This window comes from Bos indicus, chromosome 14 (assembly GCF_029378745.1).
Source record: "Bos indicus isolate NIAB-ARS_2022 breed Sahiwal x Tharparkar chromosome 14, NIAB-ARS_B.indTharparkar_mat_pri_1.0, whole genome shotgun sequence".
NCBI classification, from domain to species: domain Eukaryota; kingdom Metazoa; phylum Chordata; class Mammalia; order Artiodactyla; family Bovidae; genus Bos; species Bos indicus.
In genome coordinates, this window is record NC_091773.1 from 2848494 (window position 1) to 2919270 (window position 70777).

The 70777-nt window shown below is 52.6% G+C and overlaps 1 protein-coding gene across 6 annotated transcripts; it reads right to left on the bottom strand.

The window, feature by feature from the left end:
• Nucleotides 1-390: 390 nt before the first annotated feature.
• DENND3 (DENN domain containing 3) lies at nucleotides 391-50864 on the bottom strand. Of its 6 annotated transcripts, none has more exons than XM_070802361.1 (23): nucleotides 50597-50845; nucleotides 43427-43706; nucleotides 42803-42918; nucleotides 40840-40982; nucleotides 40553-40664; nucleotides 34860-34979; nucleotides 34399-34617; nucleotides 31459-31574; nucleotides 28372-28527; nucleotides 26543-26639; nucleotides 25708-25811; nucleotides 24990-25189; nucleotides 22749-23270; nucleotides 20861-21120; nucleotides 20585-20755; nucleotides 17349-17478; nucleotides 14533-14640; nucleotides 12667-12806; nucleotides 8587-8747; nucleotides 7237-7370; nucleotides 2383-2501; nucleotides 2171-2305; nucleotides 391-2070 (listed from the first exon to the last, which is right to left on the bottom strand). In XM_070802361.1, the coding sequence occupies exons 1-23, from the start codon at nucleotides 50840-50842 to the stop codon at nucleotides 1870-1872; spliced, it is 3990 nt and encodes a 1329-aa protein (XP_070658462.1). In that variant the 5' UTR covers nucleotides 50843-50845; the 3' UTR covers nucleotides 391-1869. The 6 variants fall into 6 exon arrangements, 5 of the variants coding, with proteins under 5 accessions (XP_070658462.1, XP_070658461.1, XP_070658464.1 ...); XM_070802360.1 differs by having other exon boundaries at nucleotides 2171-2308; nucleotides 50597-50844; XM_070802363.1 differs by lacking the exon at nucleotides 50597-50845 and adding an exon at nucleotides 49082-49105 and having other exon boundaries at nucleotides 2171-2308.
• Nucleotides 50865-70777: the final 19913 nt, after the last annotated feature.

Consider the following 70777-nt stretch of genomic DNA (forward strand, 5'->3'; position numbering starts at 1 on the left):
GCTTCTTAACCAGTAGACCACCAGGGAAGTCCTGCATGTATCTTTTTGAATTATAGTTTTCTCTGGAAATATGCCCAGGAGTGGGATGGCTGGATCATACGGTGATTCTGTTTAGTTCTTTAAGGGGCCTTCATGCTGTTTTCCACAGTGGCTGCACCAACTTACACCCCCACCAGCAGTGTGGGAGGGCTCCCCTTCCTCCACACCCTCACCAGCATTTATTTGTAGACTTTTGAATGATGTCCATTCTGACTGCTGTAAGTTGCTACCTCATTGTCACTCTGATTTGAATTTCTCTGATAATTTGTGATGTTGAGCAGTCCTGTACTATTTTAAAGAAGCCCCCCCCACAAGTTAACATTGGCTAAAGTACAGAAACTGGAAGCAGTGTTAGTACATGAGAATTTATTCCTGATGAGGTGAAAATACCTGGCTGCACGTGGATGGGAATTCAGTAATTTATGTGGATTTCTGACGGGCTTTTACTCTGGTTTTTCATATGTGCACAAAGCCAGAATTCCACCTTCAGCCCTCTGCTGCTGGTCTCATCTTCCCCCTAGAAGTCAGGGGAACACACCTTCCCCAGAAGGACGGACTGGGACGATTCAGCCACCTGGCTCTTCTCTGCACCACAGTCTCAAAACAATCCAGAACATGATCAGATCTTCCAGACTATCTGGGTTCTGTGCGACTCAGCCAGAGGCTGGGCCACAGCTCTCAACCGGGAGTCATTGCAGACGCCTCGGAAGCCTGGCTGTGTCCTGGGGGCCTGACAGAGACCTCGCTCACAAGGTCTGGCAGGATGTCTAACCGGGTTCCCCAAACCCAGGGCAGAGGGCGTGGCAGCCAGCCTCCTGTGGCGGAGCGCACCGTGCGTCCACAGGGGACAGCTGGGGCCCTGACGCAGTGCTCCCTCCACGCCCAGCAGCCAAGCCGAAACAGGGACGAAAGCTCAGTGTTACAGTAAAATTGTACAAAGGTCTTTTGCTAGTATGATTATCTTCAGTTAAATAATAAGGCACTGTCTACATATACATTATACTCTGTGCACCCAGGATCCGGATGCAGCAGAAATGGACACGTGTGTCCGGTAAGGGTTTGTTTGTACTGTTTTAGATAGAATGTTGATCTTTGGTATAAAAAGCGTCTCTTTTCATTATAAAAACACTGCATTTGTTAAAAAGAAAAAACACAGAGCCTGTCTCAGCCCCGTGCAGACAGCCGCACCCCAGTGCTGTCCCCTCCCTGGGCAGGCTCTGCCACCTGCCCTAAAACACAGAGCCTGTCTCAGCCCCGTGCAGACAGCCTCACCTCAGTGCTGTCCCCTCCCTGGGCAGGCTCTGCCACCTGCTCTGACAGGCAACAGCAAGGGCAGGTGCAAACCTACTCAACCTCAACATGGTCATTTAAAAGCAGCCCTTCTTGTGAGCTTTGCTGGAAACAAGAGGTCAGCGTGCGGCCGCCGGGCTCCTGTAAGCCTGGTGTCTGGTGAGTGAGTGAGGGAAGTGGGCGGGAAAGCATGGCCAGAGACCAGAGGTCTGCAGCTCATGGGTGCTTTGGCTCAACAGCTCCCGGCTGGCCTGGTGCTGGCCCAGGGCATAGATTCTGGAACCATCCAGACAGCACGGGAGGGCTTCTCGGCAGAGGCTGCCTGAGAAACCCCACCCCCTGCCGAAACGGTCCAGTTTCATCAGCCAACGTCCAGGAGGGGAAGTGTGACAATGGCGGTCAGAGAGCCCAGGAGGCCCTGCAGTGGGCCGCCCCCAACGCCGGGTGGACGGCCCCATCCGGCTCGGACTGCCTCCCCTGGGAAGCACCAGCAGCTGGCCGAAAGCGCGTCCCTGGCTCACAGGGCACACACCCCCTCGGTCACTCGACCTTCCAGATGGCGATCTTCCCCTCCTCAGGGCCGGCGCCGCTCAGCACGTATCTGTCCTCCGCGGAGCACAGTGTCTTCACCGTGTCCGCGTGGGCCACCAGCTCCTTCTCCACCGTCCTCCTCTCCGCATCCATCACATAGATCTTCCCCTTCAGCTGCCCCTGCGACAGCCCCGTGGTGCCTACCCAGATCTGCCAGGAGAAGCGGGCATCGCATGTGTAGCCCAGCTGGGAGGCGTGTGGGGCCCCTGGGCAGGCAGCAAGGGGCACCCCCAGGCCCGCATCCTCTCACCTGCTTCTTCACCCTGATCATGCAGTTGATCTCAGAGCAGTCCTGGAGGTGGATCCTCTGCGGGGGCTGGGCTGGGTCCTGCAGGCTCCAGACATAGACATCGGGGTACCCAGCACAGGCCGCCCAGAGCTGCTCCTGCTAAAGTGAAACGGGTCAGGGCGAGCACAGTGGCAGTCCCAGGGGCACTAGCCCAGCCCAACGCGCCAGAGTACCTCAGGCATGAGCTGGAATCCCAGGAAGGAGGTGCCTGTCTCTTTAAAGCTCCCAGTGATCTTCAGCTTTTGACAAGAAGATCCATTCATGTTCACCATCAGGATGCTGTCTCCAGTGCCTGCAGGACCGAAGAGCAGGATGAGGGGTGGGCACAGTGAACGTGAAGCACAGGGACGAAAGGGCCGTGAGGGATCGGGGTGACCGGCAGACCACGGCCCCTTCCCCACATCTGAGTGCGGCATGAGACACTCTAACTGTAGCCTCCATGTTATAGGCCTAGACAGCATGTTAAAAAGCAGAGACATTACTTTGCCAACAAAGGTCCATCTAGTCAAAGCTATGGTTTTTCCAGTGGTCATGTATGGATGTGAGAGTTGGACTATAAAGAAAGCTGAGCACAGAAAAATTGATGCTTTTGAACTCTGGTGTTGAAGAAGACTCTTGAGAGTCCCTTGGACTGCAAGGAGAGCCAACCAGTCCTTCCTAAAGGAAATCAGTCCTGAATATTCACTGGAAGGACTGATGCTGAAGCTGAAACTCCAATACTTTGGCCACCCGATGAGAAGAACTGACTCACTGGAAAAGACCCTGATGCTGGGAAAGATTGACGGCGGGAGGAGAAGGGGATAACAGAGGATGAGATGGTTGGATGGCATCACTGACTCGATGGACATGAGTTTGAGCAAACTCTAGGAGTTGGTGATGGACAGGGAGGCCTGGCGGGCTGCAGTCCACAGGGTCGCAGAGTCGGACATTACTGAGTGGCTGAACTGAACCTCCACATGGTGCTTTCTCGTCTTCCCTCAGAGACCCTTGGGCGGTTAGCACTACCGACGAGGAAGCGGGTGGAATTCCTCCTGCCATGGTTATTTGCAGCCACGCCATGTGCTACCCCCGTAGGTAAAGATCAGAGCTCTAGGTAATGGTTCCCAGCCTTGTGGGACACATCTCTCTGTTGAAGCTCCTCTCTGCTTCTATTAATCACTCAAGCAAACCAAGTCTCCACATCATGAGAGCTACAGGTCATCAAAATTATCCAGCAGCGACGTCATCAGATCAAGGCTCCAGGGGAGACGGAGTCAGGTTCAAGATAAGGTGAGGAGCTGCAGGGCTGTCCTCTCGGGGTTTTTACTGCCTGCTCCCTCTGCCTCCCACCCTTCATGAAGCCACAGGGACAGGAGGACGCAGCCCCGCCCCATGGGCAGCACCATCTGGTTGCAGAGGGACGAGGTGCAAGCCCCCAAAACGGCTCCGGCTTCCTGTCACAGTGGGTGGACTCCAACTCCTGAGGACTTGGCAGTGCTCAGGACTCGGGAGCTCAGCTGGGTTCTCAGTCACAGGAGGCGAGAGCCTCTCCTTCCTGCCCAAGACCTAATAGAAACCCCAACATCCCTCTAAGAAGGCTTTCATCCCGAGATGCCATCGTCCACTCGGCCTAATTAAGAAGGTCCTTTCAGATGCTTCAACTTGTTAGGAATGCCAGGGCAGCAGGACATCCTGCCAAGAGGTGCTAATGCCCCCAGGGACCCCCCTGCTTAGTGCCAACCAGCACGCTCACTGCCCACCAACACTGCAGAGGGCGGCAGGCAGACTTGACAGCCACCCAGCCTGTGTGAGCGTGCAGGGGCCTGCTGCACATGGAGCAGGGGGTGGGGCCACAGATGCGGGTGAACTGATCACCGGCCTCAAGGTGCCCAGCCCATCAGGGCCGCTTTCTGGGGTAACTGTCAGTGACCTTCACAGTCACTGACGCTCCGAGGCCCACATTCTGCCTCTAGCATCTCCCAGCTGCCAGCCTGCTCTCCAGGGGAAAGATGATGGCATTTCCACTTCACTTTTCAGAGGAGCAGAGAGACTGAGGTGCCAGGGACCAGCCCAAAGTGACCAGTCTTGTGTGACGACCCCAGATCTGACACTGAATGCACACAGAGGCTGCAGCCTGGACTACACATGCCTCTCCCGGTGCCCACCTCCGACCACAGGGAGCAGGACCGGGTCGCTCCCTCCCAGTAACCGCTGGAGCCGCGTCCTGGAAGGGGCGCTCAGGCCTGCGGGGGGTGGTGGTGCTACAGCAGATACAGACTTAGGGGAGGCGCAGAGGGTCCGTGACACTGGCCAGACCAGAGAGGGAAGGCGGGGCCCCCAGGCCCGCCTCACCCGGGCCTGTGGGGGAGTCAGAGGCGTCGCCCGGCCCCTCCACACTCACACCCTTTCAGGCTGTACCTCGGTGCCCACAGACCACATCGGCTGAGTGATCGAGGTTTTAGCTTGTTAACCTTGCTTAAAGACTTGGAACAGCACCTCACAGGAAACGCTGCTCTTTACCCAAAGAAACCCTGCTTTTCTCTTGTGCTTTTCTCATTGTTAAATAGGAAAACTACTTACTGTACTCATTAACTTGAAAACTATGAGGAATTCCACCCTGAAAACGAGGTTTTCTATCCTTATTCTAATCTGTTATATCCCTCCCCATATTTAACAGGGACCTTTTAGTCCCAAATGCATCCATGAATGGACACACACACGTCTGACAGTCACCAGAGACCAACCAAAGCTGAAGGATATAGTCTTGGGAAGAACAAAACTCAGTGAGCAGCACAGTTCCGGGGGTTCCCCTCAATTCAAGAAAGTAAGCCGCAAGCAAGATCAGCACAAAGCCCTTCACACCCAAGCACACTATTCCGAGTCCTGCAAACCAGAGACAGGACCCTAAAAGCAGCCACTGACCCCAGACATACTCTGTTCAGCAGAACAGTGGGAATGACGGCCGACTGCTCATCAGGAGCAAGAAGAGCTGCGAGACGATGGAACGGCATTTCTAATGTGCAGGGAAACTACACCTGGACTCCGTTTACAGCAGACACAGGTCACTGGAAATCCTAAGGCTAAGAGGCAGTGTGATGCAAGACAGAAACCTGAATTTTAAGAAGAGACGAAGCTTACCAGAAATGATAAATATATGGACAAAAATAAATTTTTTTCTTAATTTTTTTGCAAGACTATTGAGAACTTAGGCAAAGTTTTCTAAAATATGAAGTTTATCACAATCATAGCAACAAAATATGGCATTTAACAACAACAGGAAGGGGAAAGAAAGGTAAATGGAATTAATTCTACTGCTGTGCACTGTGTCCATTAAACATGAAGTGGTGTAATAGTTATTGAAGGTATGTAGTGAGAAGTTAAGGTTGCATATTGAAATCCTTAGAGCCAGTGCTAAAAAGTAGAACAAAGCCTAAAAAAGTAAAGAGACAATAAAGAAGATTAAATTGAATATTAAAAGCCCAAAAGGAGACAGGTAAGGAGTAACAAAAGAAGTACAGATGGGAAAATGGAGGGGAAAAAAAAAAAGGGTTACACCCAGCCATGACACAACTGGGCAGCTTCACTTTCACTTTTCATTTTCATGCATTGGAGAAGGAAATGGCAACGCACTCAGTGTTCTTGCCTGGAGAATCCCAGGGACGGGGGAGTCTGGTGGGCTGCCGTATATGGGGTCGCACAGAGTCGGACACGACTGAAGCAACAGTCCATGAGTCATCAGGGGAAATGCAACCAAAGTCACAGTGAGATACCACTTCACACCCACCAGGACAGTTATAATAAAAAAATAGAGGTTTGGTGAGGACAGGGAGGAACTGGAAGCCTCATATAGCACTGGTGGGGATATAAAATGACGTGGCAGCTTCAGAAAAGACGACAGTTTCTCAGGTGGTGAAACATGGTTAACCCAGGTCCACCCACGGGGGGACCAGTAACCGAGCTGTAGCATCCACACAGTGGAACGAACGCACTGTCGCTCCTCAAACACCGTGGATCAGTTCAGTTCAGTTCGGTTCAGTCCTGTCCGACTCTTTGCGACCCCATGAATCGCAGCACGCCAGGCCTCCCTGTCCATCACCAACTCCTGGAGTTCACTCAAACTGATGATGAACCCTAAAAACATCACCTTGCCTGTCCTGAGCAGATGAAAAGAACGCACGCTGTAGAGCCCATCTGCAGCAAGTTCAGGAACCGGGAAAACAAACCCACGGGAGAATTCAGAACAGGCGTTTCCCTGGAGAGGGGCTCGGCGGGACCAGCGGCCCTGGTGGAAGCGTTCTGTGCCTCCCGTGTCAGGTGTTACGTGGTGTGTGCTTTCAACACACGGTGAGCTACACACACACTGCATCTCATCACGGGTAAAACAGGCTTCGATTCAAAAAGTGTCCATGACCACGATCCGTGGTATCTGGCACACGCTAGCGAAGCCTTCAAAGTGCAGGCCACCTTTGTGCTGTGACGTCCGTAAATACAGAAGCCACGCCTCAGGCGTCTGCACCTCCCCATCACAACCCGCCCCCCTCGGCGAAGTGCCTGCTTAGGACCACACACAGAGGATGGGGCCAGGAGGGCTGCGGGAGGAGCGGCCATGGCCCCAAGGGCTCAGGCCATGGCCCCAAGGGCTCAGCGAGAGCAGGAGGGAGGCGCACTGGGAGGGGAGGGGCACCGGGAGGAGGAGGGGGCGCAGGGAGGGGGTGGGGGCAGAAGGAGGGGGAGGGGCACGGGAGGAGGAGGGAGCACAGGGAGGGGAGGGGCAAGGGAGGGGTGGGGCACTGGGAGGAGGAGGGGACACAGGGAGGGGAGGGGCAGCGGGAGGGGGAGGGGTCACAGGGAGGGGAGGGGCACTGGGAAGGGGAGGGGCACGGGAGTGGGTGGGGCAGCGGGCAGCTGCACACTCCGGAGGGATGTGGGGACCAGATGCCCAAAGAAGGAACCTGCATTATGAAGCCCCAGTTGGAATGCGAAGCGGAAGAAAGGGCCTGGCCTCTTCCTGGCCTGGCGGGGGCAGGGGCCAGGGCCGGGTCACTTACAGCACCAGAGGCGGCCGCCGTGCAGTCTGATGGCCGAGAGCCCTCCACCGGGCACCTGGAACCTGCCAGTCACCCGCAGGGAGCTTGCGTTCCACGCCAGGACAGTCCCGTCGGCGCTGCACGAGTACACGGTGCTGGGGGGTGAACACACACACACACTCAACTGCGGCCCCAAGGAGACCACATGACGGTGATGATGACGCTGATGATGGAAAGTTGGCCCTTCCATCCAGAAAGAACAAAGCTGCCACCAGGCACAGCACCCACGACCCGCCCAAGGGGACATCAGGGTGGTGGGCGTAAGCTCAGTGCCCACGCCTGCCCCCAGCACCTCCCAGTATGGTTCGCCATCCCTCCATCAGGGACTGTGAGCAGAACCTCACTAAAATCTACCTCCCCCAGCAAGGGGCCAGAAACCCAGTGCTCCCTGCACCCCTGCACACGTGAGGTCAAGGGTCAGCAGGGCTCAGGGACTGGCAGCTGCAGGGGGCGGGCTCAGCTAGTGCTGTGTGTGCCCTTCACCTTCTGATGGTGTGTCACCTTCAACTGAGGACACATGGCACCCCTGAAACTCGGGGGACAGGAGGGTGGGGGTGGCTCCAAGGGAGCCATCAAAAAGGAACCATGGTCACTGTGTCCACTTGCTCCCAGGCCACAGCGGGAAGCGGGCTCCGCCTCAGTGCCCCCACCCCTCACCTGCTGTGTGCCAGGCCCTGATCCAGGCCCAGGCCACAGCGAGAGGACAGATGGGGGCTGCCCTCAGGGCCTGACGATCTCAGTGAAGTAAGGACAGTGAGGAATGAGGTGGGGTTCAACAGCTGACGGGCTGAACTGTGGTCCCGAAGAAAGATATGTTGATGCCCTTACCCTCCCACACTTCAAATGCCACCTTAGTTCACAGCAGCGTCTTCACAGAAGTAGTTAAATGACGCTAACAGGGTGGATCCTAATCCAGCTACTGACCAGCGTCCTGATAAGAAGGGCACAGCTGGACACAGGCACAAGGGGGTCCCATGCGAAAACGGAGGACTTTGGTGATGCCTCCACAGGCCAAGGACAGCAGGCCAACCCCAGAGCCAGGGAATGGGCCGGGAGGTCAGGGGCCCGCTGTGTGCCCACCATGCTCACCCCGGAGGGCATCTTCTCTGACCATGTCTTCAGATCACTTCTCTGTACCCACAACCAGAGCCACAAAGGGATGTCCCCTGGCTCGCCTGCCAGACCTGCTTCGCTCCACCTGCCCAGCCCAGGCCCTGCCAGCCGTCACCCATGGCCACCAGGACCCTGCCGTCTGGGACCCCAACCCGCCCACGAGCCAGGCAGCACCCCACCCAGTAAAGCCCGCCGCACCTGGGCGCCTGCTCCCCGTCCTGCACAGCCAGGCCCGTGACGCTGGAGCGGTGGTCGGTGAGCTGCTTGTTGCAGGACATGCTGTGGACATTGATGATGTAGATGACCGAGTCCTCCGAGCCGACCCACACCTGGCTCTGCTCCGCCATCACCATGCAGTTCTGTCGGGCCAAGGAGACAGCAGCGCGGTCAGCGGCTCGTGTGTCCTGCGCTGAGCTGCTGCTCCTGGGGACCCACAGGCTCAGGTTCCCGCTGGCCTCAGGTCACACCACTGTCACGCGATCAACACGTCATCACTGATGTGCGTTTCTGTTTAAGGACACCTTTGATCCTTGAACGACACAGGTCCAAACTGCGTCCACACCTTCTCCATAAGGCTCTTCAGCTCTACACTAGGGCACCATTTTAAACAGCAAAATCACACACACACACAAAGCACAAAAACGAGAAAGACGTGGTGCTAAATAGGCCGTGACAAGGACACTTGTGCGCAGTCTGAGCTGACCCCAGAGGCAGAGTCGCCTCGCCCGACCTCGGATAGACCCTGCACTCAGCTCCTGTGCCCTGGCCACGAGCACGACGGGACAACCACGAAAGCTCCATCAGCGTTTGTTCTGGGGCCACAAACCAAGGAGCGATGAGGCAAATCTGCAAACAGTGATGACTAACTGCACACTAGCAAGAAACGAAACCGCCAGCGCTCCTGCTGCTGGAGACAGCGCTCAGGGATGCCGGCATGGCAAGAATGACAACAGCCATCTGTAGAGTTTCCGAAATTAGAAATTAAGGGCCAAAACGCTGAAGAGTTATAAAAGCCACGTAAACGTGTGAACCGTAAGTGTGTCTGCTGGTACATCTCAACCAACCCGACTGCCTCCCTAAAAATTTCCTGAGCTGGTGTCGGACTTCATGACGCTAGCAACTTTTTACTGAAACTGAACAGATGTCTCAGGTTTTCAAATACAAGAATAACAGTTACATCATGTTGGAGGGGCTGAGGCTAGATCTAATACAGTAAATCATTATCAATGGTGGTTACTGTCACTTTATCTAGTGGTTACCATTACTTATCTGGTGTTTAACTTTTACTTATCGTTGCCACATGAAAGAGCTTATAAAAACTGATAGTTTCAATTTTACCAATAAGTATTCTCAAAAGATGCTACTTTGCTAATTTCAGAATTATTTAAAAAAGCCCTTTCTTTTGTGGCATCTACCAGAGGATTATTATAATTTTAGTAAAATGTCTTTCTTTAGTGGCCCAAGGATATCTCAGATAAACCACTTTGAACGTCAAATTTCAGAGAAGGCAGCATTTTCTAGAGATAATTGCCCAAGTTACTGCCTTGTCAAATGATACAAAATGTCCCTGTGAAACTAGTGGGAAGATATTTTCACATAATTTGTTAACTTTCTGCTTTAATTAAATGTTCAATTCAGTCGCTCAGTCGTGTCCAACTCTTTGTGACCCCATGAATCGCAGCACGCCAGGCCTCCCTGTCCATCACCAACTCCCGGACTTCACTCAGACTCACGTCCATCGAGTCAGTGATGCCATCCAGCCATCTCATCCTCTGTCGTCCCCTTCTCCTGCCCCCAATCCCTCCCAGCATCAGAGTCTTTTCCAATGAGTCAACTTTTCGCATGAGGTGGCCAAAGTACTGGAGTTTCAGCTTTAGCATCATTCCTTCCAAAGAAATCCCAGGGCTGATCTCCTTCAGAATGGACTGGTTGGATCTCCTTGCAGTCCAAGGGACTCTAAAGAGTCTTCTCCAACACCACAGTAATGTTACCTGGCCTAATTGGTGATCAGTAGAGATTGATACAAAGTGCAATTTGATTTCATTTTCAGGAGGATTTTAAAGTTATTCTGTTATTAAACAGTCTTTGAAATACTTGTAACTAAGAACTTGTAACAGGAAAAAATTAAATTTTAGAGTAAGAATGATGTCCTTAATTTTTCCTTCTTGTTTTTTGTTTGATCTAAAGCATTATTAGACTTCTATAAATATTTTGCTCTAATGTGTCTTGGATCCCGTTCCTTTATCATCCGAAGCTCATTACTTGAATGTGGAGGGGGATGGTTTTTAGCAGCTTTAAGAATGATCCCCACCCTTTGGCAACATGGACTTGAATCACAGTGTTTCTGTCTCACCCCAGTTTTGGAAGCACAGACCGTGCCACAGATTGTCCCCTTGTTTTTAGATGATGGAACGTGACCATCAAAGTGGAGATAAGCTGAACACTTAGGTATGCAGACTTCACTTCACCTTGCTTTTCACATGGAAAAAAAAAAGTTGTTTCATGTTAAAGGAGTTGGCATGAAAATTCTCCTAGCAAGACCCCTTGGGACAGTGGCTTCTTTTGTACCCTCTGAGGGTCTTGAACAGGATGAAGCCCACCAGACAGCAGGTGTGACAGCATTTTGAACAGCAGGGTAGTGTCACCAAAGACACTCGAACCCCACCAGAAAGAAAGCACCGATCACCCCTCTCCTGGAAACACCAGAATTCACAAGGCCCGTTCCTGGTATGGTTGTGTTAGGCCCTGGGGCATGTGGGTGACATCACACAGAAACAGATGGTTTTCAAAGAGCCGTGAGGGGCCGTGAGAAACCTCCAAAAACCAGTGGGCTGATCCTGGTAGCACTGACGGCTACAGACCTAACACTGACCCTGGGTTTCTAGGGGGTGGGGTGAGGTGGTTTTTTGCACGAAATTAAAAGACGCTTGCTCCTTGGAAGAAAAGCTATGACCAACTTAGATAGCATATTAAAAAGCAGAGACGTTACTTTGCCAACTAAGGTCTGTCTATTCAAAGCTATGGTTTTTCCAGTGGTCGTGTATGGATGTGAGAGTTGGACTATAAAGAAAGCTGAGTGCTGAAGATGCTTTTGAACTGTGGTGTTGGAGAAGATGTTTGACAGTCCCTTGGACTGCAAGGAGATCCAACCAGTCCATCCTAAAGGAAATCAGTCCTAAATATTCATTGGAAGGACTGATGCTGAAGCTGAAACTCCAATACTTTGGCCACCTGATATGAAGAACTGACTCATCTGAAAAGACCCTGATACTGGGAAAGACTGAAGGCGGGAGAAGAAGGGGACAACAGAGGATGAGATGGTTGGATGGTATCACCGACTCAACGGACATGAGTTTTAGTAAACTCCGGGAGTTGGTGACGGACAGGGAAGCCTGGAGTGCTAAAGTCCATGGGGTCACAAAGAGTCGGACTCGACTGAGCGACTGACCTGGACTGAACTTTCTTTTAATACAGTAAAGCTGACTAAGTTATCAGTCTAAAAGCTCAAACAATTGAGGTTTCTTAACCACGCGATAACTGTAATATGATGCAAATTTTATTTAAGTGGTTCTCAGTCTCAACCCCAAATATGTTAAAATAATTCCAGTGTCCACTTTTGGTGACTGGAAATGGAAATGTGGAAATACCACCCTGCCCTTGACAGGACTGAAACCCAGTTTTATAATAGTTTTCAGAGTGTGGGAGTGGTTAAATCCATTATCTGCTCACTTAAATAAGACTATTTAAGTGAAAGACAGAACAGGTTTACATTCAATTTAAAAGCTCGAGATAAATGAAAACCCCTCAGGCTTCCTTGGTGGCTCAGTGATAAAGACTCTGCCTGCGAATGCAGGAGACACAGGTTCGATCCCTGATCCGGGAAGATCCCACATGCTGTGGAGGGCTAGGCCCATGTGCCACAACTGCTGAGCCTGTGCCCTGGTGCCCGGGAATCACAGCTCCTGAAGCCTCAATGTTCTAGAACCCGTGCTCCCCAACAGGAGAAGCCACTGCAGTGAGAAGCACCGAGACTAGAGAGCGGCCCCTGCTCACCACACCTACAGAAAAGCCCGCACAGCGACAGAGACACACACAGCCCAAAGTAGACAGACAGAAACACAAAGCTCTTAAAAAAGGAAAGCCCTGACCCCAACTCAACAGGACTCAGTGATCACACCGTGGGGTTCAAGCATCCGCTACCTATGCAGGTGGACATGTTCGCGACTTAACCCAGAAGCTGATGAAAACTGTCCACACTGGACAGCACACTTTACTCACCAGCTTAGAAGTGCCCACTCTAAAGCAGTGCTGGTGAATCGTCCAGGAGGAAGCGTCAAATACGATCACCTTGCCCTCATTCAGTGCGCACCATAATTTGGGGTGAGCATCCTCCACTTTTTCTGCTGGGTCAAGATGCCCTGAAGAGGAAAGCAACCCGACATGTTGAAAGAAAACCCCCCTGCTGCATCAGCACGGGATTCGTGATTTGTGCCAAGACTCAGGTCCTGCTCAGTGCCAGGTGCCACCCTGGGTGCCCAGGCTCCAAAGGTGAGCACAGCCTGAACCGCCAAGCCCCTTGGAGCTCAGCGTTGCGGACCGGCTGGTTCAGCCAGAGAAGAACACACACAGAGCCCTCCCCCAGGCAGGATGGCAGGAGGCCTGAGCATTCTCTTGGGGGCAGTGCTTCAGGCAGTGGGGAGGGGGCTCAGGGACAGAGGGAGGGTCTACGGCGCCCCCGCAACGAGCACAGCGGGCTCCTGCTGTCTCCACGTGGCCACCGCACTGAGCACCACTGGTCTTTCCCGTCGTGGCCGCTCTGACTCCAGAAGATTTTGCTTTTTCACTTGTGGTTTGTCTGCATGTCCCTGGCGCTCATGAGGCTGCTGGCTTTAGTCGGGTGTCTGGATCTCCTCCGTGGGGAAGTGTTTAGGCCTCCTGCCCGCTTCTGAATCGGGCTCTTACTCTCCTTGACTTGTAGCCGCCCTTTAAATACCACCGACTTCAAACATCCCAAGTCAAGTCTATCCTCTTACGGACATCCTTTCCAAGTCTGCGACCATCACTTTCACGCACTTGAAAGTTTCTTTAAAAAATCCTTTACATGGTCAAATTCGCCAACCTGTTCCTTCACGGCCCGTAGTTTTTACGTGCTTTGTGACCTGTTTCCTTATCTTAAGGTCACGACTATCATCTATATTATCATCTCCAGGCTTCACTTGCTTATGTTTGCTTTTGCCTTTCATGTTCAGATCTTCATCCTTGGAGCGGATGGCTATGTGTGATCTGAGGTGTGCTTAAGCTCCATCTTCTCCGCATGGACCCACAGTGTCCCAGCACCTCCTACAATGGAGACTGTCTTTCCCCCACCCCTGCTCTAGCACCACCTCAGTCCTAGTCCAAGAAGTGTGAATCTGCCAGTCTTTCTGGGGCGTTCATGCCTTGGTCTCCTGGCCCTGTTGGGGTGATCTGCCCACTGAGATGCTGTCTGCAGTCCCCCAGAGCCTGAGATGCTCCAAAGCCAGGCTCAGTGCCCGGGTCCTGGCTCCCTGGCTCCCAGAGTTCTCGGAGGGGTTGACTGGTGTTCCCCTGGTCCCTGACCGGTGGGAACAGCCAGCCGTGTCATCAGACGTGCGCATCAGCCCAGGAGGGGCCGTCATCCCATCCCAGTGACAACAAGCTCGCCCCGACCAAAGATGTGCGTGCAGGGGCTTTATCCGCTGGACGTGAGGACGGCGAGGCTGAATGGGGACTCAGCCATGCACGACCCCTTGCGGCCTCCGAGTCCACAGAGCAGCTGCACCTGGTCACCCAGAGTTCTGCCTCCAACGGCAGAAAACCCCCTGGGCCTGTCCACCCTCATCCTTCCACTGCCCTTCCACTTCAGTGCTGACCTTGAACACAAGTCTCAGCTCCCAGATTGCTGAAAAGAACAGCAGCGACACAAACATGGCCCTGCTGGACAGCTAGGGAGCCGTAACCAGTGTCCCGTGATGAAGCACAACGGAAAAGAACATGAAGAAGGATGTGTATACGCGTTGACTGGATCACCTCGCCACACAGCAGAAATGAACACAATGCTGTAAATCAGGTAGACGTCAATAAAGCCACAAAACCCCGCAGCCACACAGCCGGGCTCGGCCTCACCTGGGGTGTAGAGCAGCACGTCGACGGCTCGTGGGGTGGTCTCCCCCTCCGAGGGGTTGATCTTGTGTTTCAGGGTTTCCGAGGTCGTCTTCGGAATGGCCATGGGCACTGAAACGCAGACACGTGGGGGTCAGGTCCCCAGACTCCAGGACATACTCACACACGCTGCTTCCCTTAGGATATTAGTCCCAGGGTAAAGCCGGGATTTGCGAAGATGAAGCTCTCTTTAAACTGGACATAAGTAAAGCCAAGCGTTTCCGGCCAGAGGGTGAGTGTCTGCCAAGGTCTCACACTGCCTGTCATCTAAACACAGCTGTCAGGCTAAATGATCTAACACTCAGCTGTTAGGGATGCTCCAGCAGGGAGAAGCCCTTGAATACTTCATCAATCCAAGCCACAAGCAGCTTCTCACGCTGGCCGGTGGCGCTGCTGCCACGGGGGAGTCCTGTGCACTGCAAAAGCTTCAGCAGCACTCCGGGCCTCACCTGGTCAGTGCCAGTAACAACGCCCGCCCCCTACCCCCTGACACACACACGACAGGTATCTCCAGTGCTTGCCAAGTGCCTCCCTCCAGGGACGGGGTGCAAACTTCAGAAAGTTTCATTTTTAGACCTTCCATCACGAATGGCCCACAAGCTATCACTGAAGCCCGGGATCACGTATCGCTGCCTCGTTACGCTTCACACAGAGCAAACGGTCCTTGATTGGGAACAAGGGATCCGGAACCCTGAGCTTGGGGGACTGCCCCTGCAGTGTGGGATCAAGAGTGAGTGTCATGTGCTGGGTCCCTCCGTGGAGACTGCGGACGCGGTGTCCAGAGTGAGAAGCCTTTTCTGCAAACTCTTGACAAAGATCGGGCTTGAGCATGGAGTGGTCGCCACAGCTCGAGTATAGTGTGTATGTGATTTGGGTCCTAATTAAGGGGGAGAAAAAACCCTGCCATCAACATCTGGCTCCAGGACTGTTGACAAGAGCTCCTCCGAGTCCCTCCAGCAACTGGAGCATCCTGGCTGCTCCCCGAGAGTGGGGTCCTGGGATGTGGCAGCAGTTGGGGGGTGGGTTCCAGCGATACAGGAGAGGGGCTCCTGGCACCAGGAAGCACCAGTGATGTCACGGTTAGTGAAAGACACGGCAAAGAGCAAATCGCCCTGAGGGCAATGAACACAAAACCGGGGTTTGTTTCCACTTATTCTGGGATGACATTTTAAACAGACTCTTCCTGGCTATTGACTCAAGAGGAATAAAAACATGTCCAAACAAAAACTTGTACAGGAAATATTCATAGACGTGCTGTGTGCAACAGGCAGGAAGCAGGGAACCTCAAACGGTCAATGGAGGGAGGGATAAACTATACTGTATCCACCCAGCGGAGTACATTCAGCCACAAGAGGGATGAAGCAGTGACCCTGCCACACGGACGCACCCTGGAGCGCGACACCACATGAAGGACGCCAGACACGCGGGACAGCTACTGCTGTGAGCTCACGTGTAGGACGAGCTCTGACTAGGCAGAAACGGGGCATAGCCCCAGCGACAGGAAGTAGATTCAGGGTTGCTCAGCAGCTGAGAGGCAGCTGCGAAATGTATGGGGCTTCTCACTGGGTTAAGGAAAATGTTTGAAACCCACTGTGCCCACGGCTGTAAAGCTCTGGATACACTCAAACCAGTAAGGTGTACGCTATGAAAGAGAATGGTGTGTGAACTATATCTCAATAAGACTGCTACGTTTTTTAAAATGCATACAAGCAAAACTAGTTGTCATCCAAAAAACATCCCTACAGGACTTCCCTGGTGGTACAGTGGATAGGAATGCAGGGGTCACAGGCTCAATCCCTGGTCAGGACTATCCCATGTGTCCCAGAGCACCTAAGCCTGGGAGCCACAGCTACTGAGCCTGCGCGCTGCAGCTACTGAAGCCCGCACGCCCTAGGGCCTGCGCTGCACAGAGACGCCACCACCGAGAAGCCCGCCCGCCGCAGCAGTCGTCCCTGCTCGCCACAACTGGAGAACACCCGCACCGCAGCAAAGACCCAGCACGGCAAAATAATTTTTTAAAAATCCCTACAACGTGCTCATCTGTGTTTCATGAATTAGCTTCACGGGGTGGGGTTAATCGAGCACGTGTGACTTCCCGCACGCAGCAAGGCTGATAGAGTAAGTGGTCCTCTATAGTCTCTGCTTCTTTACGCAAAGCGCAGGACAGCTGCTTTTAGGAGATCATTTAAAAGTGGACACAAAACAGAAGTAGCTAAAAATGTGGCATAAACCTATTCTTATCTTCTCACTATTTCCTGGACTTGAAAAATCTTCTAAAAATAAAAACCTGAGCTAACCACTGACCTCTATGGCTTCAGAGAATTCCTAGGGGCAAGGAACTGACCAAATCAAGGGGGAAAAGTGAGACGGCCGTCGAGGGTCTCCCCACGCCTGAGCGGTGCGGTCCAGCAGTCAAGGACAACCACGCACGGGGGTCCCTGCGGCTCTGCAGCGGGCGTGTCTGATCACAGAGCTCCAGAGACTGCGACGGCGATTCTGTGAGCCACTCAACGGAAACCCCGTTGTGGTGTCATTGGTAATTCAGATTCAGGACCAACACCGAACGGGGTAAAGTGGACTGTTACTCAGACAGTGAAATGCTGAGGTGCCTCAGTGTGCGTCCTGAGGAGCAGAGAGCTCCAGGGGATGGCCAAGTGAGAAAACGAAAGACGCAGAGGGCGGTGTGGTGTTCAAAAGGGAAAAGTGCAGAATAAAGAAGTTCGAGACATGTGGGTTGGTTCCAGCTGATAAGACAAAAGGCAACCAGATAAAAACCTTACTTTCATTCTTCATCCTATCAAAGTAGGACAACTTGGAGGCCGCATAGATGGCTCCCGGTGACTGCAGCGTGCCGACGACCGCGTCCATCAAGAGAATGTGGGTCAGCGCCTGCTGTACGTACTGGGGGTCCTGTGGGAGGCACAGTCATCTCAGCACAGCGTCTCTGAAATCATGGCCCGCTAAGACTCTGTCCCATTACACACAGCAATGCTTTTAAAAATGTGTGGTTTTCAAAGCCACCTGCAGAGTTTAAACTTGGATTTCATGTCACATACTTATGCTCTCTTAGTTGAGACAAATACTGGTTGTCTCCACCCCTTCCTCAAAATAGTTGGATTAATCCTCCCACTTACTAGCCTATGAAATTACCCAGCCCATAAAAGCTAACAACCGAAGAACTGATGCTCTTGAACTGTGGTGTTAGAGAAGACTCTTGAGAGTCCCTTGGACCACAAGGAGATGAAACCAGTCAATCCTCAAGGAAATCAATCCTGAATATTCATTGGAAGGACTGATGCTGAAGCTAACATGCCAATACCTTGGTCACCCAATGTGAAGAGCCAGCTGGAAAAGACCCTGATGCTGGGAAAGATAGACGGTGGGAGGAGAAGGGCATAACAGAGGATGAGGTGATTGGATGGCATCATTTGACTCAACGCACATGAGTTTGAGCAAACTCCGGGAGACAGTGATGACAGGGAAGCCTGGTGTGCTGCGGTCCACGGGGCTGCAAAGAGTCAGACACAACTTACCAACTGAACAACAACTCACTACCAACAAAGCGAGTGGAGGGGATGGAATTCCAGCTGAGCTACTTCAAATCCTGAAAGATGATGCTGTGAAAGTGCTGCACTCAGTATGCCAGCAAATATGGAAAACTCAGCAATGGCCACAGGACTGGAAAAGGTCAGTTTTCATTCCAATCCCAAAGAAAAGCAATACCAAAGAATGCTCAAACTACCACAAAATTGCACTCATTTCACATGCTAGCAAAGTAATGCTCAAAATTCTCTAAGGCAGGCTTCAACAGTACATGAACCGTGAACTTCCAGATGTTCAAGCTGGATTTAGAAAAGCCAGAGGAACCAGAGATCAAATTGCCAACATTTGTTGGATCATCAAAAAAGGAAGAGAGTTCCAGAAAAACATCTGCTTTATTGACTATGCCAAAGCCTTTGACTGTGTGGATCACAACGAACTGTGGAAAATTCTTAAAGAGATGGGAATACCAGACCACCTCACCTGCCTCTTGATCTGTATGCAGGTCAAGAAGCAACAGTTAGAACTGGACATGGAACAACAGACTGCTTCCAAATTGGCAAAGGAGTACATCAAGGCTGTGTATTGTCACCCTGCTTATTTAACTTATATGCAGAGTACATCATGAGAAATGCTGGGCTGGATGAAGCACAAGCTGGAATCAAGATTGCCAGGAGAAATATCAATAACCTCAGATATGCAGATGACACCACCCGTATGGCAGAAAGCGAAGAACTAAAAAGCCTCTTGATGAAAGTGAAAGAAGAGAGTGAAAAAGTTGGTTTAAAACTCAACATTCAGAAAACTAAGATCATGGCATCTAGTCCTATCACTTCATGGGAAATAGATGGGCAAACAGTGGAAATGGTGACAGACTTTAATTTTGGGGGCTCCAAAATCACTGTAGATGGTGACTGCAGCCATGAAATTGAGAGATACTTGCTCCTTGGTAGAAAAGTTATGACCCACCTAGACAGCATATTAAAAAGCAGAGACATTACTTTGCCAACAAAGATCCGTCTAATCAAGGCTATGGTTTTTCCAGTGGTCATGTATGGATGTGAGAGTTGGACAATAAAGAAAAGTTGGACAATAAAGAAAGCAATTGATGCTTTTGAACTGTGGTGTTGGGGGAAATTCTTGAGAGTCCCTTGGACAACAAGGAGATCCAACCAGTCCATCCTAAAGGAAATCAGTCCTGAATATTCATTGGAACGACTGATGGGAAGCTCCAATACTGTGGCCACCTGATGCGAAGAAGTGACTCACTGGGAAAGACCCTGATGCTGGGAAAGATTGAAGGCAGGAGGAGAAAGGGACGACAGAGGATGAGATGGCTGGATGGCATCGCTGACTCGATGGACACGGGTTTGAGTAAACTCCGGGAGCTGGTGACAGACAGGGAGGCCCGGCGTGCTGCAGCCCCTGTGCGGCCGTCCCGGGCGCCTGCAGCCGTGGTCCACTTTGTTGCTGTTGTTCGGTCGCTCAGTCTTGTCCACTCTTCGCGACCCCATGGGCTGCAGCCCACCAGGCTCCTCTGTCCATGGAATTTTCCAGGCAAGAATACTGCAGTGGGTTACCATTTCCTTCTCCAAGCTTCCCGGCCCAGGGATCAAACCCACATCTCCTGCATTGGCAGGCAGTTTTCACCATGGAGCTACCTGCGTTGTGCTAAATAACCAAGTGGGCGTAAAATCAGAGAGTCCAAAAGTCACAGAACATTGGAATCTTAGGACCTAGTCCTCCCTTTCCTATTTTAAACAGAAGCCTCCTTCCATTTCCTTGATCTCAGGCTCTTCCAGGGACAGAACGTCCATCACAGAGGGCAGCTCTTCCACCCCTGGAAGTACGTTCCCCTCAAGTTTGCCCCTAGGTGGGCTGCCGCCCCGACCTGCGTCTCCCTGGTGACCAGTGAGCTGCAGCTCTCGAGAACCTTAGAAACTGCTCCCCATATGAGTTCCCAATTTGGACCCTTTGCTCACTCTGTTGTGGGTTTCCTGTCTCATCTTGCCATTCGGACAAGACAAACATTGCCCCTCATGTCTTACCTCTGTCCAGGGTACCCTTCGTGACTAGGAAATCTTAACTTGCTGCAATCAAAGCCATCAGTCTGGCCCAAAGTCAGTGAAGCTACAAAATCCCCTGGGATTTTAAACACAGCCCTGTGGAAAGGACCTAATACACCCCCGCCCAGAACCCTGATCCTGGAAAGGGAAAGAGGTGAGAGTCGAGCTCACGCCTGCCAGAGTCCAGCCCCGACGCTGCCCTCCCGGGTGCCACCTGGAGCAGAGGAGGCGGAATGCAGAGGCCAAGCCCAGGTCCACACATACCGCCCCGCGGGCTGGCCCGTGTTTGCCCCCAGGGCCTCGCACCGAGTCACGCAGAGCACAGCCTCCTCAGTGCCTCTGACGAGACGCTGTGCCTGGGCCCTGTGCTAAGCATCACCGAGAGACGGGAGCCGCAGGTGAGAACGGACCTTGTGGTCGTCGGCCAGCTTCCTCCCGGCCCACATCTCCTTCACCATCAGGTGCCAGAGGTCACACTCCGTCTTTAGGTTAGCTTCAAAGACTTCTTTCTTGGACGTCGTTTTGATTTTTAAAGTGGGAATTCTCAGGAGCAGAAAAGTGGCCATGGTGCTTCTGACATCCTGCAGAGGCAGCGAGAGAGGAGGGAAAGTGAAATGACGGCCTGGGGTGAACAGCAGCTGCGAGTGGGGCGGGCCCACGGCTGGCGGCCCCAGGCCTGGCCTCACCTCTATGTTCCTGAAGGTGGAGATCTCCACGTAGCCTGGCCGCCCCTCCGTGAGAAGGAACAGGCGCTTCTGGGTCATGGCGATCTTGCCCACCCCGCGATTTGTCTTGACGGAGCGCGACAGCTTGTACACACACTCACTTTTGTCCAGCTGCTCCATCACCGACAAAGGCAGGCTGACCTCCTGCGCCTCTGCTTCTGCCTCCTTCCAGCAGTTGTAGAAATCTTTGAATGTTTCTGGGTCAATCTGTTTCTCGTGTCCTTAGTTTCATAAAGATAAAAAGAGGTTCTTAAAGCCACGCACACCAGGACGCTGCGCACTACCCACCGGAGACAGCAGGTGGCGTCAGCACCCAAGTCTACCTGGACAGGACCCACCTGGGAAAGAGTCCCCGTCTCACCCAGTTCCCCAGGTGGGCACCTGATCTGGGCTGAGTCTGTCTGTCCTCCTAGCCCCTACCTAGGCAGGCAGTCTCAGTGCCTCCCGGGGCGCCGGGTGGGGACCCTGGGACAAGGATAGAGTGCTGTGTCACCTCTGGAACTGGTGGCAGCCGTCCTGGGGCCAGTCCGAGGGTGTAGCTGGCACTACAGATCCTCGGACCCTCCCGCAGTGCTGGATCAAGCCTAACCTGAAGCCTTGATCTTTATCTCCGTACTCTAGTTATGTGAACAAATGCATCATTATTTCTAAGCATGATGATCTTAATTGATTCAGTAACCTTCCCAAACGTCCAGTATTCAGGGGCTCTAGAGCTGGAGAAAGACCCAAGTCCAAACTCCAGCTTCACTGATATTCAGCAATGTGATCACAGGCAAGATACGGAGCGAACCTGCTTCCCTATCTATAACACGGAGCTGGGACCACCCCCAGCTCCCACTCAGCTGCTGCGAAAAACGGCTCGTCTTAATCCTGACGCTTCCCCGTGTCTGGCTCCTGTGGCTCTATTCCGTGTCGTGAACCCGTCTGCCCTCCATCCTTAGCGGGCCCCTCACACCCTGCACAGCGAGTGCCCCCCAGCAGGCCTGCTTCACTTCATTCCCAGGGTGAGGCTCCCCGTGTTCATGAGGCCGACTCCTCCAAGGTCAGGCCCCTCCTCCGGTCACGCTCTAGCCTCCCAGCACAGTGACAATGTGCGGTAACATGCCTCTGTACACACTGGTCTGCAGTGCCCAGACCAGAAAACTCCTACCCATCCTTCAAAACCCAGATACAGGGCCCATGGGCAGCCTTCTTGGACAAGGCGGTCATCCTGGCTGGACACCCCCTGAGCTGGCATGCTCTTTCCTCACAGCATCTAATAACACTTTCTGTGCTCTACCCTCCACACAGGCCCAACCACCGTGGGACCCTGTCACAGGGAGTCTGAGGCCTGGAAGAAAAAGCCCTGCTGGCTGGTGGGCAGGTGCCAGGCAGATGGCCCCACCAACGCTGTGCTGCTCTATGTGTTCGTGGGTCTGTATGATCCGCTGGGCTCCTGCTCCTCATGCAGGAACCCTCCCATCCCAGCCATGGGTCCCCATGTCAGAGGGAGGGATCATCACACCGTGAGCAGGTCCCCCAGGACCGATGTCACCAAGCTTCCCCAGACCCTCCACCTCTCTCGGCCAGCTGCTGGGTCCGTCAGCAGGTAAAGCCCCCACCCATGAGGCTTTCTGGAAGGCAAAGGTGGCTCAGACAGTAAAGAATCCACCTTCAGTGTAGGAGACCCAGGTTTGATCCCTGGGTCGGGAAGATCCCCTGGAGGAGGGCATGGCAACCCACTCCAGCATTCTGGCCTGGAGAATCCCATAGACAAAGGAGCCTGGCGGGCTCCACAACTGAGTGACCCCCACACACACGAGGCTCTCCCTGGCTGGCAGGGTGCCCCCGGCCGCGGGCATCCTCCTACCTACAGTCAGCGCCTCGAACAGCCGGTGTATGATGACGGTGTCCTTCACGATGCCCGACTCCTGCACCCTCTTCACGAAATCGTCCAGCTGCATGTGCTTCTTGGGCAGCTCGAAGTTCTTGACGCGGTCGTCGGCCTTGGGGACGTCCGCGGGCCTGTCCATGACCTCGCTGATGAGCCGGCGCAGCTCAGGCATGCGCTCAGCCTGCGTGCGCTCGGGTGCCGACAGGGACTCCACGGTCGTCTGGACGAGGTCGGTGGGGAAGACACGCACATCGGTCTTGTACAGGCTCTGGAAGTCCAGCAGAGCATCCAGCAGCTGGCCCTGCATCAGCTGCACCAGCCCCCTCAGGTAGAAGTACCTGGCCAGCAGCACTGAGTTCTCGGGGGCCAGTGAGCCCATGGCTTTACTCAGCTGGGCCACGCAGTCCGCGTAGAATGCCTGCACGCACTGGGCCACCAGCGGGAAGTGGATTTCTGGGATCTTGAAGGTGTGCGTCGACTTGGGGGGCACGTCCAGAACTGGGGGTGAAGGGGAAGTGAGTGGTAAGCGCAGACCTTAGAGGCGACGCGCATTCCCGCCCCAGCACTCTGCTGTCTCTGGGCCCTGGGTACAGCATGGAGCAGGAACCAGGTATATCTTCCAGGAAGTTCCACGAACCCCGTGCTGAGGGGGGCCCCAGCGGCCTCCCGTGGCACCCTGAGAGTACGGCATTATTTTATTTGCTAAAACTGCTGATGGCTACATTGAAACACGTGATGCTGAGTCTTCACTGGAGGATTAAGCTAATGACCTAGGCTGAGCCGTAGCTGCCGGGCAGGCAGGCCCTGTTAAGCAGCCGCTTCTTTTACCTCAGCAGCAGCTCCGTGCATGGGTGCTGTTGCCACGCTCATCTCACAGGTGCGGGGGCCGAGGTTTCCACTGGTCCCCCGCACCAGCTGCTGCACGTCACGCCTAACCAGCTGTGTGTCACACCAGTGCCTTCCACAACCTCACCCCCATGGCTCCCAGGCAGCGCCAGTGGACAAGGCCAGGCCACAGGACGTAGCTCACCCCAAGGAGGTGGGGTCTCAGTGACAAAGCCTGGAGGATGGCGGAGGAGCCTGGGGGAGGGGCAGAGGGAGCGGAACATCTGCCTACAGCGCGCGGGCCCAGTGCAGAGCGCGGAGCCCCACGATGCTCTACGAGAGAGGGCGTGCAGGCCCAGAGAGGCAGAGCAACCTGCCCAGGGTCACACAGCCGGCAGCAGCTGCGCGGGGGACTCAGACCCACCAGGGCCCTCCAGAAGCTTGCTCGTTTGCACACACAGCCCCTCCCGGCATTGAGGACATGCTCCTCCCTCAGCCTCTGGTTCTCGGCAATGCACAGGAGACGCCGGCTGGTACCTGGTGCCTCCACCCACAGCACCGTCTCCCCACCACTTCTCCATCCACTGAGGACAGGCAGAGACCCCTCCCTGGGGCTGCGAGGAGAAGCCCCAAGCACCCACAAGCAGCATCACACGTGACCGGCTTCGCTGCGGCTCACGTGGGAAGGACACGTGGGCTCACACACGTCCAAATGGGTTTTACAGCAACTCACCAGCAAGGGGACCCTAAGCAGATGCTCTGCACGTGGGTGGGGATGCAGCCGCTGCCTCCCACGGCACGCCCCTCCCCCAGCGTCCACCTCCTGAGACCACAGCGCTGCTCCCCACCCCCACGGCACGGCCCTGCCCGTCACCACCCCGACCATGTCACCACACTGAACATCTCGACCAACCCCCACCGGTGTTACGCATTTCTATCGTCGGCCTTCCTCCCCGTCCATGGGGGCGGGGGCAATGGCTGCCTGTGTACCCCAACACCTAGGAAGGTCGGCAATCACTGGAGGCTTAATAGTCGCTGCACCTCGTTAGACACTGACACACATAAACATGTGTCTCCTAGGCACATGTGCATATACACGCACACCCACACATGTATGACAGACGTGAAAACCATGAACAGCTGTGGTCTTCAGCAGTTGGGAACCAGGTGATGGAACACGCAGACAAGAAATCATTTTCTATAATGAACATAGTTTGCAAAATAAATATTCTAAAAATATTTCAAATAATCAAACTACTAGAACCTCCCCACTGCCCCCCCCCAAAAAAAAGCCCATTCCCTTCTCCTGGAATGAGCTGACTTCTTTCAGCAACTGGCGGCGTTAGAATCACGTGACTGGGAAAGGTCACGGAAGGGGCGTGGCCGGCCCACCTGTGTGGCTGCTCCCATACTCCGTGGTCTGTATCTTCCGAAGCGACGAGTTCCGGGGCGGCAGCTCAGGCACCGTGATGTCCTGCAGGTTGGGCATGCTGACCACCATGCGCCGGTGGGCCGTGTGCGAGACCGAGGACTTCCGGCTGGCCATCTTCTCGATCGTGGGTCTCCTCGGACTCAGGAGCATCCCGTTTATCCTGGGTGGAAAATCCCAACATCTGACATGTACAATAATGATCCAAGAACAGGCTGAACTGGGCATTTTCCCAAGTGTGGTGATCAGTGTCCAGTATCCCCCTGCCAAGGGAGAAATGGCGGGAGCTTGCCTGGCTCTCCCTCGTGTAGTAAAGGCTGAGTGCAGGCCACGCCCCCCAGGAGAGGTCTCACACACAGGATAAACGAGGGCCTCGTTGACGGTGATGCATGTTTGAGGAGTTCAGGAAAAGCAACACAGAGGAGGCAGGAAACGGCGAAGATGTAGGGAGAGTGTGAGAAGGAAGACAGGGAAAGAACAGCCCGAACGCAGACCCAGAGCTGCATTGTGGGCACTTCAGTGTCCCCACCCCCCAGAAACAGAGCTGCATGGGAGGAGCCAGGCCCGCCAGCCAGCTCCCTCACGTCGAAATGTCAGACTCCTCTGATTTGATTTATCGTTCATCCGTCCAGAGACAGACCCCAAGGGAGCGGCGCATCCTTCAGAACCTAACATGCACACCTGTCCTCCTCGGACTGTGTGTGGAGGTCCATCTGGGCAAAGGCGTCCATCCTTCTGCTGAGCCGGGCCTTGAGGAAGGCGTGAAACATGTATGTATCCAGGACCTGGAAGAGGCCCCGAGGGGCGGTCACTGCGCCTGCTCCACTGTCCTTCCCCGACCCACCGAGGCCTCTGGCCAGCACCTCTAGACCCAAGTTCCCAACACAGGCAGCTTTCTTAGTTCATCAGAATCTAAAGTAAGATCCTCCTCAATCCCTCACCAACCAACCTCAAAGAATCACTCTTTACGTTTGAAAAATCACAAAATATTCGAAAGCCCAAACCACCCTGCCCCCCAGGACAACAGCAGCTGAGTCATCAATTCTGGGATCTCCTGGGGATGGCAGTCTCCCCCACATGCCCACCTCACAGCCAGCCCACCCATCCACAGACTCACACAGAACAACCTCCCAGTCAGCTCCCAGGGACAGCAGACATGGCCCAGCCCAGGGAAGGAGGCGGTGATGGGAAGGGCATGGAATTGTGCGGGCTGATAGGATGCGTCCAGATCCAGGCTGAGGAAGGGGCTACTGGGCCCGGGCCTTGGTCGCAACTCAGCACACTCTACACTTAAGGTGGGTGCACTGAGTTACACGTATATCACTCTAAAAAGCCAATTAAGAAAATAAGAGCTGGGCAAAGGATCAGCAGGACCCAGGCTCAAACTTCTAGAAAAGCTAAAACACAGAATAAAGTACTAACAGATGATGGAAACCCTGATGTGAAAACTATCTGAAGCACAGAAGAGTGCAAAGGATGGAGTATACACACGCACACACGCCCATGCGCCTCTCACCTGTTTATAAAACTGCTGGTCCCCCAGAGCTCTTGTTTTGAGAAACTCTTCACTATTGAACACTCTGTGTTCATAATTCAAGTGGTTCTTCACTTCCCTGATGAAGAAAGACAGTCTAACTGTTGAAATGTTTTTGAACACATGAACAACACATTGCTGTTAGCAGAAAAACGATGGCAAGAAATACACAGTTTGAAAAGCCCTGTCTGCACAAGGATTACTGAGCCCCGAGGGTTTGGGTGTAACCTGTGGTCAGGCTATCCTGCCACTTCAATATAGCTTTCTTCCAACTGGAATGAAGCTCTGGGGGCGGGCAGGAGGGAAGGGGTCTGTCTTGAGCCCCTTAGCTCCTTATTCAAAGGCAGAAGATGCGATCGTCCATAATTGTTCATACTAATAAGACTGAGTTCAGGGTGGTGACACAGGAAGGGCAGACAGACCCTGGGTATTAGCCCAGCTTGGCTGCCAGCTGGACCCCCACCAGCCACCTCCAAATCTGCATTCCGTGGGGACTTGGCCACACGACGCCCCAGATCTCACGTGATAGCTACCAACAGAATCAATAACCGCACAGAACGTATACAGGACACAGCATGTTCAATGTTTTCCTTCTCCTGTGAGGACAGACATGACTTCATCTAGGGGAAGTCAACTTTTAGAATCATACTGTGCCTTTTTAATGAACTGAACTCAGCAAGCTTCCACGTTCATGCTCAGTTGTGTCCAACTGTGAACCCGTGAACTGTAGCCCATCGGGCTCCTCTGTCCATGGGGATTCTCCAGGCCAACAACACTGGAGTGGGCTGCCGTTTCCTACTCCAGGGGATCTTCCCGACCCAGGGACCGAAGCCTTGCGTGTCCCTTACGTCTCCTGTGTTGGCAGGCAGGTTCTTTACCACTAGTGCCCCTGGGAAGTCACATTAAAAGAACAAAAGGAAGACAACGTTTCTACGACCACACAAATTATAGTGCCTTAAGCAGAGAGCTAATGCAACCCATCTATAATGTAACATCCCCTTTTTCCCTAATAGATTATTTGCTTTATGTAAGGAAAGACGGCTAAAAAATACAACCATTAAAATGTCGAATCACACAGTGTTGTCAAGTCGGCCAGCTCTGGTCTAAACCCTTCCCAGGCTGAGTCCGTCCAGATCAGAAGAATACCTGGACCTGCCACCCTCCCTGCCACACGACCCGAGGGTGGGAGGAGGAGCAGGGGGTGAGGCAGGGGAGACAGGCTGCAAGACAAAGCAGAGAAGAGAGAGTTGGAAGGAAAAAAAGGCTTGAAGGCTTTCCTACCGATAACTTCGCCACACAGTTAACGTGAATGTCGGCATGGATCTATCGGACCTCCCTTAAAGCACTGCACATCTAGGCCAGAACAACCACTGGACCCTGCTCTACATCCCGGGGCAGCAAACACGCTGCCCCGTCCGCTTGACCGACTGGGCTCAGACCTGGGTCCCAGCAACACACAACGGACTCCGATGCTGGAGGTGACAGCAATGCAGGGAAAGAAGAAAAGCTTCTAACAGGGGCCAGTCCTGGGTGCTAACCAGCCTGGGCTCTCCTTCGGGTGGGCTGCAATCCCGAAACAATCCATTTGTCCCTCAACCCGGGGCCGACCGCCCAAAGTGGTCCTTTGCAGGAGAGAGGAGTGGGTGGGAAGGCCCCGGGCAGGGCCGACACACTCCCAGGGATCCTCCTGGGTGCAGGGGTCTCTCCCGCGTCAGTCCTGGATTTCAGTTCCTGAGCTCTGGGGCTGCAGCCGGTGTGGAATTGGGAGCAGGCTGGGGACCGGGTGACGACCTTGGAGGGGCTTTAAATACCTGAAGATGCTGACGAGCAGCTGCAGGGTCATCTGCTGGATCTGGCAGTTGAGCTGCTGCTGCCAGGCCCGCCTGGAGGCCCGGCCCTCGTTCACGTCTGTGCTGGCGCAGAGGTGAGCCAGGTCCAGCTCGTGGTGCAGCTGAAGGCTCTGGACCCTGGAAAGGAACAGAGGAACAGTGACCACAGCTCAGCCCACAGCACATGACCACAGCTCATGGGCAGGAGAGAGAATCCTCCAGGGAGAGCTCAACTGACCTTCCTAGGATGCTCGGAACACCTATCGATACCGGAGAGGGGATGTCATTAAAAACACATTCCGGTTGAGAGTCTATTCACGTCCCAACACAAACAGCTCATTAGCGCGGAACCCACAAAGGCCTTATCTTTGGACAGGTGTTTTTGTCCAAGCTGAGTCATCCCGTCCCTCTTTTAAACACTCCCTCTTCCACAACGGCCGAAGGGTTCCCAGTTGGCCTGGGCGGGAAGGCCCTGCCCTGGAAGGTGCGGGGGCTCGAGGTGTGGCTACTCGTTCGGGGGCGGTTCTCGGGGATGGGGGCTCTCAGAGGTCTTCATCACACAGGACCCCCACCTCCCCAGCACCAGCCACGGCTGCACTTCTACACGAAACCCTGGACACCAAGGAGAGAGTCGGAGGCTTTAAATATGCAAATAAACCCACGTGACACGTGTCTAGAGATCCAGCGGGGCAAGGGGACACGGCAAACACACACTCTGCTCAAAGCGAGGAAGACAGCATGCACAGGGCGGCCAGGCACAGGGGCGTCTTCCCACCAAATACGGTGGGTGTGTGCTCACGCACCTGGCCCCCGAGAGGAGGCCCACGGCCATGGCTTGGATGACGGTCCCAGGGTCCTTCACAGACATGCCACCAACCACGCACAGGTTAGTTCACGTTTATAAACAGCCCCTCGTGGTGAGCCTGAGATGCCACATCCCACCTCTGGGGGTCTGACCAAGCAAGAACCCTGGGAATGTTCTAGAATTCTCACAGTGGCATGTGGGCAGAGGCGAGATCTCATCTTATTGGATATGCTCCACCCAAGCAAACACTTGAGAAGCTTCGTCAAACGCTGGCCAAGATCAGTCCTCAAAAATCAGGGAATGCGGACTTTGCTTATCAGAAACCCAGACAGTGAGGAATGTGGGTTTCGCCTTCTGAGTTCATACAGGGAGACACTCCACCAGGCCACCTGGCCGGGCCCCGTGAGCACGACCCAGCAGCCACGCAGGCCTCCACACCCGCAGCCCAGGCTCTGGGTGCTGTAAGACTGTTTACGATGGGAGGACCACTGATAAAGGTGGCACTCCCATCGACTCTGCGGAGACCATCCAGGGAGAGGGAATAATCAATGCCAAGATGTGACAGGCTGAACGATCTGTTCCCCAAATTCCCATGTCGGAGTCCTGACCCCCAACACCTCACAGCATGACTATGTTTGGAGGTGGGGCCTTCAAAGAGGCAATTAAGTTAAAATGAATAAATTAAAATTGAAAAAAAATAAATAAATAAAAATTACCTGTAATAAAAAAAAAAAAAAAAAAACGAGGTCATGAGGCTGGACCTACTCCAGTATGACGGGTGTCCTCATAAGGGGAGATTAAAACACGACGCCCCCAGGGGCATGACCACGTGAGGACACAGGGAGGAACTAGCCCTACTGGCTGACCTTGAACCTTGAACTTCCAGCCTCCAGGACTGGGAGGCAGTAGATATCTGTTCTTAGGAGGTGTTTGTTACAGCAGCCCCTGCTGACGGATACACAGTACAAGGCACAGATGAGAACAGCCAAGTTAGGGAGCCAGCGGAGGACCACCCGCTCCCTCCCCTGCTCTCAGGCCTCGGCTCTGCCTGTGTCTGACCTCCCAACAGCAGCCAAGATAAAGGGGGCCAGTGAGCACAGATGGGAGACGGCCAGTAGCAGCTGCCACGCTCACCCCTGCCCCTCGCCCTACAAGGGTCCGCCCACGAGTTCCACACCCGGCCTGTCTGCGGTCCACACCTGGGCTGGAATACAAAAGCAGGATCTCTCCCACCACCACCTTATTAGGTTCCAAAGAGGGGAACGTCCCTCTGCAGGACCCCCCCGAGGGGGCCCGGCTCTGTCCTCGCCCGCCCTGGATCCACCTTCATCCTGGCATAAGTAGTGACCACACCTCCCCTCACTAGCCCCCGAAGACACTCGTGGGGGGGCCCCTCGCTGCCACGCCTCTCCCACCACGACAGAGGCCATGGGACCTGCGGAGCCTCACCAGTTATCACCTGCCCTCTTTGGGAAAAGCGTGTCAGGTCTGAGCTCAGCCAGTAAGGTTTAGTCACAGAGATGGCCACGACACAGTTATGGAAAAATAACAGCACTAAGAGAGAGCTCTGTGGGGGAGGAGGGGCGGGGGCAAAAGGGGAAGACAGCTGCCCGCCCAGGGAAGGGCAGGGGGTCACGGCCGTCAGGGTCCCCCAGCTGACAGTCCTCGGGGCGGGGGCCGCGTCGGCTTGCTCACTATACAATACTCTGCCCGACGCGCTGGACACACATCTGGTGAGTGAATGGATGAAGGAATGAGGGAATGAAGGAGAAAGGACCTCAGAGACCATGAGTCCAGAAGGGGGCTGGGAGGTGTCCCGGGGCTGTGACTGTCCCCTGGTTCAGGGGCCACTCAGTGTTTAGACAGGATCAGAATAAAGACAACCAACTTTTATATTTAAGCATTCACAAATAATTTCTAAACTATTAAATACATTTTAAAAAAAAGTAAAAAAGTAAAAGTGTTAGTTGCTCAGTCGTGTCCGACTCTTTGCAACCCCTTGGACTGTAGCCTGCCAGGTTCCTCTGTCCATGGAATTCTCCAGGCAAGAATACTGGAGTAGGAAGTCATTCCCTTCTCCAGGGGATCTTTCCCACCCAGGGATGGAACCCAGCATTGCAGGCAGATTCTTTACTGTCTGAGACACCAGGGAAGCCCCATTAAATACATAAGCCATCTGTTAATATAAGGTTGGAAAAGATACTCATGTGGCAAGTACAAACCTGAGCAAGACCTTCCCAAACACAGACGATCTCTCCCCTTACCTCTGAATGAACGTCTGTGCGGCCAGGAGAGGGATGTCGGGAACATCAACCTCTTCATCGTTAGAGTACGTGATGTTCCCACTGTCGATGTTTATCAGAATTAAACCATCAGCTTCCTATAAAATAAGTTTGTAAAGATCAAAGGAAGAATCTGAATTTGTATACATCTTTGAAAACACAAAGCTACATTTTACATTCACTAAGATCAAATCATCATTAATTAAATTATTGTATATTTAATATGCACACAAAACCTTATATTGTCTGCTCCAAAATGCAATGCATACCATGAGTGAGGTTAATAAGCTAAGGTGATTAAACATGCCTTGAGTCAAGATTCCAACACAGGAGGTCAGGCCTCAGCCCGCCCTGGTACAAACACTCTGGGGACCACTTCAGGGAGCCTGGAGAGGACATTCCAGAGCTCCAGCCAGAGCACCCTGACATTCAACACTCAGGGTGCCTGCTGGGCTGCCCAGCTAGCTCCCCAGCCCCAAGGACCACAGCACAGGTGGGCCCTGGGCTCAGGGAGCCAACACACTCAAGCGTTCTTGAGACATGTGTGTGGCTTACTTGTGAAGTCTCATTTGTGACGGAACATACAAATATTGAGTCACACACCTAAGTTCTGCACTTCAACTGTCCCGGGAACACGCCGCCAAACTCTCCCTGGCTTTCCTGCCGGGCCGGCCTCTCAGTGCGTGTTCCGTGTTACATGGAGTATGCAGAAACACATGCCCCAGAGCAGAGAACTACGCTGGAGGGGACAGGCTTCCTCAGGGTGAGAACACCCAGCTTTAACAAGGACCCTGTCCACATGCCCAGCACCATCAAGAAAACATCCAAACCCCAAACACATTCAGTCAAGACCTGCTGCCTTGGCCTGACGCCTCCCGGGAAGGCAGCCGCTAGGAGGACTTCCTTCACGGCTGCAGACCAGAGTCAAGTGCCTGTGCCTGCAAGCGTCCCTCCTGAAGGGACCAAACGAAGGCGGTTTTTCCCCTGACGACTAAAAAAAGAAACCCAGTTTTAACTCCAGAGCATGCCTATTTTTTCCTCATTTGCAAGAGTGACGTTTTTCCGTTCTTTCCAGGAGGTCTGAATGGCCTTTTCCCAGCGTGTTTGTCCCCGGTGAGTGAGTCACCGAGTCTGCCAAGAACACAGACATGCCGGCTCCGCCCCCAGGAGGGGCACCGGGCTCAGCTGCGCTGTGCTGCGACCGCCAGGAAGACCCGGACGACCTCCGAGGACAGAGCGGGCCGTGCGGCAACCCACTCCTCTCGGGTTCTGCGCACACTGAGACATTTTTGAAATAGCAAACACAACACTGTAAATCAACTACATGTTAATTAAAATTAAAATGAAACAGTTACATGAGAACCCACCCTGGACCAACTACCAGTAAGCACAAGAAAAAGACCTCCACGACGCCAGTCATCCAAACCGGCCAGCAGGAGGCTGAAGCAGAAAGGCCGGTGACACGCGCTGGGGGAGGCAGGAACCTGGAGCCCTCCCCGTGCTGGAGGGACAGTGGGCCGGGTAGCTGCGGCGGGCAACAGCCTGGACATCTCTCCAGTGGCGAAACACAGTCCTAGCACTGGGCCCTGCGATTTCGCCCCCAGCTGTGTACCGAGGTAAACAAACGAACGCACGTCCACACGAAGACCTGTACGTGTGTTCACAGCCGCGCCGTTCACAACAGTCAAAGCACAGAAACATCCGCAAACGTCCTCAACTCATGAATGGATAAACAACTGTGGTCTCCTCATTCAGGGCAACCCTACTGGGCAATAAAAATAAAGCGCTGCTACATGGATGAGCCTCAAAAACACACCACTAAGTTAAAGCAGCACAGAGCAGGCAGCGGTGGCCAGGGTCTGGGGGGTACGGTTGTGGTGGGGTGGCTGCTGACACAGGCAGGGTTTCTCTGTGGGCTGACCGAAAAGTCTAAAATTAGTCACCACAGCTCCACCAAGTTACTAAAAGCCATTGAGTTGTACATTTTAGTCCAGGAAACTCTGAGGTATGTAAATAGTATCTGAAAAGAAAACCATTTTAAGAAAACCCAATCTGCTCTTACTGGTGGCGATGTCCACGGCCTGAGCTCCAGTTTGAAATGCATCCCGTTGGCACAGCAGCAAAAACAGCTGCTCTTATGAAGCACCTACTGTGTGCCCCGATGCGGCCTGACGCTGCAGCCAGCAGCGTCCCATCAGGACCCAGGTCTGCCCCCGAGCGAGTAAATGCCACTGGATTCAGCAAGGCCCACAGACCCCTCGGACACCAAGCACGCACCTTCATTCATCTAGGAAGTAAGTTCACAGTACTAATGAACAGCAGAGGCTTAATCAATAAAAGTGAAAATGGAAAATACGGAACAGCATCATGGTGGCTTCCATCCACCAAGTCCAGGACCCTGCCAGGAGGGACAGGGGACATTCCTGAGCCAGAACCCTGCCAGGAGGAACGGGAGATATTCCTGAGCCAGAACCCTGCCAGGAGGAATAGGGGACATTCCTGAGCCAGAAACCTGTCAGGAGGAATGGGAGATATTCCTGAGCCAGAACCCCGGCCATGACGGGGGGGATATTCCTGAGCCAGAACCCTGCCAGGAGGCTGCAGCCGTGCCCACTTCACAGATGAGGAGACTGAGGCTTAGCAAAGGCCAGTAAGCCACTCAGGGTCGCATAACTAGTACGCAGCAGAGGTGACCTCGACTCTGACGCCTGCCCTCACCTCCCTGCAAACCTGAGACACGGTGTCAGGTGTGACGCTCAGAGCGCGGGCCCTGAGCACACCCCGAGGACAAAGAGGGCACGCCGGTGCCCTGTGCTGGAGCTGCCCCAGTCCTCTGTGCCCGCCCTCGCCGCCCAGCAGCTCCCCACGCGTCCTCTCAAAGTCACGTGACTCAGCGCTCTGAATCCAGCAGCAGGTGCTCACCTTGCTGACCTCCTCAAAGTGGTCGAGGTGGCAGCCCATGAGGAAGGAGGTCGGCGCCATGAGGAAGTCCAGCATCTGTCCAGACAGGATGGGCACGAAGGTGTGCTGCCACTGCAGCGGGTGCAGGTAGGCCATGAAGCACTCGGCCACAAGCGTCAGCAGAGCCCAGCTGGACGAGAAGAAGACGACGCGCTGCTCCGTCAGGAGGCAGCTGAGGATCTGGGGGGCAGGCGGGGGACAGCACAAGCCTGAAGCGTCGTGAGGGTGCCACCCAGGGAGGCCAGACGCAGGGCAGCTCCCCGCTGACTCCCCCGATCCGTTGGCCAGAACCCAGACCACCCTGACCCCAACAGTGTGCTCTGCGGTGAAAGTTGGTTTTAAGCAAAAAAAGGCAGAACCTCTCTTTGACGTCCCGTTAGGCCAGTTAGCATGAGGTGCTCACAGGTGTGGAGGGCGCATACCTGTAGCACCTTCTCAGGTCTGAAGCACAGCAAGGGCAGGTGAAGGTCCAGGTCGATGAGGGGGCTTTCGGGGTCCGCTCTCGAGGGAAACACGATCTGTAGTGGTTTCATGTTAAATATCTGCAACAACCAGTTTCCATCATTGGCTCAGGGAGCTGCTTCCAGCAGAGGCCGAAAGGCACTGAAATTCACCATTTGGGCTCAGAAAGCATCTGAGTTAGAAGACACTTTCGAAGACTCATGTTGTCACCTCCAATGTCACAGAAATAAAACCATCTAGAGATAAACAGAACTCCCAGGAACGTTTCATGACAAATTGAGGACCTAACGTCTTTTGGGAATACCAGACCAACCACCTGACCTGCCTCCTGAGAAATCTGTATGCAGGTCAAGAAGCAACAGTTAGAACTGGACATGGAACAACAGACTGGTTCCAAATAGGAAAAGGAGTACGTCAAGGCTGTATATTGTCACCCTGCTTATTTAACTTATATGCAGAGTGCGTCATGAGAAACACTGGGCTGGAAGAAGCACAAGCTGGAATCAAGATTGCCAGGAGAAATATCAATAGCCTCAGATATGCAGATGACACCACCCTTATGGCAGAAAGTGAAGGACTGAAGTGTTGGGACCAGCCCAACAATGAATCGACCTGAGGGAGCGGTGCCACAGAAGAGTAAGGAAAACAAGACTCAGAAATAAGGTGGGGATCAGGGGGCTGATGCCCCTCGCAGGCAAAAGCCCAGATCCTAATACTTGCGTGCTTTTTATTGCTAACATCTACTTCCTTGTAGGTGCTCTAGAGATATCTGTTTTTTACAATCTCAGATCGGGGATAAAGATATACAACGTACAGTCCTCAATATCAAACCTTCAGGCCTTTCATGACTCTGTTTAGCCCCTCAGCTAGTGACAACCTTTCTCAGCAACGCCCTCAAGGCTCCAGTAAGGAGAAGAGTCACTAACGGTTTTCCATCAGTCGCATCAGTAATTCAACATATCGTTTTCAAGATGTTTTTCTACGATGTACTTTTTATTGCTCCCAGCCCTTTGCTTGGGTGCTATGAGAAAGTAGTTCTTATTTTTCAAAGAAGCCCTGTTAATTACAGTACAGGCCTATGCATAGCATATTCCCTACACTAAAGAGCCTCTTGATGAAAGTGAAAGAGAAGAGTGAAAAAGTTGACTTAAAACTCAATATTCAGGGACTCCCCTGGTGGTCCAGTGGCTAAGACTCTGAGCTCTCAATGCTGAGGCCCTTGGTTTGATCCCTGGTGGGAGAACTAGATCCCACATGCCACAAAAGACCCTGTGCAGCCAAAAAAAAAAAAAAAAAACTCAACATTCAGAAAACTAAGATCATGGCATCTGGTCCCATCATTTCATGGCAAATAGATGGGGAAACAGTGGAAACAGTGACAGACTTTATTTTTTGGAGCTCCAAAATCACTGTAGCCGCGAAATTGAGAGACACTTGCTCCATGGAAGAAAATCTATGACCAACCTAGACAGCATATTAAAAAGCAGAGACATTACTTTGCCAACAAAGGTCTGTCTAGTCAAAGCTGTGGTTTTTCCAATAGTCATGTATGGGGGTGAGAGATGGACTATAAAGAAAGCAGAAGAATTGATGCTTTTGAACTGTGGTGTTGAAGAAGACTCTTCAGAGCCCCTTGGACTGCAGGGAGATCCAACTGGTCCATTCTAAAGGAAATCAGTCCTGAACATTCATTGGAAGGACTGATGCCGAAGCTGAAACTCCAACACTTTGGCTACCTGATGTGAAGAACTGACTCATTCGAAAAGACCCTATTGCTGGGAAAGATTGAAGGTGGGAGGGGAAGGGGATGACAGAGGATGAGATGGTTGGATGGCATCACCAACTCAATGGACATGAGTTTGAGGAAGCTCCAGAGTTGGTGATGGACAGGGAGGCCTGGCGTGATGCAGTCCATGGGGTCCAAAGACTTAGACACAACTGAGTGACTAAACTGAACTGAATGTCTTTCTCACCCAGACTCCCTTAAACTCTTTAAACAGCAAATTGTTCATTGACAAAACAAAGATAAACTGCCTCCCAAATATCCAGTTTGATTAGCACAAATTCTTAATCGAGCATGTTCAAACCAATCTTAACCAGTATACATTATTTGTGGTTACTACTTACTATATATTTGCTTATATTTGCAATTTAACAAAGTTCCTTGCGAGCGTGCTAAGTCACTTTAGTCATGCCCGACTCTGCAACCCCATGGACTACAGCCCACCAGGCTCCTCTGTCCGTGGGATTTCCCAGGTAAGAATACTGGAGTGTGTTGCCAAGTTCTCCTCCAGGGGGTCTTTCTAACCCAGGGATTCAACCTGAGTCTCCCATGGCTCCTGCACCACAGGTGGGTTCTTTACCACCGAGCCACCGGGGACTCCCCAGAGCTCCTTAAAGATACAGAATTCAAAAAAATTTTAAGGACACTTTATCTTAGTAAATGATATTATTTTAAAATGATGCTTCAAATTCAAATCCCACATTCACAAGATGCTTATTATGTGTTAAAGGTTGAAGCAAAAGGCAGATGTGAAGGAGGAAGACAGGGTCCCTCTGAAGAGGTGGAGAGCTGGGAACAGCAGGGTTAAGCCTGCCCTGGCCTCAGGCACACAGGCGCACTCAGCAAGGGCTCTTACATGGGCAGATGGGGTGTCTGACACTGGTTTGCAGTGGGTTCTGGAAAACACTGCTTAATCAGCTCCTGCATCAGATGAAACTGACCTCTTAGGTTTCTTCACAAGTTAACAGCCACAGTTCTACAACTTGCACTACAACAGATGATGGCCACCACACCAACTGGGACCCCACAGCTAATTAGACTTGTTAGTGGAGGAGCCCAGGGACAAGTCTGATCCAAACGTAGCCCATGACAAACCACGAGCCCCAGCACGCAGGCCCTGACTCAGCACTGCTGGTGATGCCAGAACATCCTTTCGTTCACTCACTGAACAGTGCTCAGCGGGGCAGCAGCCAAGTGCTGGAAATGCAGCTCTGAGCACGGCCTCTATGCTCCTGTGGCCCAGAGTCCGATGGAGGAAGTGGATGTTAAACAGAAAACAGGCACACTCAAGCCCACACTGCCGCTGTGCTGAGCTCTGCAGGAGAGCGAGAGGCCGTGCTGGACAGTGTGAGAGGGGCAGCGCTGAGACCTGGCACCCGAGCCAGGCCTGAGAGAGCGGCAGGAGCTGGAGGGGGGCCAGCACGTGCGAAGGTCCTGTGCAAGGGATGACACGGGCCCGGTGCAGCTGGACGACAGCGAGCCAGGACTGCGTGGCACAGATGGAGCCGGATGGTGACACGGGGAGGCAGGGCTGGGTGCAGGGGCCAGGGAGAAACCAGTGGGGGGTCTTAAGTCCAAAAGGAAAGTACAGAGTTTAAGGATCTCTCTATCCACTGAGCAAAGGACAGGCTGAATGCAAGGTCAGGACTGGAAGTGGAGGGTTTTTCCGGTGCTTCAGTGGTTAAGAATCCACTGTCAATGGGACATGGGTTCAGTCCCTGGTCTGGGAAGATTCCATATGCCACAGGGCAACGAAAACCCACGCATCACAACTGCCAAGCCTGTGCTCTGGAGCCCAGGAGCCACAAGTACCGAGCCTGAGCGCCGCGAGCCCACGCTCCACAACAAGGCCATGCACGGCAACTCTGCCGACCGCAACTAAAGCCCGCCTGCAGCAACGGAGACCCAGCACAACCAAAAACAGACACGAACATAAATAAAAACTTTAAAAAACAAATGAAGTGGACAGGCCAGTGGTTCCCTAAGTCGTGCAGGTGGGAGAAGCTGGTGGCCCAGAACCGCGGCAGCAGTGGAAGCAGGGGAACTGCAAAGAGCTGCTGGAGGTGGACCCAGGTGTGACTGAGAGGTGGACGTGGGGCAAAGAAGCGTCCAGAAGATGCCCTCGAACCCGCCCCAAAACAACTTCCCCAGGAAGCTTTCCCACTCCAGGTGGTAGAAATGTAGGAACAAAGTATTAGTTACTCCAAGAGTCGAAGATACAGAAAACTGGCGTTAAGTACTATTTACACATGACCTATGCTCAGAGGCAGACTACTACAAATTAGTAACCCTAACACTGTTCTGAACTCAGGGAGTTTGGTTCACTGCTGTAGCAGGGCCTCAGTGTGCAGGGGTTGAGTTTCTAGAACAAGAACATAAACTATGTTCTTGTTTATGTTTATGTAAAGAAAGTACCAGTTATCCACATAGTAAAGGTGACTGCCTGATACGGAAATCCAACAAGCGTTCCCCACAAGGGTTCTGAGACTGGAACCTGGACAGACAGACATCTTGCCCGCCTTGCGCCGGGAAATGTACTTGGTGGGATGTCCCTCGCAAGCAGACTGCTGGGTTTAGGGTAATACAAAAATGTATATACTTTAATAATAAATAATAATCACAAATATCCTAATAATTTCTCAACTGTCCATAATAATCAAAACATAGAAAAAACAAGATGTATAGGTAAAATCTTCCAGAAGGAACTACCAGAGTGAAATTAACATTTACTATGTACTTCAAGACATTTATTTAATACATGTTTGTTTTCAAAAAAAGGAAGCATCCCGCAGTTAAATTAGTTTGGAAATCGTTGACTCAAACAGGTTTCATCACACAGCTTAGCAGTCTGGCATGTTTCACAGAGCCCGGTTTGGGAACCCTTGTCTATCAATTAAATAACACAAGGGCACTATGAATAACAAAAAAACCAAGCCACTTGCTTTTTACTAACTACACTGGACAAGAAAAAACATCAATAAATTAAATATAAACCTCATATTCAAGACCAAAAAAAAAGGGGGGGGATTTGTAATGTGAGTAAATTTGATGTGTTTTCTGAATAGCCAGTAATGAATTAACATGTTAACCATCAAAGGGGCCTATTACTAGCTCAATATCTGTTAATCACGAGCCACTCAGCAAAACTCAGGCCTAAATATTTGACTTTAAACCGAAATTTTATTTTTAAATTTTTAGAAGACAAATTTTCTAATTTACTTCTAGTTTCCTAACCTTTGGACACAACGCATAAAATGCTTCTGTAAGGAACTTGAGAAGCAAAATTTAAACAAAGCTAGAACTTAAAAGCATTTAAAAGAGTAAGCCATCTTCACTGATGTGGTACCTATATATAATGGACTACTACTCAGCCATAAAAACAGAATGAAATAATGTGCTCTGCAGCAACATGAATGCAACTAGAGATCATCAGACTAAGTCAGAAAGAGAGAGACAAACACCATATGGTATCAGTTACATGTGAAACCTAAAATATGACACAAATGAAGCTATCGTGACAGAGACAGACTCACGGATGTAAGAACAGACTGGTGGATGCGAAAGGGGAGTGACTGGGGAGGGCTGGAGTGGGAGTTTGGGACTATCAGATGCTAACTATCAGATACAGAATGGATAAACAGGATCCAACAGTACAGCATAGAGAACTATATTCACTATCCTATGATAAATCAGAATGGAAGAGAATATAAAGAATGTATGTATATGTATAACTGAATCACTTTGCTATATAGCAGAAATTAACACATTGTAAATCAACTATATGTCAATTAAAAATAAATAAACCATCTTCATCATCTTACTTTTACTATTTGCAAAGAAAAAAAACCAAGATAATTTGGATTTCATTACCAAATGGAGTGGTCCAGGTGGTGGGCTAGGTATTAAAGATAGTTTTGCAGCAAAATCTTTTATGTGATTGTCAACTTCGAAATCTTTACAGAACTTCAGATGAGTCAATAAACTGAAATTGAAAGAAAAATCAAATCACAAAATAAATACAAGCATCCAAACATCATCTTCTGCGTTGCTAATCAGAGCTGAAATCTCTGCTCCAGGAGTTGCAGGACTTCTCACCACCAGGGGAGTCCTCTGGGTGTGGGAGCCCAGAAGCCCGGCTGCCCAGGGTGCAGACTCACCAGGAAAGACAGTCCTTGAGGGCGTTGTAATAGGGGAACCTGGAGACCACGCACACCGCGAAGGGCACGAAGCAGCCGGCCGCGCTCCCGCCCGGCCCCAGCGCCTCCCAGTGCGTCCTGCCGTTGTAGAAGCAGTACTCATCCTGGAGAAAAGCAACCGCACCGTCACTTCCCGTCAAACCCTGGCAAATCCCGGTCTCCATCTTCAATGGTGCCTGCATCTCCAGAGAGAAGCCTGGACGGGGGCTGGACAGCACATCTGGCTGGTCCCGCCTGCGTCACCGCCTCACGAGAGAGAGCACCAACCTTTTCACCAGCACTGACGGAGCCCGTGCGGAGCTCGCTCTGAGTGAGGTGCTGGGGCTACAGAGACAGTAAGACTGGACCCTGCCTGGGAGAAGCTCGCTGCCTTCAGTGAGAGGGGTGCACAGTCAGAATACAGTGAGACACAAGAAGGGGGCCCCACTTAGGCAAAAGGCCATATTCAAGAGGGCTGGGAGCCAGGTGGGCATCGTGGACTGAGGAGGGGGCAGGAGAGGCCTCGGCCCATGATGGGGGGATGTCCGCCAGAAAAGAACACAGCAGCGGGATTCCTAAAGGCACAGCTCTCTGCACAGCTCACAAAGGGCACAATATCGGAGGGCCCACCATGTGTGTGGAGAAAACATAATTCCAAAAGATACATGCCCTCCAAGGTCCACAGCAGCACTGTTTACAGTAGCCAGGACACGGAAACAAGCTGTGTCCCTCGACAGATGAACGGATGAAGAAGAGGCGGTGAATATGCACAGTGGAATATCACTCAGCCATAAAAAAGAATGGAATAATGGCATTTGCAGTAACATGGATGGATCTAGAGGTTATCGCACTAAGCGAAGTAAGCCAGAGAAAGACAAATATCATGTGACACTGCTTCTATGTAGGATCTAAAATGATGAGACACTGAACTCATTTACAAACAGAAATAAATTCACAGAAGACAAATTTATGGTGACCCAAAGGGTAAAGGGGGAGGGATAAGTTAGGATTTGTGGATTAAAATATATATACTTCTACATATAAAATAAACAGCAAGGACCTGCTGTATAGCACAGGGAACTTTACTCAACCTCTTGTAATAACCTATAAAGGAAAAGATCTTAAAAACTGTATGTATATATACATATATAACTGAATCACTTTGCCACACACTGAAACTAATACAATATTGTAAATCAACTATATTTCAATAAAAAAATTTTTTTAACTATGTAAAAAATATCAGGGACCTCTCATCTGGGCCTTAGGGGAGTATTCTTCAGGGTTGGAAGTAGGCAGCCGATTACCCTGTACATTCCAGTCCATCATGGTCCCTACAAACTCCCCAAGGCCAGCTGGGTCATACACAGTGGCCCTGCCCAGAAAACACCCCCCAAATGCTTGACGGCTGAGTCATCTTCTCAAAACCTAAGCCCAGGCACCTGACACATGGCAAAACAACCCCAAGTTCCCTCAGCTGAGGAGTGGAGGAGCAGGATGTGGTTTATATACACCGTGGAATATCCCACAGCCGTGCAAAGGAGGGAAGCCCTGACATGTGCTCCAACATGGATGAGCTCTGAAGACATCACACTAAGTGGGAAAAAGCCAGATACAGAAGGACGCGTGTCGCATGGCTCCACCGACATGAAATGTCCAGAGCAGGCAAAGCCCAGAGGCAGAGAGCAGACGAGCAGTGGCCCAGGGCTGGGGCAGCAGGGACTGGCGAGTGCTGCCAGTGAGACCCCGCCACCTTCTGGGGTGACACACATGTCCCGGAACTAGACGGTGGGGATGGTGGCTCTGCACGGCGAACGTACTGGATGCCATTGAACTACACGTTTTTAACGGTTAAAATGGTGATTGCCACGTAGTGTGTATTTCACTGCAAAATAACCCCACAACCTAGACCCGGCTTCAGAAGGAAGCTGTGTGAACCACGTACGTGCAGGGGCCGGTAGTACTGCGCCACCACGCCGTAGGTTCTGTTGCCGCAGATGTCGGTCAGCACCAGAAAGTGGACACAGTCCTCTCTGGGCTCAGAGGCCACACACAAGCCCCCTGTAGGCAGAGAAAAGGAAGAAGGAGCTTTACTCCAGCCATGTGGGGTCTGCCCTGAGGCCTGGGCTAACCATAAGCTACAGGACATGTGCCCCCCACCTCACGGTCACATGTGGCTCTTTGATGGCCAGTCATGCTAACTCCTCCAGCCGTGCAGCACCTTCCTCAGTGCCCCACCCCCCACAGCAGCAGTGTCTCTGCAGGTGCCCTGTGCTCTGAAGCCTTCGTGAAGGGTCAGGGGGACAGGACCCCAGGCAGAACCTTCAGGCTGCACCTGGAGTAGAGACTGGGTCCCAAGCCCAGCGGGGAACGGGTGTCCCTGCCTCTGCCGGTTTTAATCCCGAAGACCAGGAAACCCCATCAACTTCTTGGCAGAGCCTCCAGACAGGCCCTTCTGTCAAGTCCTCTGACCCAAGTTCTCTACAACCGGGGAGAAAGTGAAGCCAGAACAGAAGCCCGCTCATCAGCAGGAACTGGCTCATGGAGGAAAAGGCCGGCCCATGCTTACCTGGGAAGCAGAGTTGCGGCAGAGCAAGCAGGTCCACACCGTTGGGGATGTTCACGTCCTCGGGGTCTGGGCCCCTGGGGCCACCGGGGACGCCCTTCCCCAGCTCCACTCTGGGCCTCTCTCTCTTCTTCCGGAAGGAGCGCTTCCTGTTCTTACCCGGTGTCGTGCAGTTCGAGGCAGCCGGCTGACTGTCCTCCTTCATGACAAAAGGAGGCACGAAGACCGACAGCACCTCTGGATCCAGAAAAGACGGGCCCTTGACTCCCTTCCTCTGGGCAACCTGGGGCAGGTGGAAATGAGAGTCAGCACCGAGGCCCTGTTGCTGTCCAGCCCTCATGGGAGCATCCATGGCCTGTCTTCTGGCCTCTCCAGCCCCCAAACCCCAGGCGAGTTCAGCAGCTTGTGCCTGGCTTTTCCCACCAGCAGCTCAAGATGATAAGACCTGCTTTTAGGGACTCTCAGGCGAGCAACAGACCCTCTCAGAGCCTGGTCGTTCAGCTGCTGACAGGGACACCAAACTGGTCCCTCGGCTCCAAGGCTCCGGCACCACGATAGAGACCAGAGTTCAGATCCCAGCACTATGAGAACCACAGCAGATTACTTGGCCCCTCTGAGCTTCCCTTTCAAGAGGTGAGTTCAGGGACTAAGAGAAGGGACCCAGTTCAAGTGCTCAACCCCCGTGGGCCCCCAGGAAGCTCCTGAGCCCCCTCAGAGGCTGGTGCAGAGGGTGAGCCCCGAGAAGGGCTCTGCATCTTATCAGATCCACACAGACACATTTACTGACATGTGCCTGATGCCTGCTCCTTGGAAGAAAAGCTATGACAAACCTAGACAGCATATTAAAAGCAAATATATCACTTTGCTGACAAAGGTCCATAGAGTCAAAGCTATGCTTTTTCCAGTAGGATGCTTTTTTCCAGTAGTATCCGGGTATGGATGTGAGAGTTGGACTATAAAGAAGACTGAGTGCCAAAGAATTGATGCTTTCAAACTGTGGTGCTGGAGAAGACTCTTGAGAGTCCCTTGGACCGCAAGGATATCAAACCAGTCAATCCCAAAGGAAATAAACCCTGAATGTTCATTGGAAGGACTGATGCTAAAGCTGAAGCTCTAATACTTTGGCCACCTGATGCAAAGAACTGACTCATTAAGAAAAGACCCTGATGCTGGGAAAGATTGAAGGCAAGAGGAGAAGGGGACGACAGAGGATGAGATGGTTGGATGGCATCACTGACTCAATGGTCATGAGTATGAGCAAGCTCCAGGAGATAGTGAAGGACAGGGTAGCCTGGCGTGCTGCAGACCATGGGCTCACCAAGAGTCGGACATGACTTAGCAACTGAACAACAAGACTGCCATGCCAGCCGGCCCAGCACGCATGCTGCTTGTGTCGCCTCTGACGTAGAGGGACGCAAAGGGGAGTGAGGGAGGCCCTGCTGGACACAGAGAGCAGCTGCCTCCTCCCCCATCTGCATGGCCATCCCAGCATCCACAAAAGGGGCTCTTTTAGCCTCAATTCTTTTCAGCTCTAACTTGGTCCAAGATTTTGTTAAGCTTTTATCTTTTCACCCTTCCCCCATATAACATAAGGCATCTTCTAACTCTTTCCTATCAAACTAAATACCTAAGGGAGTTCTTTCTGGTGAGTTACGACTAAACAAACACAGGCACCAGGTTGATGTCAGATCTTCCAAGGAAGGCATATGAACCTCAGTCTGTGAGTGAGGAGGAGGGGGTGCTGAGCCAGCTAAAGATAGCCAAGTTTAAAACAGGAATCTCTGGGTATAAAAGGTAGGGAAGGAAAGAGGTGGCCTGGGGCACGGTGGGGAGTGGGTATCCTAGGGCCTTTGAGGGAGCCTAGAAATGGCATGAGGAAGAACACCACTGTCACCAGAAAAATGTGACCTTGATTGGCAAAGAAGAACAGCCAGCAACAACATTTCAGTAAGAATCAGAGGTATAACAGGGGACACCTAGACTTCAAAGGACTTCTATAATAACAGCATTTTCAGTCAGGAAATACACTCTGAGCTCAACAGGCTCATGTTCATGAGATGTAATCTGAATTCAGATAAAGTTTGCTTATTCTTAGGGGGAAAAGTTAATGCCAAGGACCAGTAGGTCCTTGATCAGTAGGAACCAAGACCAAACATGGGAAATCCTTACTGTATAATTTAAAATCTTCGTGTATGAAAGGAAACCTTGTCTTCACACACGTGAAACCTTCTCTAAAACCTTCCTATCAAACTCCAGCAGTTTAGACCAATCCACTATGAACACGTGCTGGTCTACTTCCTCCTCGTGTGAGATGCTGCATCCACAGAGACTGGGCAGTGCCTCCCCTCAGGGTGCAACAGCTCCTGGAGCAGATCACAGTCCACAGCCAGAGGAACAGACAGGCCCTCTCCACACGGCACGAGACAGCTTTTGTTGTCGTCGTCGTTAGAAAAGTGAAAGTGAACGTTGCTCAGTCATGTCTGACTCTTTGCCACCCCAGGGACTATACAGTCCATGGAATTTTCCAGGCCAGAATACTGGAGTGGGTTGCCATGCCCTTCTCCAGGGGATTGTCCCGACCCAGGGATCGAACCTGCACCTCTTACGTCTTGCGCATTGGCAAGCTGGTTCTTTACCACTAGCACTGCCTGGGAAGCCAGACCTAAAAAAAGGTCTCTGTTTCTACTCATTACCATCCTCACTACGTACTCCATGCAGGGGTCCCACAGTGCACGTATCCTGGGTCAGACAGGCCCCGCACTGCTTGTGCACCCAGGCAGCAGCCGGCCCGCTTCCAAAGCCAGGGTGCCCAAGCTGCTCATGTCTCAGTCATGCTCAAGTCCTCAGTCGCCTCGATACACGCGCCTGTCACAATGCTGTGCTTCTTCCTGCTCTTTGCTCTGCGGGACAGTGCCCAGCTCATGCTTCAGCCCCCCTCCTCACCAGCGACTGCTCTTCTCTCACACTCACTGGAGGGGGCCTTTCCTCATCCTGCAGCCAGGGCCGCACGCCCCCTCCGGCCTCACGCCTGGCTCACCACCTCCTGGAATGTCACCATCCAGAGTCCACCTCCCCTCTCACAGCACCCCCAGAGCGTCGCTGCCGACACAGTGGTCCTGTGTCACCCTCAGAAGGGTGGGGCGGGGATGTGCTGCCCTCCTCTTTCTGGCCCCACGGTCAGCACACAGGATGGCCCTGTGGGGGTGCTGTTCATCCAGTCCCCTGGCACTCGTGATCTCTGGAGGCGTGCTCAGTCTGCACGGAAAATTATGCTCAAGCCCGTGAACTCCCACTAGTTCCCTTCAGTCAGTGAAAGTCATGTGGCCACAACGCAGCCAACCTGGACTTGGCCGTTCCTCACACATCTGTCTTTGTTGTCCCCAAAATGGAAATCCCTGTTGTCTTCTCTGATTAGATAAGCAATACAGTCTCATTTAAAAAAAAATAGTAACAATAACAATAGGAAGGGAATGCCTCCCCCACAATCCCACGCCTCTAAAGCCATGCTCCACATCGCATGGGACACAGGCTGATCCTTTCCTAAACGTATAAACGATTTTTCATAAACGCAATCACCATATTTAAATGACTTCATTAGCCTTTCCCCATGTAACCATACAGTGTGCTGACTCCCCTGTTGACACTTTGTGCTAAGTCCTGTCTCTTTGTGACCCCACGGACTGGAGCCTACCAAGCTCCTCTGTCCATGCGCGTCTCCAGGCAAGAGCACTGGAGTGGGCTGCATGCCCTCCTCCAGGGAATCTGCTCGACCCAGGGATCAAGCCCGCATCTGTTACGTCTCCTGCACTGGCAGGTGGGATCTTTAGCACCAGCGCCACCAGGGGAGCCCATGTGGACCCTCTGGGGTGTCCCACTGTGGACAGTTTAGCACTGCTTTTGCCCAGTCCCCTTCTGACAGACAGCTGGGCTGCTCTCAAGTCTGCATCACGCTAAACAACGGGCAGTTACCTGTACATGCTCGGGCATCCCCGACTCTGTAATTACACTAAACTCCTGAAAGTTCAACCTTTGACCCCAAAGGGTTCATGTTACTCTCTGATACATATTGCAACCGCCCTTCACCCGCCCCAGCCCCAGGAGGAAGACGAGGTCCTTTTTCACAGACTCCACCCAGGGTAGTTTCCTGCTCTCGTCTCCCAGACAAGAACTTACTAAAAAGTAAAAACCACAACACTCTAAATTCGTTAGATGATATAAAGGCATTGATTTTCACTATGGGACTGGCTGTCATTTGTGAAATAAAACAGAAATAGAGTTGTTGTTTTTTTTAATGCTCCAGGAAAGTCCAACACAGTCACCAGTAGCCACATCTGACTACTTAAATTAATTAAAATTAAGTGAAATATAAAATTTGGTTCCTCAGTGGCACTAGCCACACTTCAGGCAGCCAGTAGCCACCTGCGGCCAGTGGCTACCACACTGTGTGGTGAAGGTGAACAGTACTGGTTGTCATCATCTAGAAAGTTCTGTCAGATGGTGCTGCTCTAGAAATTGAAAGCCAGAAGGCTTACCTCTAAAAAAAAAAACACATAAAAATGTGCTTCCATACACAAGATTTACGCCAGTCACCTACACTATGAAAGGGGCTCTGAGCACTTTTCCATCATCCTGTGACGGATTTATGATGGATGCCTTCGCATCTCTGCGTCTAGTCTCCATAGCAACCAATGAGTGGAGGGAAATGTAACTGACCACAATAACTCACTAGGGATTGAACTGTATGCTTGAATTCTTTGTCACTAACCTCAATAAAACAAACAGCACCCTATCTAAGGAATAAATAAAACAAAAAGTTAGGACACTACACTAGCCTAACATCAAACTGGTCCTGGCTCATATCTCTGGGTTTCTGTTTTCATGTGTCACCAAATAGGAATGACTGAATCAGAGACAAACGATGATTTTTAAGAAGTAAAACCTAAACCTCATTTAAAAGACTTGGAAAACAGTGGAAACAGTGGCAGATTTTATTTTTGGGGGGCTCCAAAATCACTGCAGGTGGTGACTGCAGCCATGATATGAAAAGATGCTTACTCCTTGGAAGGAAAGTTATGACCAACCTAGATGGCATATTAAAAAGCAGAGATGTTACTTTGCCAACAAAGGTCCATCTAGTCAAAGCTGTGGTTTTTCCAGTAGTCATGTTTGGACGTGAGAGTTGGACTATAAAGAAAGCTGAGTGGTGAAGAATTGATGCTTTTGAACTGTGGTGTTGGAGAAGACTCTTGAGAGTCCCTTGGACTGCAAGGAGATCCAACCAGTCCATCCTAAAGGAAATCAGTCCTGAATATTCATTGGAAGGACTGATGTTGAAGCTGAAACTCCAATACTTTGGCCACCTGATGTGAAGAGCTGACTCATTTGAAAAAACCCTATGCTGGGATAGATTGAGGGCAGGAGGAGAAGGGGACGACAGAGGATGAGATGGTTGGATGGCATCACCAACTCGGCGGACATAGGTTGGAGTAAGCTCTGGGAGTTGGTGATGGACAGGGAGGCCTCGTGTGCTGCAGTCCACGGGGTTGCAAAGAGTCGGACACGACTGAGCAAGTGAACTGAACTGAAAAGACTTGAACATTTAAAATAATATAACAGCTGAAAATAGAACTGAATGAATGATATCCTACGTTCGGTTACCTGTAACATTAATGTTGGTCTTAGAAGGAGGATGTTACTCCATCCCACCACAATGCTTTTTCTCCTGCTCCTTCAACCACTGTTCCTTCCACCGTCTGCCCAAGCCCTAACAGAAGCAAAGTATAAAAAGAGGATGAAGACTCAAATGCAGAATGGCCGACTGCCCACTTGCCTTGGGAAACGCTGTAGTCTGTTTAGCTCAGGAAAGTACCACTGTAACTACTCCAGTTGATTCATCCCTTCACATCATGGCAACTAAGAGACAGTGTTGTAATCACTAGAGACACAAGACAGCCTAACTGCAGAGAAGACCACAACCGAAACCAGGTCATTTCCCGTCAGAAGAAAAAGGGGGGAATGCCACTTGGCACTGAGAGGCAGGGAGATGGCTTGACTCAATCCACAAGGGTCAGAGGACACAATAGATCAAAGAGGGACCCAGACTGAGAGGGTTGACAGAGAGGAGGAGGGAAATGCAGAAATTGTGGAAATTGGCCTTATATAAAGCCAAGGAGTAGAGACCACTAAGCCATTACCAGACATGTATCAGGATCATTTTACAACATTTAGTGCCTCTGGGTAATGTCCATTCAACCCGGCTGCCTTAAATACTCAAATGCCTTTCTCTGCCTTTCCTTAATGTCATCCGGAACCAGAGGAAAGGACCTGCTGGCGTAAGGGCAGCAGGGTCAGGGACTCTGAACACACCGGGCATCGCCACTACCAAGAGAAAAATGACAGCGTCACAGGCATCTGGAACAAGGGGGAGGGCCGCAGACCCACTCCAGAGAGAGCCAGGGCTCCGGAACTAAGAAAAAGTGAGAACACAGGGAAGAAACAAGAATGTCCCAAGCTGCCGTCCCAGAGAAAGGGATAGGAGCTTGACACTTCTGCTACCAGGGTGCAGAGCGGAGAACAGGGGGAGGCGGATTGTAAAGTGTTTTACAGAGAAAAACAGCTCCTTTCATCGCTTACCATCTAAATGCAAAATACATTAAGGCGGTCCTTAAATCTACCAAAAACATCCTTATGACCTGCCTAGAAGAGCCCCGGCACCTAGGAGACACAGAATCTGTGGAATGAGTAAAATCACTTAACAGCGGACAAAGATTTGGTCCTGGACGCCTCGGAAGTGCAGGCGGCCCGGCCGCGTCTCCACCTGGCCCAGATGGGCGCCCTGAGACGGAAAAGCCGAGCGGCCGAAGCGCTTAAGAAGCAGGCCGACGGACGCGCGCTGTCTCCAGCCGGCTCTCCGCGGTGCACCTGCACCGGGTCCCGCCGGAGCTGTTTTCCGGAAGGAGCGGAGCGGGCGGGAGCCCCTAGCCCGCAGCCGCTCGCGACTCCACAGCGGCTGGGGGGCCGGCCGGCAGCTGCTCCCACACCGGCGGCTTGAGGCGGCCGCCGCGCCGGACCCGGGCGCAGCGCCCCAGCCCCGCGGACGCCTGGGGCTCCGTGCGCACAGGCCCGTCGCCGCTGCCCCGCCCCGCCCGCGCCGTGACCGCGCCGCGCCCTCACCTGCTCCGAGCAGCGAAGGCTGTCCCGAGGGGCCCCCAGCAGCGCGCACAGCTCCAGCAACCCCGAGGGCAGCGCCGGGTGATGCGGCGCGGCCTCCGCCATGGCTGCCCCGCCGCCGCGGCCGAGGCCGACTGGGCACACCGGGCTCGGGCGCCTCGGGCCACCCGGCCCGGACTTCGGGCCGCAACCCCGCCCGCCGCTCTGCCCAGCACCCGCGCTAGCGGCAGCCGGCTGGTCCTCGGACATCGCTGTCCGCTGGGCGGGGCGCGGGGCGGGGCCAGGTGTGGGCGCGTGGCCTGGAGAGGCGGGGAGGGGAGGTTGGAGCCTATCGGAGGGGGGCGGGGCCTGGAGAGGCGAAGCGGGCAGGGCGGGGCCTGTCGGAGAGGGGCGGGGCCTGCGGGACTGGCCCGGGGCCTGGCGCGCGAGCTAGTCATTTCCTAAACGGCTCGGCGGGCTCCCGCGCGTGCGCGGCGTCTGCGATCCCAACTCACCAATCCGTCAGCCTATCCTCTCCCAGCCGGCCGCCTCCGCTCCCGGGAAACCCGGAAGGGGTGGCGGGGTCGCCAGGTGGGCTCGGACCAGCCCACGAGCGCCGAGGGTGCGGGAGTCTCCTGCAAGTCCCTGAGCCCAACCCTGGAAGGAGTAAAAGGCCAGGGCCCCCTCGTGCCGCCGCCGACTCCAGGAAGCCCTCCTGCAAGCAGGGCCGTGGAGTTGGCCTGGCCGGGCGTTGGATGGCAGGAAAGGCCAGCGAGCCAAGGGCGCCCGGTTAATAACTTTGCCTGCTTAACCTAAGGCTGCCCAAATCCGCTATGAGATTGAGTAAAATTCAGCAGGAAAGGGGGCGGGGTGGGCGGGGCTAGAATAGAATCCGGGGAGCGCAGGACTGAGGAGAGTCGGTGGATGGACAGAGTTCTTCCCCGACCAGCGGCAGGCCTGGCTTGTTCCCAGTGGACCGTGAGCCTCCCCAGCCACAGGCTGAGGCCAAGAGGCTGGTTTCGGTGCCCGGTCACTGGCACAGAACTCGGGGGGGACACAGGCCCCAGTCCTATTTTTGCCTCCCAGCAGACCTTGGACAGCATCTGTAAAACCGGGTGGGAAATGATGGCAAAGGAACTTTTCTAGTTCTAATAATATATGATTCTTAAAAAAAAAAAAAAAAAAAACCCTGAAATGCTTAATAATAATGTCAAACAATAACAACAAAGCAAGGTCAAAATCAAAACAGGGTTGGGGTGGGGTGGATCCGGAGGCCAAAGGATTCCTTCAACGTTTCCAGCCTGGTGAGGCCCCACCAGCTGCAGCCTGACTCACGCGGGATTTGTGTTTCACTGTTAAGTCATCTAAGATCATGAGTCAGATCTGGCGGCTGCCCGACATCCCTGGCCTTCATTGGTAAGCCGTGACGGGTAATGGCAGCCACTGACTTTAAAGGAAAGACCGATTTTGCTCACACTGGTCTGGCTCTCTCCACTGTGTTGGGGTTGCTGGAGGCCTCAGCGGAGGGCAGGGTGGAGTCTGTCACATGAGAACGTGCAGTCCTCAGGAGGACCACAGACGCTGCTGGAGGTGTGCACAGCAGAGCCGTGGGTGTGCAAGGACCTGGGCTGGCGTCTGCCCCGAGTGAGCTGTGTGAGCTTGAGGTCGCATTCCTCGCCGCCCCAGCCTTGGCTTCCTGTGTGTTCACACGCTGCCGGGTGTGGCCAGGACTCAGGAGGTAAACACGAGGCAGCGATCTCGGTGGGAACCTGGTGAGGTTCACACAGGCGCAGGTGTCCCTTTTCCTTCTGCAGGTGGAAGGGTTTAAGGAGGGGAGCTTAAGAAAGTCCCGCCGGGCTGTGGACGGGGCTATGCAATTCCCCCTTTTCTAGGGCCTTCCTTTCCTCATCATTAGCATTGGAGAAGGGACCAGGTGACCTTGAAAGGACTCCTAGCACCTCACTCTTGCTTTCTGATGAGCCCCTGTTGCTCATTCCCTAGGGACTTCCTAGTGCCTGCAGTAAGATTTGCCCCATTCTTGAGAGTGCTGATGGACTGGAGATAGAAGTGGACGTAGCCAGCAATCGAAATCGCCAGTGCGTGAAAGGGTCACTTAGAGGCTGACATCCAGATGAGGGAAGAAGGGAGCAGCTGAGCCCAGCTGACAAGCTCACAGCCGGGGTGGGTATCACATCAGAGTCAAGGTGAGAACTTGAGTTCTTTAAGTTGATGAGTTAAAGAACTTGCTGGCACAGTACCTGCCTGGCAACAGTCTTTCAGAAATAGTTTCCCCTCCCTCCCCTTCAGCCTGTGTAATTTGTTTACCGTTCGGCCTGGCTCTCAGGATTACTGTGTAGATCAAGTGGGAAAACAGGTATGAAAATGCTTCTGATGCAGAAATAGGAGGCACGCATACACTGTGAATTTACTAAATGACGCTAAGTTGTTTGGCCACCTCATGCCAAGAGTTGACTCATTGGAAAAGACCCTGATGCTGGGAGGGATTGGGGGCAGGAGGAGAAGGGGACGACAGAGGATGAGATGGCTGGATGGCATCACTGACTCGATGGACATGAGTCTGAGTGAACTCCGGGAGTTGGTGATGGACAGGGAGGCCCGGTGTGCTGCAGTTCATGGGGTCGCAAAGAGTCGGACACGGCTGAGCGACTGAACTGAACTGAAGTTGTTTACCTTGAAATGGTTAATTTTCTGGAATGGAATTTGGATTCCATAAGTTATTTTTTAATAGTATTTATAAGGAGTGCAGTCTATCAACACTTCTTTGGGCATTTTTGTAAGGATTATATGTGAACCGTGAACTTCCTGATGTTCAAGCTGGTTTTAGAAAAGGCAGAGGAACCACAGATCAAATTGCCAACATCCGCTGGATCATGGAAAAAGCAAGAGAGTTCCAGAAAAACATCTATCTCTGCTTTATTGACTGTGCCATAGCCTTTGACTGTGTGGATCACAATAAACTATGGGAAATTCCGAAAGAGATGGGAATACCAGACCACCTGACCTGCCTCTTGAGAAATCTGTATGCAGGTCAGGAAGCAACAGTCAGAACTGGACACGGAACAACAGACTGGTTCCAAATAGGAAAAGGAGTACGTCAAGGCTGTATATTATCACCCTGCGTATTTAACTTCTATGCAGAGTACATCATGAGAAACGCTGGGCTGGAAGAAGCACAAGCTGGAATCAAGATTGCCAGGAGAAATATCAATAACCTCAGATATGCAGATGACACCACCCTTATGGCAGAAAGTGAAGAGGAACTCAAAAGCCTCTTGATGAAAGTGAAAGAGGAGAGTGGAAAAGTTGGCTTAAAGCTCAACATTCAGAAAACAAAGATCATGGCATCCGGTCCCATCACTTCATGGGAATTAGATGGGGAAACAGTGGAAACAGTGTCAGACTTTATTTTTGGGGGCTCCAAAATCACTGCAGATGGTGACTGCAGCCATGAAATTAAAAGACACTTACTCCTTGGAAGGAAAGTTATGACCAACCTAGATAGCATATTCAAAAGCAGAGACATTACTTTGCCAACAAAGGTCCGTCTAGTCAAGGCTATGGTTTTTCTAGTGATCATGTATGGATGTGAGAGTTGGACTGTGAAGAAGGCTGAGTGCCGAAGAATTGATGCTTTTGAACTGTGGTGTTGGAGAAGACTCTTGAGAGTCCCTTGGAGTGCAAGGAGATCCAACCAGTCCATTCTGAAGGAGATCAGCCCTGGGATTTCTTTGGAAGGAATGATGCTAAAGCTGAAACTCCAGTACTTTGGCCACCTCATGTGAAGAGTTGACTCACTGGAAAAGACTCTGATGCTGGGAGGGATTGGGGGCAGGAGGAGAAGGGGACGACAGAGGATGAGATGGCTGGATGGCATCACTGACTCGATGGATGTGAGTCTGAGTGAACTCCGGGAGTTAGTGACGGACAGGGAGGCCTGGCGTGCTGCGATTCATGGGGTCTCAAAGAGTCGGACACAACTGAGCAACTGAACTGAACTGAACTGAACAATTCTTTTGAAAAAATATAGGAAATGGTGGGGGAGCTTCATAGCATTGGATTTAGCAGTGCTTTGCATCTGATCTCAAAAACACAGGCAATGAAAGAAAAGTAGATGATTTCATCAAAACTAAACAGTTTTGGTGCAACAGAGGGCAATGTGGAAAAAGCAAAAAGACCATCCACAGAATAAGAGAAAATGTTTGCAAATCATATATTATCAGATACATGATTAATAGGGATTAATAGTCCATAGCTCAACAACAAAACAACGCAATTTTTTTAAATGTATAAAGGATTGAATAGATGTTTCACCAAAGAAGATATACAAAAAGTACAGGAATATGTGTTCACTAAGCACTAGAGAAATGTAAATCAAACCCCACCTCACACACACTAGGATAGCTACTATTAAAAAATAAAATAAAAAGGACTACTGTTGGCCACGGTGTGGATAAATTGGAACCCTTGTACCTTGTTGGTAGGAATGTAAAATGGTGCAGTCACTGTGGAAAATGGTATGGCTGTTTCTCAAGAAATTAAACGTAGAATTGCCATTTGATCCAGCAGTTCAGCTCCTGGATAGCCGTGCAAAATAACTGAAAGCCAGGACTCAAGTGTTTGTGCTCCCATGTTTTTAACAGCATTTTTAGAATAGCCAGAAGGTAATAACCCAAACATCCATCAGTGGATGGATGGATAAACAGATATGCTTTTACTTTGAATGAAAAAGCTGTGACCTCACTCTCCCACATCTCCCCAGCTGGTTTAGTGCCCAGATGCACAGCTTTCTCGACTGTTTCCTTTGCTGCTTCAGAGCCACATGTGATAGGGTGTAATATCTTCGTATGTAGATATAAATATGCAAATGTAACCAGTTTATTGAGGACTTGGTGGTTGATATGAAAGCGAAATGGTCTCCAATGAAAAAACCTTGCCGTAACAACCACAGACATAGGGGAAAAACAAGTCTGGTCTGGCAAACACTGGTAGACATTCTGAAGGCAACATCCCTCTGTCCCTTGAAGAAGGGAGAAAGTAGGTGATCAGTGATCAGTGATCAGTAGGAACAGTCTTGTCCACACGACAGCATGTGGGCATTGTCACTGTTCGGGCAGGCCAGCCATCACTCACCCCTGGATTAAACGTCCACCCTGGGGGCTCGCTCCAGCCCCGCCTCTGCCTGTGCCCCTCCTGTGCTCCCCAGATTCGCCCACGTTCCCCCCAGATGCGTGGTACTTTCAGGCTTCCCTGCAGGCTACCTGACCTGCCCCTGCCCTACCCCACCTCCTCCCACTCGTGCAGGAAGACCGCACGGGGAACAGGCAGGCGGCGGGCAGAGGAGCCTCCGGGACAGAAGACGTTGGCAGGCCTGTGGACATCGAATGGGACACTCTGCAGGCCGCTTGTGTGTGTGGGGCGGGGAGGTCTGGGCCCTTTCTTCCCTCTCCTGTGGCAGAAAGGATGGGAGAATGTAACACAGCCAGAGAGGGCAGTTATGATAGACGGCACGTAGGCTCAGGTAGAGGGCGTCAGGTGATGCCCACATCACGGAGAGATGTGAGGTGATGGGGTCACAGCAGACAGCGCAGGTGCTGCTGGTCGTCAGGGTAACCATGCTGCAGGAAGGGCCCCCTTGCCCAGTGAGCCTGCCCTGCCCAAGCAGCGCGTTTCTGCCCAACCAGCCATACCCCATCATTAAACTTTGCTTCCTCTTTAAAAAACTAATGAATAAGAGGAAGCCGTGTGCTGGGAATGCAGACCGCCCAGGCCCACATGGAGACTGCCCGGTCTGCCCTCAGCATCTCGCGGGATTTTGCAGAGTGCACACAGTCTTCATGTTGGCTGCAGGAAAGGACTCCATGGAACGTTTCAACAAACCCTTCTGCCGGGCCCCTCCCTGAGCTGTGGAGGGCCGGGCGTTGGCCGAACCCAGGCAGCTGTGGTCCTACAGGCACCCTGGGCGACCTAAGCCAGGCTTCAAAATCACTGGGCTGATGCTACATTCTGTCAGTTGCAAAATGGAAGTAACAGCCTTCCCTCCTACAAATAAAAACCTTTAGCTCTGCTCAACAAACATTTATGCCAACTGTATGCTGACCGCTGCCATGCACAACAACTTTGGCTGGTAGCAGAGCTGAAGAGTCCCTTGGACTGCAAGGAGATACAACCAGTCCATCCTAAAGGAAATCAACCCTGAATGTTCACTGGAAGGACTGATGCTGAAGCTCCAATACTTTGGCCACCTAATGAGAAGAGCTGACTCATTGAAAGACTCTGATGCTGGGAAGGATTGAGGGTCGGAGGATAAGGGGACAACAAAGAATGAGATGGTTGGATGGCATCACCGACTCAAAGGATATGAATCTGAGCAAACTCTGGGAGACAATGGAGGACAGAGGAGCCTTAGGGACTGAACCCCAACCAAGAGCTGAATTAGAATCTGCCCTGACATGGGTCCTGCCCAGTGCTCATGGCCGGAGGACCCCGGGCACGCTGTTCTTACCCTGTCTTATCAGTTCCCGGTGCCCAGCTCTGTGTCTGGCACAAAGTGCTAGGTGCACAAGGAGTGCTTGACAAAAGCATAAGGTTCCGCTGAGCACTGATCAGCGTCCACCTGCACCACGGGGTGACGTTTAGCAGTGATTCACTGACCCAGTGGTGAGTAAAAAGAACAGTCACAGGAAAATAGACACTATGATGTCATTTAATAAGCGTGGACAACACACACACACATATAAGGAAACCCTGGAGAGCCGAGTGTGGTGACCGCAACCTCAGCGCAGGGACAGGCTGGGTCTGTGCTCCTTTAGTGGGTGGGGCTGGGGGTGTCTGTATGAGGATGGATGGACGTGTCCTTTGTAAACACCTTATCAGGAAAAAAAAGAGAAAGTCGATGGTTTCATCTATTTCTGGAACTCTATTGTGTTTAACATAATACAATTACAGTAAAGATACTTCCCTAAATTCAATCACCAAGAAACTACCCCAGCCCCCTCGTCCCTGAGGAGGTGGCCTGGAGCTAGGGAAACGCTGAGATAGGACAGATGCAAGACAAAACGAGTGACCTCTAAAAGAGGCAGGGAAGACAGTCCGCTGCCTCCGGGGCTGTCTCGGGCCCCAGCAGGCTGGCGGCCCAGGGGATGTCTACTCTGAAACCAGACTGCCCCCCAAGAAGTGTCTCCCTTAAAGAAAATTCTAGGCAGGAAAGGATGGTAGAAGGAAGACCCGGGAACCCGTGGCCCCGGTGCCAGGAGCCTGCGTAGACGCCTGTGGCTGCAGAGCCGGAGCCGCTGTGCGGAGCTGCCTGGGAGGCGTGGGCTCAGGGCCTGCACGGCTGGGTGATGGCACTTGTCCTCCGCTGCGCGAAGGCAGACAGGAAGCTGCGGTCCGGCCGCCACTGTGCGCTCGGAGGGGAAGGTGACAGATGTGAGAGCTGCCTTAACTCATCCGGACTAGGAATCAAGACAAATAAAAATAGATAGCTGACAGTAAATGGGTGGGAAAAGAGAAGTCAGGTACCAGCCCACTCGGGGGCCCCAGAGGGAAGCCCAAGGTCACTCAAGGTGGTCTCCCACTGCACCTGCTGTCCCCACCGCCCTGGAATGCACGCCCCCCTCCTTTCTCTCCGATAACTCTGACTTACCTTTCATTGGCTCAGATATCTCCTCTTCCAGGAAGCCCTCCCTCCCTGCTTTCTGCACCCAGGCTGGGGCGACGGCCCTCCCCACCCAGTTACTTCTCTTGAAATCTCATCGGGTCCCTCTGACCATAAGGCTCATCTGCCCTGTGCCTGCCCTCGGGCTCCAACCTTGGAACCAGTCTGACCTCTCGGTTAATTTTGGCTCCAGGGCCTCAGGTCAGCCCCTGCTCACGAGGGAACTTCTCCTGAGACAGGGTCCTGCCCAGCACCCATCAGATTGAAAGGGTACCTGCACTGGACCCATGACCAACCTCAGCGTCCATCCTTCGCTAACTGTGAGGGTGATGGCCATGCCAACCCCGAGAGGCTGGGGTGAGGGCAAAGAGGACCCTTGGGAAATGCTGATGCCCTGCGCCACTCTGCCCCAGATTCTCCCCTCCTTGGGACCCCCAGCACGCTGCAGAGCCTTGCTGGGTTAGAGGGAGGCGAGAGACCACCCACAGCAATGGTGCACCAATGGCCTCTGATTACACACCTAACTGATGCTTTATGTGCACAGGTGTGTTTTCTTATCCATCACCCCTACCACCCATGACCAGTGTCACCTCATTTGGCAGATAGGACCCACGGTCCGGCAAGGTAAGCCCCTTACCCTCAAGCACACAGCAGTCCTCGTGGGGAGGCAGATGTCCCTGGGTGGGTCAGCTGTGAAAGCCCAGACCCCTGCGGGGGGCAGACCTGCCCTACGCAGACCCCTCTGCAAATGGTGCTTGCTTGGAAGTTATTAGGGCCTCACACTCTGGAGCGTTGTCATTAGAAAGGGTTTTCAGACCACTTGGCCAAACTCACTCAACTCTTACTTCCCAGGTCAGTGAGAGTTCAAACCTGGAAGCACCCACTTCCCGTCACAAGGACAGATTCCTGAGAGAGGAGTTAGTCCATGGAGGCTCTTAAGGAGCCTGCGCAGGGACGCGCTCTCCCACCAGCCCGGAGGGTGGTCCTGCGCCCACTAGAGGGAAGGACGCCTTCTCCAGGGGTGCCGGCTTGCCCAGCCTCATGGGGCAGTTCCAGCCTCATCATAGAAGCCTCCCTCTCCCCAGGGAAGCTCGGGTCATCTCCGAGCTCCATCCTGCTTCACCTCCAAACCCCAAGCCAGGCTGAGCCCACGGGCGGGAGGGGCAGTGGCCTGAGGCCCAGCTGCTGCCCAGTCCCCTCTGTCTCAGCTGGCATTTCCTGGTGTGCATGCATGTGTGCGTGTCTGTGGGTGTGTGTGTGAGCTCCGGGGTGTTGACAGCCACCTGGTGGAGGGTGGCCAGGGCGAGGAAGGACCCGGGCCCTGAGTCTCCCTGGCCCTGGCACCCGCCCACCAGGGTGGCCCACTGAGACATCCTTTCCAAGCACCTGGAGCCCTTCCAGGAACTACACACAGGTCTTCACGGAAGGAAGGAGCCGCTCCCACATCTAGGAATGCTCCCCACTGGAGAGTCAGGGGGAGGGCCGGTGTGATATCAGCCTCAAATGAAGGCCTGGGGAGAGTCAGCCGAGGGCGGGTTCATTTAAAATGTCACTGCCTGAGATGCGGCCCTTGCCCCACTGCAGGTTCCTTTTGGGGAGCTCCTTCCCGCGCCAGGCCCTGGAGAGGGAGGGAGGTGCGGCCGCAGTGCCCAGCCGCCTGCCCCTCACCCGCCTCTGGCCCCAGAGGGGTCCCTCAAGCAGGTCCTGCTGTTCTTGCTGCAAAAATTCCTCAGTAGCTGCTGCCCACCCCAGGCCAGGCCCTGGACCGGGTCCTGGAACCAGAGAGGAGCAGAGGCCTCCAGGCCAGGACGTGGAGCCCCAGGGGGTCAGGAGAGGGCACCGCCTGGCAGGTCTGCCTCCTGCTGCTCCGTTCCGATGCGGTGCCCACACACCGCCCTGCCCTTGTCCCTCTGCCCACGCTCGCTGGTACTTGGCGCTGGGCTTTTCTAGTTCTTTGCTGCCCAGATTAAAGGACACCAGCCACACTTGGGCCGGCACCGCCTCGGGCAGTGGTGAAGGGAGCTGCTCCCGAGTTCAAAGTCAGCACGGGAGAAGAATGTTGAGCACCTCCTTATTAATCTGTACATTGATCCCAGCTGAAATGGTAATACCTTAGATAAGTTGAGTTAAATGAATGAACTATTAAAATGAACGTCATCTGTTTCTTTTCAGTATGTTTAACGCGGCTGTAGGGTTATGTCTGTGGTTGGCATTCTGTTTCTCTTGCGCCACAGCCCTAATCTGTAATGATCCTTGAAAAGGAAGTTCGGAAGACAAATTCATCTGTGCACATAACACTGATACTAATTGACAGGACGGAGAATGCAATGGCAAGCCACACCAGGACTCTTGCCTGGAAAATCCCATGGACAGAGGAGCCTGGTGGGCTGAAGTCCATGGGGTCACTGAAGGTCGGACACGACTGAGCGACTTCACTTTCACTTTTCACTTTCATGCTTTGGAGAAGGAAATGGCAACCCACTCCAGTGTTCTTGCCTAGAGAATCTCAGGGACGGCAGAGCCTGGTGGGCTGCTGTCTATGGGGTCACACAGAGTCGGACACGACTGAAGCGACTTAGCAGCAGCAGCAGCAGCATGTGTCAGGAACGCAGACACAGCCAGCTGGGTTCCTACACTCCAGAACCTCCCTAGAGGGCCAGGTACCTAACCGAGGTGATGTGCCAAGGCAGTGGGGGCCCAGGACTCAGACTCACATCTCGGGGGCTGCTCCACATACTTGCCCCCAAGCGTGCTGAAGTCTTGCTCAGTGCGGGTGTCTGCTTTTCCTTCTTGGAGACGGGCCGGCACGGGGCAAGGGCCCTCTATGCCTCTCCCTTCCTGTCTTGTGCCTCTGTGTTTCTCTTTAAGTCCAACAGGGTGGTCATCTCGGTGGCTGACGGGGTCCCTGAGCTGGGGTGGGTGAGGCATGTTCCCAGGGCCAGCTCCCCACGGCATCTTGGGCCATGGACCGGAACCTCATCCCCCCAAACAGAAAAGCGGGAGGAGGGATTCTAAAGATGGCGCCTACAGTTTAGCGTGCACTGTGGCGGATTTCTTACAATCATTTCGAACCTATTTTTATTGAGCGCTTTATAAAGACATGTAAATGAAGGTGCCGAGTCAACATGCAATTCTGCTCTTTCCCTTAAGGTGAAGTCTTTATTTAGACTAAAATTCGTTTATGAAAAATAAGCTCTTCTTGAATAGACCAAGTTCCTCTCATGCCGTGATATCTCCCCAAGTCTGTTTAACCCCCAAGCCAGTCAGAAAGGCCATCTTGTCGCGTCACCATGCTGGCTGCCATTGGCGAGAGATCCCGAGTCCTGGAGGATGGTTTTTCGGAAAGGAAAGCGTCTCACTTCCACTCTGAGTTTTGCCACCTTATCATGAAAGCAGAGCATCCATGCCCTGGTTACACTTCCTGGCTCGTTCAGACCTGACAGATGCTCAACTGTATTCTAATTGGGAAAAGTTAGAGAGAAATATGTAAATTATATATATATATGGGCTTCCCAGGCGGCTCAGTGGTAAAGAATCCACCAGATTCAAGAGACGTGGGTTTGATCCCTGGGTGGGGAAGATCCCCTGGAGGAGGAAATGGGAACCCAGTCTAGTATTCTCACCTGGGGAACCCCATGGACAGAGGAGCTGGTGGGCTACAGTTCATAGGGTTGCAAAGAATTGGACAGACATGACTGAGTGACTGAGCCTGCATTTATTAATATATATACACATAAGCAATATATTTATCATATATATGAGATAAACAAGGTATCACAACTTGCAAAACAGCAGAACTCCTATTTTTGTTTAATTGAAGTAAAACAAAATTTTAACTTAACTTTGTTTAACTTAAAGTTGATAAGTGACTGAGTTATGTATGTATACATTCTCTTTCACATTCTTCTCCACTATGGCTTATCAGTCTGTTGAATACCGCTCCCCACACTGTGCAGCAGGAACTTGTTTCCCACCCATTCTCTGTGTTAATAGTCTGCATCTGCTAACCCCAGGCTCCGAGTCCCCCCGTCTCCCTCGCTCCCCCTTGGCAACCACAAGCTGCTCACAGAGCTCTTTTTTAAACGCTGGTGTTTGAAGTGATATCTGCAGATCGATAACCGTACCCCTTGTCATTTTAGAATTATCTACGTCCTTTATTACTGAATCCACACCACACTCCGCCAGATAAGAGCGAATGTCCCTTTGGTTGTTGGGGGTTTTTTTTGGCCATGCCCCATGGCATGTGGGATCTTAGTTCACCTCCTCCTGTAGACCCCACTCGGTGCTCTGGGCCAAGATCCTCACCAGGCCTACTTGATAAAACCCAGGCAGGGAGGGGCCCCATGGGCAGCGGAGCTGGGAGTCCATCGGAGGCCCAGGGAGCCCTCCAGTGCAGCAGAATGAAGAGCTGACTGCTGCTGCCAAAGCCTGGTGTCTCCCGCCCGCCACCACCTCAGCTCAGAGCATCTGTGTTTACCTGGCTTTTGGGCAGGGGCCCCACCTGCCCCCAGCCATGGTTACCGGTGACCACCCCAGGCTGAGCTCCTCGCCCAGCCTGGCCAGGTGGAGCCCCTGAGGACAGGACCCAGCTTGGGGGCCTTGGCCTGACCTCACCTGCCATCCTGAGTCAACACTGTAGCCCCAGGGAGCCAGGCGGGCCCCTCGTGGCCAGCTTCCACACACACAGCCATGCACTGGCAGACGGCCGAGCCCCGCCGCCTCCTGTGGGAAGGGTCCTCAGGGCCGACCCGGCAGAGCAGGAGGCCGGCAGCGGTGGGGGGCGCGGGGTGGGGGGGCTGGGGGTGTGTGGGGGTGGCGCTCCAGCTCCTTCGTCTCTCTGGGCCCCTCCCCTGCCCCGGCCACCCCCCCCCCCCGCCCCCCCGGTTGCTCTCCCCGGGGCAGCACACAATGGGTCATCATTCACCTCTCTGCTCAGGCGGATTTGCTGCTGCAGCCCCCTTAGCACAGCGCTCCAGCCCCCGCAGGCTGGCTTGTTCAGTCTCAGCCCCTGCCCACCCCCACCTCCCACTGAACTAGACTGGCTTCAGTAGCAGCAAATTCTCCAGGTCCTTCTAAGCCATCGTTCCATCCCTCCTCTGCCACCCAGGGCTCAGAGGTGTGGCTCCTGGGGGCACTTTTGCAGAGAGGTTTGGGCTGCGAAGGCGGGTGTCCTGCAGACCTTTCTTCTCTTGGTGGCCGAGCAGCCCTGCTGCTCTATGTCCTGGGCCTTCCAAGCCTTTGCTGTGGTTTTGGGGCAGTGAGGCACTTCCTTCTTTGCTTTCAGAGCCATCTTCATGAAAAAGGGGTCATTTTAAAAACCTATTTTAATTTTTTCCTGATATTCAGATAACTGTTCCTTATATTTGGCTCATGATTACAGGTAATAAAGTGCCATTTGACAATGATGTCTACTTTATAAAACCATAAGACACTGTTGATCGCTCTAATATTCCTCTTCCCTTCTTCCTTACTAACAGAACCTTTACAGGTGTACACTATAGTGAGTCACAATTACTGGGGATGGCAAAGTGCCCAGCCAGTAAAAGGAAACTTCCCAGCCTTCTGTGAAAAGAGTGAGTGAGGAGCCATTGGGCACAGCTTCTAGGAAGGCTCTTATGCACTACCCTGTTTCTTCCTGTTCCCCCAGAGCTGGGATGTGGTGGCTGGATCTCTAGCAGCTACTTTGCATGACAAGGTGATATAATAGCAGAGCAGAAAGCTGGAAGGCACCTGGGTATCTGGTAACTGTGGCATTCTACACCAACCCTGGACTGTGCAGTTCCAGGGTTTTCTAACATGAGAGAGCTTTTATCTTGCATAAACCATTGTTATTTGAGGTTTTCTGACATGTGTTGCCTAATCTATTCCTGACGGCTATGGAAGCTATCACTCTTATCTTTATTTTATAGAAAACAGTACTGAGGACCTAGTTTGGGCCAGTTTCCAAGCTGGGATGTGTGTGAAAAGTTGAAGTGCTAGTCACTGAGTCATGTCCAGCTCCTGGCGACCCCATAGACTATGGCCTGTCAGGGTTGTCCGTGGAATTCTTCAGGCAAGAGTATGGGAGTAGGCAGCTGGGATCGTGACATCTGTTGTCTCATTCGTGCTCACAGTCATTCTACGAGGCAGGAGCCACTACTCCAGCGGAGAGGCTCAGAGACTGAGCTCAGAGAGGTAAGGGGACCGGCCAGTAGAGAGCCAGGGCAGAGCGGCAGCTCTCCAGCCCTGGCCCCTTCCCGCTCTGGCCCAGATCCCATTTGGAATGAGTAGTTTTCTGACCCATCCCCTGCAAAGCCACAGTATTGAGGGCTTGTCTGTTCACCATGGTCATGAATCCTCTTTCTGGATTCGCTTGAACCCTTTGGAACTCAGCCTCTCCGCCTGTAAAGTGAGGTTGGGGGTGGGGCCGGTGTCAGATGCCCTCCTGGCTTCCACCTCTGGGGTTCCAGCACAATATTCTGGGACTTCCTGCTGGTTTGGTTTGGTTTGAACCCTCCCCTTTCCAGAAAGGGACAACTCCAGAAGTGCTAGCTGACAACCTGTCCAGGCAGGGAGGAAAATTTTTCTGTAGTTTGAGAACCTTCTGGGTCAGACAGGAGCCCATGGAAGCGAAAGAGGAAGCATCCGTCTGTTTACCTCCCTCTGGTGACATCACGCTTCCTTGCTTTGTTGCAGAACCTGCAGGCCAGGGACCCGCCCATCCCCTGGGAGCACCTCGCTCAGCTGCTGCTCCGAAAGGGCTCACGTAGGGCGCTGGCCTGTGCTCCAGAAACAGGAAATGCTAGTGTGGAGCTGGAGGTCCTCTCGTGGAGGTCTTTTCTCTTTAAAGCAGCTCTGGCTACTCTTGGGGACAGTTCCTGGAGTTCAGGCTCCATTAACCCGGGCCTCTCGCAGGCGGGCTCTTAGTGCAGTCAGGGGGAGCAAGTCTGGAGGGAAGGGTCTGGGAGGCCTTGGAGGAACACAGAAGGGACAGGTCCTGGCCCCAGCTTTGCACTTACAACCTGAGGGACCCCACTCAGGTCACTGGCTTCTTAGAACTGCACTTCCCACCAGGATGTGGAAACAGGAGAGAGTGGTAAAGTGAGTGGACCCGAACCCCCAGGGGGCTCCAGTGATGGTCTTGGGGCCACCAATGGCCAGCCACATAGCCTTGGGCAAGTCACAGCCTCAGTTTCTCCATCTGTCTAATGAGCAGGTTGGACCAGCTTGGGTCATGGTGAAAACTGGACACAATGAACTTGAAGCTCTAAAAGTGTACATGCTCTGTCTATCTAAAATAGTATCTAAAGTAGATCAAAATCAGTAGTCTGCAGAGACACGTGGACACGTAGTGAATGGAGGCAGGCGGGGCAAATGCAGAATTCCACAGAGGATGGGAGGCTGGGCACTGAGTCAGACGCTCACTCATCTCTACTTACTGGGTGCCCACTCGGTGCTGGACGTACTGTGTGCCAGGCCTGCCTAGTCCCTGGAGAGGATGGCGACAGATGAAAAGGACACAGTCTCCTCTCTCACGGATCTTTTTTCCTAGCGGCTAGAGGCCAACGGCACCCCACTCCAGTACTTTTGCCTAGAAAATCCCATGGATGGAGGAGCCTGGTAGGCTGCAGTCTATGGGGTTGCGAAGAGTCGGACACGACTGAGCAACTTCACTTTCACTTTTCACTTTCATGCATTGGAGAAGGAAATGGCAACCCACTCCAGTGTTCTTGCCTGGAGAATCCCAGGGACAGCAGAGCCTGGTGGGCTGCTGTCTATGGGGTCGCACAGAGTCGGACACGACTGAAGCGATTTCGCAGATTTAGCAGTAGCAGCAGAGGCCAACAATAAGACAAATACAGCAATGGAATAGTCTCAGTTTGTATCAAGGGCTGGGATGCAGTGGAAAGTGGGAGGGGACCCCTGAGCAGGGGACCCTTGAGCTGAAATGCAGACGATGAGAAGGGGGCAGCCAGGAGAAGACATAAGAAGGGGGCTACTGGAGGAGGAAACTGCTGGGCAGAGACGCTGATGGGGCTGGGAGGGTGGGTGGGGGGTGCTGGGTCCTGCATGGCTGACCAGGGCAGTGAGCGTGGACAATGGGACCAGCTGATGCAAGGCGTCTCCAGGCAGGGTGGGGGGCTACGTTTAATCTGAGTGCAGCGGAAAAAATGGGCGGTTTTCAGCCAGCAGAGCAACATGGGTCTGGTCACGGCCTCTTCCAGCTGCTGGTCCTGGGCTGGGCTCTCCTTAACCTCTCTGTGCCTCCATTTCCTCTTTTGTAAGAGGAGACTGATCCTCATCACTACTTCACAAGCCTTTAGCGGTCGTTCCCGGGAGGAACGTGTGCACAGCTGTGTAAGCTCATGCGTGTACACAGGGCCTTCCACAGAATAAGGGCTCGATAAATGTCAGCGTGGCTGTTTATTTAAATGACTGAAAAACCTTTGACACTCCTCCCGTTGAGGGGTCTGCACCCCCTCTTGAATCTAGCTGTTTGGCAAGTATTCTGACCGATGCAGCAGAGGTCACAGTGCATGACCCCTGAGGCTGGGTCACCAGGGGCCCCGCAGCTTCTGTCCGGTTCCTGAGTACTGGAGCCCATCACCCACTTCCCCTCACGGCGCTCCCCCTTGGAACCCAGCCACCATGCTGGGAGGCAACCCAAGCTCCAAGGGGAGCCACAGGAGAGGACAGTCCAGCTGAGTCCAGTCTCTGGGTCACCTGAGCCGGCACGGACCAGCCTGCAGCCGCCTGGGTCACCCCCCATCACTGGCGTCGTCCCAGCCGAGGCCCCAGCTGAGGCCCTGGGCTTCGTAGAGCAGAAACAAGCCATCCCACTGAGCTCTGTCCAAAGTCTCAACCCCTAGGCCCCAAGAGGACCAGGGCGTGGGGTGGGTTGGCATGGCTTTCTGCACACACAGCCGGGGACTGTGGTTGTATCAGCTGCCCCACCCCCTCATCTCTGGGCCTCCCCGGCCCACTCCATCTTCCTGTGAGCACCCACAGGAGCTGCCTTTAATACTCATTTTGGCTTAATCATAAATGATCTAGATTTGTGGTTTGATAACTTGTTTTTAAACAGTACAATTCTTTGTTTCAAATGAAAGCTCGGGTAAATCCCAGTGGAGCTCAGGTGGGGAGGCCAAAGCAAGCTTCCCTGGTCCTATCTTGCTTCGCAGCCCTGGGACAGCAGGGGGACTGGGGGGCCCCAAGAACACAGGTCTCCCTGGTCTGGGCCCCTGGGACTGCTCACGTCTCTCCTGAAATAGCTGATGACAACGGCCAGAGTCATCGTGGTAGTGGCAGCTGTCCTGTCTGTCACTACTATTTCCTGCCCAGACTCTCTCTGGTTTGCAATCTGTCCCAGGTGTCCCAGGACACAGGCTGGCCCAGCCATCTACTCCTCCGGTTATTTGCCCACGAGGAACCCACTCATGGGGTTTTCTAGAATTCAGGGAAGTGGTGTAGAGGGTGGGTTGAGTCTAGGCCTAAGCACGCAGAAGGGACTCAGTGGGGCCAAACAAAAGAAAGTTCTCAGGACACAGTAGGTGCTTAATGTGTGCTCAGTCACTCAGTTACGTTGAACAACTCTTCTGCGACCCCAAGGACTGTAGCCCACCAGGCTCCTCTGCCTGTAGAGTTCTCCAGGCAAGAATACTAGAGTGGGTTGCCATTTCCTCCTCCAGGGGATCTTCCTGACCCAGAGATCAAACCCTACTCTCCTGCACTGGCAGGCAGATTGCTAATCACTGAGCCCCCAGGGAAGCCCAGGTGCATAATGAAGATTCGGAAGTCACACGTTCCTTGGGAATCAGGACACCCCGGTTCCGGCCGGACTGTGCCTGCAGGTGCCCCACAGGGAATGACACCCCAGCGCCTGCCGTCACATAGGGGCTTGCTGATCCTGAAGCTGGTGGCCGCGGCCAGAGGTGCTGGTTCCACTGACCTTTGGGAGGTGCGGGCAGGGCCCTTCCCTGCCCAGCCCAGCTTCCTCCTCGGTCTGGGCAGGGGGGTCACGTGCTCTGACACCGGTGCGTGTCGGTGACCAGCCTTCATCCTGACTCTGGCCACAGCCAAGGTCATGGGCCTCTCGAGGGGATGGGGCCCTGGTCTGGACTCCATACATGCCTGCAGGAAGGCCCAAGGTCAAGCAGGAAACGGCCTCCTGTGAGGCCTGGGCCAGCAGCCACTCTAGCCTCTCACAGGCCTGAAATCTAAAGAAAGGCGAGAAGCTCCTATAAGCAGAGACCCTCCCAGAAGTTCCTGGTTTCTAAGTCATGGCTCATCTGCTTATGGTTCTCTAAACCAGCGGTTCTCAACTGGGGAAATTTTGTCCCCAGGGGATGTTTGGTAATTTCTGGAAACACTTGTCACAACTGGGAAGTGGGGGTGCTTCTGGTATCCAGTAGAGGCCAGGGGTGACGCTGGATATCCTACAATGTACATGACAGCCCCTCCACAGCAAAGAATTCTCCAGCTCCAAATTTCAGTAGCATCAAGGTTAAGAAGTCCAAACCCAAGGATCTCAACCAAATCCTGTCCACAAAGAGACCTTTGTCCCCCCAGAGCTGCCCCATAGGCCACATAACAATAGCTCCGCCTGCCCTTAAGTCAGCACTGTCCTACCTTTTACAGAAACAGCTTCACTATGGATCTTGTTTTACATTCTCATCACCCATATCCATCTCTAGACAATATATTTTAATCCTTCCTTTTTGAAATATTTGTCTTTCCTTTTATTGACTGTTTTTTAGGATAATTGATTCTCTCCCTTTCATCTTCCACAGCTTACCAATCAGGGTTTTTGTTTACTATCACTATGAACACATGGATTTACACACATTGAAAGTTTTAATCGACTGCAATTACTGCCCTTTTCCAGGCTCACCCTGACCCATCTTTGTCCAGTAGACAGCCCTGCAGGCTGAATCCTTCCTACGGGACCCTAGTCTTTGGCAGGTTTTTCTCTTTCTGGTGTGTCAAGATGGTCCAGGCACATCTTGTATATTTCCTACCCTAGCCCTGGAACCAATCATTTCTCCAAGAAGCCCTGGTTTATTTTTGTAGGAAATTGTATTTGAAGACCATACTGTGGATTCCCAGGATTCTAATTTCTGCTGGGTTACTTTTGTTTTTTTATTTTACGTTTTTTTTTTTTTTTTTCATAGACAGAATTAGGAAATATACCAATATTTCTTTAAATATAAAATGCCGGACTTCCCTGGTGGTCCAGTGGTTAACAATCTGCCTTGCACGCACGGGACAAACTGATACTTCAGTGAAAAACTGAGGCCTCCAGCATTTTGACTTAAAGTCATTTACATTACACCCCTTATCACTTGTCTTCTACATTCAGAATTCTGGCTCTTCAGTTCACTTCAGTTCAGTTCAGTTCAGTCGCTCAGTCATGTCCGACTCTCTGCGACCCCATGAACTGCCGCACACCGGGCCTCCCTGTCATCACCAACTCCCGGAGTTCACCCAAACTCATGTCCATCGAATCAGTGATGCCATCCAGCCATCTCATCCTCTGTCGTCCCCTTCTCCTCCTGCCCCCAATCCCTCCCAGCATCAGAGTCTTTTCCAGTGAGTTAACTCTTCACATGAGGTGGCCAAAGTGCTGGAGTTTCAGCTTCAGCATCAGTCCTTCCAAAGAACACCCAGGGCTGATCTCCTTCAGAATGGACTGGTTGGATCTCCTTGCAGTCCAAGGGACTCTCAGGAGTCTTCTCCAACACCACAGTTCAAAAGCATCAATTCTTCGGCACTCAGCTTTCTTCACAGTCCAACTCTCACATCCATACATGACCACTGGAAAAACCATAGCCTTGACTAGACGGACCTTTGTTGGCAAAGTAATGTCTCTGCTTTTGAATATGCTATCTAGGTTGGTCATAACTTTCCTTCCAAGGAGTAAGCGTCTTTTAATTTCATGGCTGCAGTCACCATCTGCAGTGATTTTGGAGCCCCCAAAAATAAAGTCTGACACTGTTTCCACTGTTTTCCCATCTAATTCCCATGAAGTGATGGGACCGGATGCCATGATCTTCGTTTTCTGAATGTTGAGCTTTAAGCCAACTTTTCCACTCTCCTCTTTCACTTTCATCAAGAGGCTTTTGAGTTCCTCTTCACTTTCTGCCATAAGGATGGTGTCATCTGCGTATCTGAGGTTATTGATATTTCTCCCGGCAATCTTGATTCCAGCTTGTGCTTCTTCCAGCCCAGCGTTTCTCATGATGTACTCTGCATAGAAGTTAAATAAGCAGGGTGATAATATACAGCCTTGACGTACTCCTTTTCCTATTTGGAACCAGTCTGTTGTTCCGTGTCCAGTTCTGACTGTTGCTTCCTGACCTGCATACAGGTTTCTCAAGAGGCAGGTCAGGTGTAAATACAAATATAAAATCAAATATATAAATATACGCTATGTCACAGTTATTTATCTGTTCTATCCCACACCCACACGTTCAGCAATCTTGGACGATGATACTAATATCACCAGCACAAATACGGTTGCTGTAACAATGACATTTCCCCGTGCTCTCCCT

Excerpts from the sequence above, each read along its gene's own strand:
- DENND3 (XM_070802360.1), bottom strand. The coding sequence starts at position 50,842 with ATGTCCGAGGACCAGCCGGCTGCCGCTAGCGCGGGTGCTGGGCAGAGC. Across the intron at positions 40,665-40,839 it reads CTCAAGGACTGTCTTTCCTG|TTTATTGACTCATCTGAAGT; the intron begins GTGAGTCTGCAC and ends TTTCAATTTCAG. Across the intron at positions 2,071-2,170 it reads TGATCAGGGTGAAGAAGCAG|ATCTGGGTAGGCACCACGGG; the intron begins GTGAGAGGATGC and ends TTCTCCTGGCAG.